Source organism: Phyllostomus hastatus, unplaced genomic scaffold, assembly GCF_019186645.2.
Source record: "Phyllostomus hastatus isolate PE091 unplaced genomic scaffold, TTU_PhHast_1.1 phas_contig_477, whole genome shotgun sequence".
Lineage (NCBI taxonomy): Eukaryota > Metazoa > Chordata > Mammalia > Chiroptera > Phyllostomidae > Phyllostomus > Phyllostomus hastatus.
Window position 1 is genome coordinate 878,830 of NW_025333889.1, and position 66,616 is coordinate 945,445.

Here is a 66,616-nt window from a genome sequence, read left to right on the forward strand (position 1 = left end):
GCCTGGGGACTGTCACTGCAGAGCTGGCCCTCCGCTCCCGCACCCACCCACTTGCACAGGCTGCCAGTAGCCACCCCAGGCGCCCGGCTGCCCAGCTGGCCCGGGGCTCAGAGGGGCTGCTCCAGGCCCACCCTGAGCGCTGCTGTGCGGGGCCGGTGGGCTAGCCACACCGGCCCACTCCCACCCAACTCCCTGGCCATGGGCCTCAGGGCCCAGGGGTGGCCACTCAGGGCCAGGCCTGCATCCATCCTCACGGCCACAAGCTTTGTGGCCCGGGGGCGGGGGGTGGTGCGGTGCACCTCTGTCCGCTCCTGCCCTCCAGGGTGCTCATGAGACCTCCCAGGCCTCTACCTGCCCCCCCACCCCACAGCACTTCCATCCTGCTGGGGCTGGGCCTCGTCCTCCCCAGACGGCATCAGGCCACTTCGGCCGCAGGGCACTGCCCCAAGCCTGCCCTTTCGGCCTGCCGCCCAGAACCCACACCAGCGGGGGCAGGGGCCTGGAAGGTGCTGTGCAGGAGCGGGGGCCCCGAGACGCGGGCTGTGAGGGGCAGAGAGCCAGCCCAGCCCAGCCCAGCCCAGCCCTGGAGGTCAAGGCTGTCCTCAGTTCTCCAGGGCCGGCCTCAGGGTCTGTGCAGGCGGTCAGCTCCGCGGGCCACCTCCCACACCAAGCAGGGTCCCTCGCAGCCCAGCAGAGAGGAGCCCACCTCCCCCGGTGGCCTGGGCACGGCCCCTCTCCCTCGGGTGCCCCGGGAGGCCCAGGCGCGGCCCCGGGAAAACACACGCCTCCCCTCTGGGCCGAGGGGCGCACATGGGGCCCCGGGAGAAGGCCGCAGCGGGAGGGCCGCGGGCTGCCTGCGCCATGTCTGCGCGGTCCCCTTTCTGGAGCCGTTTCCTAAACATCACCGAACTCGGACGCACAGGACAACAGACCCCCGTCCCTTCGCGGAGCAGAAACTAGAAATCCCTGTGCCTGGAATCACACGAGGCAGAAACCACAGCTCACACGTGTTCCGACACGGAATCCCGCGTTCTGCGTGGGCCCCCGCGGTGGTGAGGGGTCTCGGAGGTCAGGGTCAAAGGTCAAACGTCCCTCCAGTCCCTGGAAGTCGTCTGTGATCCTGTGCTTGTCAGGGAGCGACGGGGTCAAAGAGCAGACTCCGAGGCTCTGGGGGGCGGGGGGCTGGCCGAGAGGGCCACGGTGCAACTCAGGCTTCCGCCCGTGGCGTGTTGCTGCTGCTGGGGCTGCAGGCTCTGCACACCTGGGGGCGGCCACTCATCCCCGGCCGGGCGCTGGCTCTCCCGCCTCCCCCGCCGCCGGGCACAGCTCTGTCCGGCAGGGTCCCGGTGGCCAGGGTGGCCTCGGGGCCTGTGCAGTGTCCCCCACCCACCCGCCATGCCCTGTTCTGGAATCTTCTGCAACACAGGAGGTCGCCCGCAGCCTGCACACTCTCCCAGAGCAGGCCCTGTCTCCCAGCTGGCGGCTCCGCCCTCTCTCAGCCGGTGACACCCCAGGGCAGGGCGCCGGCCTGGGCAGGGCTGCAGGAGGACCTCCCCGGGCGGATGCCAGGGGCAGGAATGACACGGGCCTGTGCGGGGAGGGGCGGCGTTTTTCTGGTGGGTGAGTCTTCACCTCGTCCTTAGCTGCGGGGGTGGGGGGCGGGGCCTCTGGGTGGGGGTGCTGCAGGGAGCAGAAGGCCCCTCACACACGCGGGTGACGTGGCGCAGGCCCAGGACCACGGCGTCGGGGGCCCAGGTGCCCTTGTAACCGCAGGCGGACTGCCTCCTTCTCTGCGCCCACAGGACCAGGTCAGGGCCCCAGAGCTGCCAGGGGAAAGTGGGGCCACCCTGCCGAGGGAGGTGGCAGGAGGAAGTGGCTTCTGGGATCCCACCAGAGAGGGGCGGGGCCCAGACCCGCTCAGAAGCAGTGCCGAGGTGCCGCCTCCAGGGGGCGCCCCGCGGAGCGGCCCCGGGGCAGGACGGACCCGCTGGGGGCCACTGCATTAGGCCCCCTTGCCAGGCGGAAGGAGCCGGAGCAGCTTCATTGCAGCACCCGCCCGGGGTCTTGGGACGCCGGAGACGGAGGGGACGCCCTGTCCAGGAGCTCATCCCGCGTGGGGCCGGGGTCGGAGGGCTGGGTGAGTGTGACAGGGAGTGGGGCTTTCTTCTGCACTCCTCGGCTGTTGGGGCCTGGGACATAAACACGTATTACGCATAAATTATGCATGTAAATCACATCTCGTAGGACGTATCCGTCAGTTGTGAATTCTGCCCACACAATCCATCTATAAATTATACATCGTAGTTATACATAAATATATAAAGTGTATCCATATTTATGTCTCATGCATTTGTATATAATATACTGCCTTTCTGCTTTCTATTTTTGCTTAATAATTCATGCTGCGGTTCTTTCCCTGCAGGCCGCGCAGAGCAGCGGGAGCCCCGCAGAGGGCGGCGCGTGCAGACCTCCGCGGAAGGGTCCGTTCACTCCGCCTCCGACGCGGGTTCGGCGCGCACCAGTTTCACCGGCGCCCACAGCGCTGCGGCGGGCACACGCTTCCCGCCTTTCACTGCTGACGGGTGAAACGGATGGGTTTCTGGGCGTTGAACCAGCCTTGCTTTCCGGGAGTAAACAAGGCAGTAAGGCAGGGCCCCCACGATTTTCAGCGTACTCACAATTTTTATTTAAGATGTTTATTGCAAAAGTCCACAGCCACCGCACAGGTGCCCAGGAAGCCCGGTTCAGCTGAGCTTGCTGGGGGTGAGGGTGGGGGTGCGCGGTGAGGGTGGGGGTGCGGGGTGAGGGCGGGGCCCCACCTGGAGGCCTGCAGTGTTTCTGATGGACTTCCAACCCCGGAAGCCCAAAGGCCAACAGGAGCTCCGTGTCTCTGTTCCAGCTGCCACTGAATTATTCATCGCAAGTCCCATTAACGCCAATCCAGGGACCTCCTGCCAGGAGAGGGGCCGGCCAGGTGCAAGGGCAGCTTTGGCTTCTTGACAACAACCTGAAAAAGCAGAGGGAATGGCGCCGTCCAGAAGCTCAGAGGCCAGGGAGAGAGCTCTGAGCAAGCGGAGGGCTCCGCAGCAGGCAGGGGACAGGTGGGAGACAGGCGGGGGCAGCCCTGGGGTCTGGGGCTTGGGGTTCCCCGGATGCCCGCAGCTTAGAGAACGTGGCGCTTTGTGTGGTGAGGCTGCTAACACCAGGCGCCCTGCCCTTGGAGACAGCTGGGCAGGTGAGATTCTACTGGCGAGTAGCACGGAGAATATTCCAGGAGCCACACGCACCCCAGTATGCAAGCCTGTTTTTAGGAGCCAGCCTCCCACGGCAGGGATTTCCGTCTCCCCAGCCACGCCCCAGCCCAGGGCAGCCTGCTGGTCCTGTCTGGTCCGCAGCTCCGACATCCTCCCGTGATGTCCCGGGATTTCCGAGCTTGGCTGGACTGCAAAGGGGCAGGTTTCTGGCTTCACTTTTACGAGGGAGTGACCGGGGGCTCTGAGGGGGCCAGGCCCCCAGCAGAGCTGCTGAGCGCAGGCGGGAGGGGCTGTGCTCCGGAGCTCCCCCATCCAGGCGGGGCCTTGGTGGGGGATGGGCAGTGGTGTCAGAAATCATCTCTGTCTGCCTGAGAGGCTGCCGGTTTGATTTCTGCGACTGATGAGCTCCCCTGACAAGCCCCTCCGTCTCTGCACACCTCCGAGGTCCCCTTTCGCCTGCCAGTCCTCGCGGCCTCTGGGGGGGGGGGGCGCTTCAGAAGCAGCTGACAGCTGTCCTGGGTCTCCGTGCCTGGCAGAAGACGTGCCCCCAGCTGCCAGGGTGGAGGTGTCCCTGTTCCAGGCCCCCTCCAGCCCAGGGCGGACATTCCTCACCGGCAGGCGCCCACACCAGTCACCAAGGTGCTAGGCAGCACACGTGGGCCGGGGGTGCAGGGGGTCCCATCACCCCTGTGTTCACACGTGTCTGCTCAGGCTGGGGGCTCCGGGGGTGTCGCATACTGAGGGTGAGCAGGAGGCCCCGGGAAATGCTCAGGGGGGCCTCTGTCCTGATGCCACCCCTGGCCTCGCCCCCACCTTCCTCCGTCACCCCTCCTCCAGAGAGCCTCGTGGGTCCCAGCGCAGGCCCGTGCCGGCTCTGCCAGCGGTTGGGAACTGCGGCTCCGCACTCTGACTTGGAGGTACTGAGCCCACACGCTGCGGCCAGCCCTGGCTCGTGGCCACGGTCCCTGAGCAGCCCAGGCTGTGCCTGGAAAGTGTGCCCGCCCTGGATCAGGGCCCGACCCCAGGGGTGCAGGGTGGGAGCGTGGGGACCTGCCCTGAGTGCAGGGGATGAGGCTTTGAGAGCGGTGAGCGTGTCCGGTGCCGGGAGAGCCCCGGGGGAGGGCCAGGCCCCAGGGCGCAGGGCCCGGGGCAAGGAGGGGCCAGGAAGCAGCACGGGCCTGGCTAACAGCGCGGTGGGGTGGGAGGCCCCTCCTCCCTCAAACATTTTTAAGGCGGAAAATCCGAGGGGACGTGAATAATTTCCAAAATGCATCAAATTAATCGGCACATGAAAACCTAGCCCACAGAAAAATTAATTTCAGATCCGTTAAATTCAGTCACGTGCTGTGAGTTTCCGGGAGGCTGAGCGCTGGACACTGACCCCATTTGCAGGACCGCGGTCCGATCTTAACTACATCTGTGCGCGCAGAATGGCCCTGACGACGCCCCCCAGCAGACCGCGCCATGGCAATGCGTCCTCCCGGCCTCTGCAGTCAGATTTCAGAATTTCGAGCGGACACACTGGTGGGAAGGCTCCGGTCGCTCAGACGTGGAGGCGGGACCGATTCCGATCTCTCCCTTACTCTGGGGACGGAGGGGAGGGTCTTTCCCAAGACCCATCGCCCCACAGGTTAGAAAGTCAACAACAAGCCAAAGCGTGGAGGAGGTGTTTGCGATGCACGTGACGGCAAGGAACGTGGGGAGAACGGGTCGGTGACAGACGTCTGGAACCCCTTGGAAGTCTGTCCCCGTGGCCGGACACCGTAAAGATGCCTCACAGAGGAGCAGGTCAGCGGGGACACCCGTCGAGGTGGGCAGCAGGTCGCCAGCCTCAAGGACAGCTGACCTGCGGTAGTGGCACCGTGTCCAGCTCAGGTCCCCTTTACTGGCCCCCCGGCTGCCGTCCAGCTGCCTGCTAACCCATAGCTGCCTCCCACCACCCGGAGAACTTTCTTTCCGGGGACACGCATAAGCCACCTCATCCCCAAGGGCCAGGCAGGGGCTAGCTGCCACAGAGACCACCCCTGGACCCCAGACCACGTCCCTCTCTCTCCGTCTCCTGGAGTCACAGGCACCCCCGTCTCAGGCTCTGCTTCTAGGGACACCAAGATGCACCCGAAACCCTGGCCCGCTGGGGAGGATGGCCACTAGCAACACACAGAAACGGGGGGCAGGTGGGCGTAGGGGAGTGGGAGCCCTGAGCACTGCTGGGGGGGGCGCACGTGCTGCAGCCGTGGGGGTGGGGGGCACCGCGGGGCGGTCCCTCCAGAATTAAACACCAGGTCTCCGTGTGACACGGCACCAAAGCAGAAGCGAGTCTAGGACAGACACCCGGAAACCTCGCCCACAGCCGTGTCACTCAGAGCCAGGAGGGGGCCGCAAGGCGGCGCTGGGGACGTCCAGTCCACGTGAGTCCCGCCCCCCGGCGCAGCCCGACTCAGCCTTGGGACGCGAGGAGGGGCCTGGAGGACAGCGTGCGGAGTGACAGGAGCCAGGTGCAGCCGGACGAACGCCGAGTGACCCCACGAGCACGAGGTGCGTGGGGCGGCCAGGTTCAGAGACAGAGTAGGACGGAGGGGGCCGGGGCCGGGGCCGGGGTGAGTGTTTACCGGGGACGGAGGTCCCGGTCGGGAAGATGGAAACATTCTACAGATGACGCTGGAAATGGTGCACATGACGTGAACGCACTTACGCTACTGACCTGTGCCCTTAAACATGGTAAAAAGGCAGATTATACGTCAGGTCTATGCCGTAGACTGAGTGGCATTGGGAGGTGGTCCTTGGGTACCTCGTAGGTCACGGGGCCACTCTGACCCTGCTGCCCGAGACAGAGAAGGAGAAGAGGGACAGGGGAAGGGGAGAGAGAGCATTTCCCGAAAGTTCTGTGTGGGTGGGGAAAGGGGCGGAGATACCCCGGGGGAGAAGCCAGGAGGAGAAGCTGCCACCGCCTCTGGGACCCCTTTTCCAGGCCCCCCCCCCCCAGTCCGCTCCCACCTCCTTAAAGAGCTCTTTCTCCGAGTCCGGCTGAGCCCTGCGGTGCCGGGTTGGGGCCCTGGCTTCTGTCTGTCCTCTGAAGCCGACCCGGCGTTCCTGGGCGCTGTCCCCTCTGTCCTGACACCAGTGGGTCGGTGATGTGCACGTGTCCACAGGAGGAATGGATGAGTGTCCACCCTCAACCCCTGGGTGACCTCTCAGAGTGGGGGAGCAGGCCTGAGCCCACCCAGGTGCCCTGACTCTGGCGGGGGTGGGGCGGGGAAGGGGCGGGGGGGATTTCAAGGGTGGGGTACCTGATCTGACATCATACCCATGGATCAAAGGTCCTCAAGTCCCATTTCAAATATTCACCCAATATACCGGGTCCACATTTATCAGAAATATTTTTTTAAGATTTTATTTATTTTTAGAGAGAGAGGAAGGTGGGGAGACAGAGAGGGAGAGAAACATCCATGTGTGGTTGCCTCTCACGCATCCCCCACTGGGGACCTGGCCCTCAACCCAGGCATGTGTCCTGACTGGGAATCGAACCGGCGACCCTTTGGCTCTCAGGCCTGTGCTCAATCCACCGAGCCACACCAGCCAGGGCCAGAAATATTCTTAGATCTCGCTATTTCCTCTGGTGTCACAAAGGATGCTCCGAACCCAGTGCTGTGAAGGTTTGCAGCTGCCGTCAGCGTGGAGCACCGCCACGTCCGGCTGGTGGGCACAGTCCCCGGCGGCCGCCAGCACCTCCGCCTCCTGGACGCGGGCCAGCAGCAGGCCGCGGGCTGCAGCGCCAGGCGCCGGCGCTCTGGGAGCCGTCGGGGAGGGGGAGGGGTTTCCGATCAGTGAGAAAACGTGGCCTCTGCAGACAGGAACCTGAGAAGTGACGGGACCGTGGGAGAAGGAAGCGCGAATAGCTGTTGTTAGGGCGACAGGGGCGTGCTTGTCTGTCACCTGTCGGAGGCAGGTGACGTGGGTGCAGTGGTGCGTGCCTTCTGGAGGGCCACCCGGTAACCCTTGAGAAGAGGGGCTCTGCTCAGCCTTCCACAGATCGTGACAAAGCAGCAGCCCGACAGGGGTCGGCGGTGTGTGTGACGCTGTTCGCAGCAACGACCGCTCGGAAGGGACCTGCGTGAGCGGGAAGAGAAGTCCCCACACCCCCCCACGAGGGGCACCGACCGACTCTGAAAGTCAGGGTGCAGGTGTGTGGCTTCTCCGGCTTCGGAAGCCGCTTGAGATGTATCCCGAGAGGAAGGAAAGCCTGACACAAAACAAAGTGCGTAACTGGAACGTACGACGTGTCTGATTCGTGTGCACGCAGGGCTGGGTGCGTGCAGACGGAGAGGCCCTGGCGGTCACCTCTGGAGGAGGGGCTGCGGGTGTGTACGTGACCGTGTTACCCTTCCTGCTCAGGGTCGCCCCACCTACCTGCCGTGAGCCTGGGTCGGGCTGTAATGAAAACAGACTCGGAGTCTCGCTGATGCTGTGGGTCGGGAATCTGGACTCCGGCGTGAGGTCTCTCGTGCGGCTGCGGTCGAGTGGCTGCGGCGGCCGTGGCCCCTTCTGAAGGCTCGGCCGGGAGACAGCCACCTCCTCGCTCACTCAGGTGGCCCCTGGCTGGACTCGACCCCCGGTGGGCTGTGGACCAGGGTCCTCCTCTCGTTCCCTCCACCTGCTGACTCGGCCCCGCAGCGGCTCCCTTAGGAAAACCAGGTATCGGGGCCGGAGGGGGCCGGCGAGGCAGAAGCCGCGCCTCTTACACTCGCTCCCCAGAGGGGCCCCAGCCACCTAAGTGTGCCGAGGTCCCTTAGTGAGAAGCAGCTCACAGGTACCCCACGCCCTGGGGGGGGGGGGGCGGGGGCTGCACAGGCTGAGAAGAAGTTGGGGTCACGGGGGCCACTCTGAGACCCCCTCTGTAGCAGGGAAACTCTTCCCCGGGGAGCAGACACTCCCCAGCTGCAGCCCAGTGTTCCCAGGAGCCTCTGGAGGCTTCCGCTGGAGGACACAGACGCAGGCTCGGGCCCCTCAGGCCCCCCAGGCCCCCAGCACCCGGGCTCTCACTAAGGGTGGCTCCCACGTCTCCCCTCACCTTCAGGTGCCGGAACCTGCTTTCTGCAGGTCCCGCAAGGGGGAAAGGCAGTTCGACACGGGCTTTTGTGACATTCAGGCTGAAGTACCCCAGGGCTCACACTCCTCGTCATGGTGAGGCAGGAGGTGAGAAGATTTTCAAGTTTCATTTCGATCAAGGTGGCATCCACTGGGGAAAACCCGCCAGGTCACCCGGAAGAGGGTTTCACAAGTCTCGCGTCCTGGGGAGACTTAATTAAAGCTGTGAAAACAGGGCAGGGACCACACGCGCGACAGGGAACCAGCACGGGGGGAGCGGTGGGCGCATCTGCCGCCGTGGCCCAGAGCACCTGGCCCTGAGGTGCAGACAGGTTGCCACCGGGAGTCCTGACCGCTTGCCCTCCTGCCAGGCCCCTTTCCCTCTTCTCTGCCCCCCCCCACCGCCCCACCGCCCCCCCTCTCCCGGTTCGACCGTCACTCCTCTGCTTCCTGTCACTTCCTCTTGGATTGGAAACTGTGTCCCCTCGGGTCTCCGCAGAGCCCCCACGCCCGTGCCCGGGGTGCGGGTGGTCCTGTCTGCCCCTCGGGGCGGAGTGCGGACTTGGAGGCACCAGAGCGCAGAGATGTGGCGGGCGGGGACAGCGGGCAGTGAGCAGAGGCCCGCGGAGGCACAGGTGGCGGCGACCTCGTCGTTCCGTTCTGTCTGCAGTCTCCCTGCCACGCGGTAACTTATGGGTCCCGCTCCTGCGTGGTTCTCATCGATCTGGGTCTGCGCTTCCGACCAGGCTGGGCGCGGCGGGAGCCCCTCCAGGGCGCACCCACGTGGCAATCACACGTGGCGCGCGCACACGGCGCACCCACGTGGAACGCAGGTGGTGCGTCCAGCACGCTTCCAGCAACGGCCTGTGTCCTGCACTGGCTCATCTCGGGCTGCAGGGGGCGCCGGAGAAAACCCGCGGACGTCCCTGCTCCATTTCCGTTTCCGGTGCGGGCCTCGGTGTCCAGCGAGGCAGACCCCGAAGCCGCCGAGGCCGGGGTGCTGGGCGCAGAGTTCTCGCAGCTCCACACCGGACGTGGTTGTCCGGGGACCTCGCATTCTGCGGCCGCGAGCCGTCCCGATGCGGCCGCGGAGGCGAGTGAGCTGGGGAAGCGGGCGTGCGCGCGCACGCGCGGCGGCAGGGCCGGGGCGGGACACCGCGTTCGGGGAGAAGACGACCCCCCCCCGCCCCCCGAAGTGGAGAGCCCTCCAGCGGTGCCTCCCGGCTGAGACGGACAGACGCCAGGCCGCAGGCGACCGTGCGAAGGTGTTCAGTGCAGCACTGCTTGTGACCCGGAAAAAGCGGGGGTGTCCGATGGGCACTTAACGCCCCCCCTCTCCGCGGCGGGGGGCCGAGCGAGCAAGCAGAGCGCCGGTGAGGACGGAGCGGGCATCATGGCAGGACGCGACCGACGTGCACAGGACGCCGCGCGCCAGGGCCGCAGCCCAGGCACCCTCTCCGAGGGCGCCTCGGAGCCGGGGTGGACGCCCCGGGCCGTGAAACGGGCCCGACACATCCGAAGAGAGTCAGGGACTGCAGAGCGTGCTGCCTGGCCCGAGCGGGGCTGAGAATAGACACCGGCGGCGGAAGGCTATCCAGAGAATCCGCCGGTATTTGGGAGCTAAAGGACGCTTCTGGGTGCCCCATGCTTCAAAGAAGAAACAAAAAGGAAAGTAAGAAAAGATTGTGAGGGGAATGAAAACGAAAGTGGAGCGTGTCAAAGGCGGCGGGGATGCCGCCGAAGCAGCGCTTGCTGGGCCAGAACGCCTGTCCTGCCTGTCCTGGAATAGCAGCCGGCGGGCCCCACCCCCGCCGCCGCAGCTTGTGTCTGGGAAACCGCGGGGGGCGGTGGGGGGGGCATGAGCTGGCTCAGGGTGGGGGTGGGGAGCTGGAGAGCACAGCGAGAACCGATGACACGCGAGAAAAATAAGTGGAGGAGCTCTGCGAGCGAAGCCGGTCCTGAGAGTGGATCAATGAAAGCGATAAATCTCCGGTCGGGCGGACCGGGAGGAAAAGGGAGAAGACAAATGGCCGATACCAGGAACGAGGAGCTGACACTGGGACAGATTCTCCTGACGTTGGAAGGATGGAAAGGGAACATCGTGAGCAGCTTTGTGCTGCTCCGACAGTGACCTCTCCGCTGTCTTTGAGGCCAGGCCCGCCGGTCCGGGGGCGCTGGGGCACGGAGAGAGGGCGGGGAAGGCACTGGGCAGGGCTCCCGCAGGCCGCTGTGCCCCGAGCCGGGAGGCAGCGGGTGCAAGGGCGGGGCTGACGGAGGAACCTGTTGGCAGCCCCTCAGAAATGGATCCCACCGCGGGCATAGGGCGAGTGGACCCGTGCGCACAGCCGCAGACTCTGCGGCTGCCGCTGGACGGGTGAGGCCGACTCCGTGGTCTTCACTCGGAGGCCACCCTGGTCCAGAGGCACCTCGCAGACACACCCTGACACCGGGTGAGCCCCGTCAGGGGGACACGGGAGGGAGCCCGGGCTGTGGTGGGAGGGGGCTTGCCGATGCCTTGCTGAGCCCCGAGGCCTCCACTTCAAACGGTCTTCCGAGCAGCTGCTGGCTGCCAGGCCTGGCCTCCCTCGTGGGGGCACACACAGCTCAGCAACCCGGCACCAGAGGGCTCCTTCTCGGGGTCGTGGGACCTCTGCCCCGCCCCTCACCCAGGCGGACCAGCGCAGCGCTGGCAGGACCGCCCCCCCACCCCTAGCTCATCGCTGCCCCAGGACTGCCAGTGACATCGCCCGGCCTCTGCCCAGAAGGGACTGCACCCTCATCAACGTGTCCTGAGAGGCCGCAGGTGCCCTCGGTGCTGGGCATGGGCAGCGGCGCCAAGACCAGGGGCTCGGCTGGCAGCCAGTAGAACGGCAGGGTTTGCTTTTGCCGTTTGCAAGCATCGTGGAAGCCTGGGACCGTACGCACCGGGGCCTTGGGGCCCTCTGGGACTTCGGGGCGGGTCCGCACCAGTGCTGCAGCTTCCGCCACTAAAGGCGTGTCCTTTGCCTGTCGGGGGCTCCTGTCTGGGGAGCCGGCCACAGCAAGTCAGACCACGAATACAGGAGACAGTCCAGGGTGCCAGCTGCATGTTGCTCGGAGTGACGAGGTCCCAGAAGCAGCCAGGTGCTCACTGATGGGGGGGGGCTGCTGAGGGAGCATGGCCCCAGGGGCATATGGCACCGTCTGGAGTCCTTTGGGGTTGTCTTGACTTGGGTTGGGACTGACATTGAGGGGGCGGAGGAGGCCAGGGCCACTGCTGACCTCCCACGCTCCTTCCTCCGCCTGGACGCATGGCCGAGTTGCGAGGCTGACTCGCTCCGTGCGGCAGTCCCACCGGCCACGGCCGGGGGGAGGAATGGTGGACTCCGACCGGGAGACCGGGCAGGGGCCGGAACGTAGCCCTCAGTGAGGAGGTGCCGTGGTGGACGGCTGCATGGGGCCCGCCCGTTTCTGCGGCACGAGATGCCCCCTCCGCGGCCTGGCACTCCAGGCGCTCGGCCGGGCCCGGCAGGAACCACAGAGGACCGCCCACACGGTCCTGACTCAGAGGACGCGTCACTCAGGGACACGGAGCAGCGGGCAGGGGTGTCACCTGCTTTCTTCTCACTGTACAAATACCCTGTGCCTGCGACGGGGCCCCGCTCACGGCACGAGAGGCCGGCACGGCCCCAGGAGCGGCCCGGGCTGCACTTCTGCTTCTGAGGCGGCGGCTGCCTCGGACACCCACGGAGACAGATTCAGTTCAAAGGGCACGTCCAGCCTTCATTCCGAGGGGCCGTTTGCGGCCCCCCTCACAGTACCTGCCCCTGATGAATCCCGAATCTAGGACGACCAGCTGGACGGGAGACGGGCAGCCTGCTGTTTATCAGCCTCGGTGGAGGGAGAGCCAGAATGGCAGAGGGAGGGGCGGGTGGCTGCCCAGCTCCCCACAGGGACACTTGAGACCGGGGAGCCCGGGAGCCCCAGGGCGGCGGGACGGGCCCTGCAGCCCGGATGCCTCCGCCTGGCTGAGAACCGTGCTGAGCCCCCGTTCCCATAAATCCGGCCTTTATGTGGCGATGAATAGGGCCGAACAAGGGGCCTGTCTCAGGCCGAGGAGGAGCCCGCCCAGCCTGGCCCCTCCCACAGTCCAGAGCCCCATCACAGTGGGCCCTGGGGCCTCAGGGCCTGTACACCTCGTGAAGATGGACAGACAGACAGAGGGTTGTGAGGGTGTCAGTGAGGACAGTCCTGTCCCCTGGGGCTGGCCCAGCCCCCTCCCAGACCACCAGAGGACTGCCTGTGGGCCTGGCTGGTGGCCACTGCCCCACTGTCCTGCTGTGGTGGGCACGGGCTGGCCCTTGGCTCTGGGCGATGTCTGCCCACTCTCCCCAGGACGGGACCCCTCCCCCTGACCCCTGGCCCAGGGCGGCCAGCCTCCTCTCCCACCGAAGCCCACCCTGCCGACGTCTGAGAAGCGACACCCGCCCCCACCGGGCGCCGCCGCCACCTCGTGCTGCCTGGGCGGCCGTGGTGTGTGGGCGGGCAGGTGGGCGGAGGGACTTTCTCTTGGACAGCGTCCCACCCTGAGACGCACACCACGGCCTGAGGGGCGCAGGGCGCCCTCCCCCAGACAGGCGTCCCCATAAAGCCCTTGTTCCCCAGACTGTCGTCACCCTGTCCCCTGCCCTTCCCCAGGTGAGGATGTCCCAGGGGACGGACCCTGCCGGAGGGGCCATAGCACCCGCTGACCTCCGTCAGCCCCAGGCCCCCATTCACTTGCACTGTGGACAGCAAAGCTGCCAGCCTGACCCCCAACTCACAGCCTGCCCCCCAGAAGCAGCCAGGTTCCCCCCAACAGCGGGGACCCCCCCAAACGGGACAGCCCCTAAGGACAGGTGGGGACTCCATGACGGCTGGTCCCACGGCCAGGCCACGGCGCCCGTGGCTTGGGGAGGCGGCAGTGTGCGTGTCACTGGGAAGGCATTTCCGGTGAACTCGCGTGAGCCGCCGTGGTGCGCGTGGGCCTCGCCCCATCTGTTGAAGAGTTACGAGAAAAGACGGAGGTCTCCGAGGAAGAGGGAATCAGGCTTCCAGTCTGTCTTTGGACTCACACCGCACGTCAGCTCCACCCCAGGCTGACGCCACCCTGCTCTGCAGGTTTCAACCTTGCCGGCCTCCTGATCCCAGGAACCGGTTCCTTAAATCAGCTCTCCCCGTCTCCCCAGGGCACACGTGTCCTCCTGCGGGCTCTGTTTCTCTGGAGAGCACTGACCAACGCACAGTTCGTGATGACCACCCGCTGCAGTGGTCCCCGGGACCTTCCTGCTGTGTCCCCCACCCCACCTTCCCTGGCTCTGCCTACGGACCCCCCTAGCCTGCCTCAGACCGCCCCTCTCTCCTGGCCATCCCTCAGGATGTCCTCTCTGAGCCAGCCCTGAGCCAGCCCTGAGCCAGCCCCCTAAATTCCCAGGAGAAACCTCTTCCCCGCCAGCCTTGCTGAGGTTGGGCCCTGTGCCCCAGCCACTGCGTGCAGAAGTCGGGGGTCCGACAGGGACACTCAGGGGCCTGCAGGGGCCGGGCTGGCCGCCCAGCCTAGGAGCCCGGGACAGCAGGAGACAGCTGGGTGTGGTGGGGCCTGCGGGGAAGCCTGCCCACCCAGAGCTTCCAAGTCCAGTGAAAACACATGCCTGTGAGGATGAAACCAAACACCTTGCCAGAATCCCCTCCCCCCGGAGGGCTGCTGCCTGGGAGGGAGAAGACCCCGGTCACAGGGCCCTCGGGGTTGGGGCGGTGTCTGTCCAGCTCGGGGGTCGTCGGCTCCAGGCCCAGCTCCCAGCTCCCGTCCATGCCAGTGCCTCTCCCGCCGCCCACCTGCCTCCCAGGACGACCGTGACCCTGCAGCCCTAGGGGGACGCCCCTTGCGAAAGGTCCCAATGCTCACTCCACATCCAGGGTGGGAGCCCCTTCTCACCGCGGCCTCTGCCTTGAGCCGTGGCCCCTGGCCAAGCCCGGGCTGGGGCCTCTGGCAGGCCCTGCGTACGGCTGCCAGGTCGGCCAAACTAACCTACAGGCACCTGGTTCATTGGAATCTCAAGTAATCAGTGAGCTCCTCCTAGCACTGGGGTGTCCGGTCTCCCAAGGGGTCCCCACGGCCGGACCCCACTCCACTTGGGACCCGGATCTCAGTGGCCCCGGGAAGCTTTCTCTCGGACTGAGCTGGTCCGAAATGCCCACAAATCGGAATGAAAGAAAGGAACGATTTGTAGGAGGCATCCTACGGGGCTTGAACATTTTAGCTTTGAAGCCTGTGTTGCACCTTTGCAGGCGGGGCTTCCCCGGCGTCCAGCCCAGCCTGCACACTCGGGGGAGTGGCGCCCCCTGGAGCCCGTTCCCGGCACGCTGGCCCTGGCTGGTTTCAGGCTAGGTTTCCGAGCCGGGACCGGACCTGCAGGGTCTCAAGTGCTGCCTCCCCCGGCGTTGGTTCCGGTCTCTCGGAGCCGGAGCCGTCCGCACCCAACGGGACGGCTTCGAGCGCGTCACCTCGAGCGGGCCTCTCCAGGGTAACCTGACTTCCATCCAAAAACTCCGCTTGTGTTCACTAGATGTCATGACTTTTAATTACATCCTTTCCTTAAAACGACAAGTGCGATCGGAAGCTGTGGGTCTGGGGACCAAACAGGTGACCGTGAGAGGTGTCCACTCGCCTGGTGGGAGCCAAGGGGCAGACCTGGGTGGGCCGCAGGGTCTGTGGGGGGAGGGTGGGGAGGACAGCACAGCCGGGCCCTGCCCAGGGGCCCGGGGACAGCTGCGTGAGCCGCGGAGCCCTCGCTCTCACGCCCGCGGGGTGGCCTGACCCCGGTTCCGTGCACTCGGTCCTCAGCCACCCCTGCCCACCACGCTGCCCGGTGCGATGCCAGACCTGGGCTCCGCGAGACGCTCAAGGAGCCACAGGCTCGGAAAGGAAGTGGCCAGACACACGGTCAAGCGGGAGGGTGGTGTCACCTGCTGGGAACCAGAACGTGGGACCGGCAGGGCCGGGGCGGGGTCTGGGAGCCCGCGCAGGCGCTCCGAGACCCCAGCCAGAGGCCGCGCTTGGTGTTCCTGAGCCGGGCGGCAGGGGGCGCCCCAGACTGCGCGATGGGAGAGCAGCGGCCTCACCTGGGGCAGGGGGGGCAGCAGAGCAGGGAAGAGTCCCCTGGCAACTACTCTGGCTCGCTCCCTTCCCCACGGCTGGCCGAGCCCCGCGGCCTGCCCTTCTCTCTGCGCTGTGAGCTCTGGAGGGAAGCAGGCAGTGTGGCCTTTGTCCACTCCAATCGCCAAGACCAGAACTTCTTTCCACGGCAAGCAGGTGGGGCTTTCAGGGGTGGCCGGCAACATCTGGGGGAGCAGGGCTCCAGACCCGCCTCCAGGCAAAGGGAGGCAGCCAGGCTTCCCAGCAGAGTCACCTGGGAGATTTCACCACCACCCACCTGGGCCGCACCTGGGCCCCACCTGGACCCCACCAGGACCCGCATGGCAGAATCCCACCCTAGGAGGCTGGGGGCTGGAAATCCCCAAGGCTTAAAAGCTTGGCCTGTGGTCCAAAATGTAGTCAGGGGTAAGAACCTCTGCTTTAGACAGTAGCTCCCAAAGCCCAGCCCGGGGCCTGCTCAGCACCCCTGGTAATGGGATAGAAATGCAGAGTCCTGGGCCTGGCCTGAGCTCTTGAATTGAGGCTCTGAGAGGCAGGGGCCCTGGGCTCTGCATTCTAAGGTATCCCCTAGGCGATTCTGCCCATGCCTCACTCTCCTACAGGTGCTCCAGGGGACACCCGCAGAGGGGCGCCTTGGCTGGGGTTTTGCTAGGAACGCAGAGTCCAGGGCTCTCCCCCAACCTGCTGAACCAGGACTGCGGCGGTCCGGCCGCAGCGGGGTCCAGGGGTTCCTGAAAGGTGGGTGAGGCGTCGGCGACAGGAGACAGACGACAGCACGCCTCAGAGGACGGTGACGCTCTGTTCCGTTCATTGCGAGTACAAGCAGGTTTTTATACTTTCATTTTTGGTAGTGATTGACATTTGCGATTAGGTAAAGCAGAAAAAAATCAATACAAAGGTAACCGGGAAAAATACAAAAATTCCCATAGATTCAATTATATTAAACAAAGATTATTTTAACCAGGAGAGCCATAAATCAGACAATTAGAAATAGCTGTACGTACAGAGTTTGAATGTCTTATTGTTTATTAAAGTTCTCAGAATTTGTCATGGGGCAAAAGGATACGCTAATTGAATAGAGGTTATAGGAAATTTATTATAAGGCCTTTGTGGTGTCTAACTTACCTATTTACCTTTTCTGTCTAAAATATTTCTCTATGTACCATGGATTCTGACTCCCCTGGTAACTCTTTCTACATGCTTAATTTATAATAGTTAACCAGCTTTTCTTATTTCTTTGCCTAATTCTATTTGATATATATTCCTATTCAAGATAAAGGCGGGGCTGTTACTCCAACAACTTTTAGACACTCAGGGGCTATTTCATTAGAGGGGATTTTATTCTTTGGTCAAGAAATTATTTTATACAACTTCATTGGAATTATGTGAATTAATAAACCTGAAATATAGATATCTAACAATCCCACCACCTTTTAATCTCCAAAACAAACAGGTAAGGAGAGATAAACAGGAAATTCAGCTACAGTAAACTCTTTTTATTTCTTAGTTAATAAACACCAGGGAGGTCTGCTTCGAGCTAGCCTTTCCATGAAATTTAGACTATTATAAGGCACTTGAACTTCATCCTTATTGACCATTCTAATGCCACCCTCATTATATGCTCCTGTATAAGGCAATGGGAGATCTGGAACCCTCTGGAGACCATTAGCTCCTTTTGGGGGATACCATCATTTGCCAATAATCTAATATGCTACCCAGGGGTATCTCTGGGCTGTGGGTAGGGGTCTATATAGTTTTTTTTCTTGTTTTCTAGAAAGACTCTTTGTATCTGTGGGTAAGGAACAGGCGTGGGAAAGTCCGCCAATAATTCAACCTACTGTAACTGATTCATGAATTCTTTTATGGGAACAATTGAGGATAATTTCTTACTCAGGTTTATAAGCTACTTGTTTAAAACAATCTGGGCATGATTTAATAGTCTAGGGAGAACTAGTTGTCCCTTCAGAATTTCCCTCAAAATCAATCATTGACTCTTTTCGAGCCTCTTTCTTCTCATGGCCTGTTCTTATGGGAATCAGAGTACAAAGTCAGACCATGATTGATATTAGCAAGGAAATTATTAAAAGCAATCCCCCCAAAATTACCGCCCCCCTTTGTATGCCACGCTCTCTTCCAGGAAGATGGATTCCTCGAATGCCCTCTTTCCATGGTCAGACCTTGTCAAAAAACGTGGTTGGAGGAGGGCGTGGCACAGGACCTGCATGTTAACAGGACCCCCGGGCAGTCTGCGGCTCTAGGGTCCCCACTGAACAGGAACAATACGGGACTGGGGGTGGGAACCCCAGCGGGGGGCGCTGCAGAAAGGCTGCTGGGTGAGGGACAGAGGGGTGTCTGACTTCTGGGGGAGGGGCCCTCCGGGAGGGGGAGGGTAGGGCCGTGTGCAGGCCAGCAAGCCAGGGAGGCTTGACGGGCTCGGGAGGTGTGTGGGGTGGGCATGGGCGTGGCAGCGGAGCTGCTAACAAAGAGGCGGACCCTGGGCAGCAGGTCAGAATGCTGAGTAACAGGGGCCTATTGGGGGCGGATTTGTGCAAGTGTGTATCCATGCACATAAGTAATGAACTAAGGGCAGTAGACACGCCCAGAAAGAAGAAACAACAGACACGCCCCCCCCCCACCATCGCTGCTCGGCGCTCCTTTTTCCCGCTACAGTGTTGCACCGAGTGGACAAAGATACAGCCCCTGGCCGTTTATTTTCACCCTTCACCTGGGCGGGGCCCTGAGGGCTGTTCTGACGAAGCTGGGGGCCTGAATCCCTACATTCCGCAGAGCCTCCTTTGCCCGGAGAAGCCGCCCGCCCTCCTGTCGGGGGGGTCAGGCCCCCTCACTGGAGACCCCACACAGTCCCCCCGAAGTTCTTGTCTGCAAGGGGCTGCTGCGTCCTCTCCGGGCCAAGCCCACCGCGTCTCTGCTGCTGGATCGAAGAGCAGATCCTGCAGTTCAGACGTGAGCTCCACGGCGAGGGACAAAGTGTGACCCCCGAGGTCACCACATGTGACCAATGATGGCATCGGAAACGCAGGGAGCAGATACGGGGGGATCGGGGCGGTGACAGAACATTGGGTGGGGCCGAGGGGTGGGCTTGGGCCCGCTCTGCGGAGGTCTGGGTGGAGGGGGGGAGGGGCTCGTTGGCAAGGTTGCTGATGCAGCAGGAGGCTGAGGTGCCTACGATCAGGTGCCCGAAGGCTGGGGGAGCCCCCGAGGTGTGTGCTGGGTGGATCTGTCACCTAAGCCCTGCTTGCCCCCCCCCCACCAGGTCCACCAACGATGAGCTGGGCACCGTGGCTGTGAGAGGGGGTCCCGGCTCCCCGGAAACCCTCTGTGGTGACTCGGGCGGACGGGGGGGGCGGACAGACAGCTGCCCTGGACACTCCCCTGGAGCCCGTGGGCGCGGGACCCCTCCAAGCAGGGCCGCCATCGTGGGTGTCACCGGAGCCTGACCCACGGAGACCCTGGCGCTGCTGCCGATGGAGCCCCGGGACCCGGGACAGCCAGCCCCTTCCTGACGCCGTGCTCACTCAGGCCGGCGGGCGCCCGCCTGCAGACACGAGTGGTCACCGGACACCCGCACTTGCTGCCTGCGTCTCCCTGCGGCCGGCCTGTCAGGGCTCCGGGGCGTCCCGGCCCCCGGCCCCCAGCCCCCGGCCCCCCGGGGGCAGCTCTGCGGTCCCCCTGCCCCTGGAGGGGGGGCTCCCATCCCCCATGGCAGGCTCAGAGACCCTTCTCTCCTGGCGGAGGGGGTGTGGGCTCACTCCGAGCACCGGTGTTGTTGTTGAATTCTTCCCTAAAACCCTTCGAAATGGCCCGAGCAAAGATGTTTTTCTCCCAATTTGACCTGCGGGTCGGATTCCAGGAGTGGCCGCCGGGACTGCGCTGCCAGCAGGGCGCCAGAGGCCCGCAGTCCTCTGGCGGGAGATGAAACAAAGTCAGCGTGACGGCTCCGGTGGGTGACGTCTCCATCCGCCTCCCGGCGGCTTATAAGGAGCAGCCGTGTGCCGGGGGCAGACGCCCGTCAGGCTGCAGGCAGAGGCTGAGGGGACGGGCGGCAGGTAACCCCGGGCAGGGCAGCCGAGGGGAGCAGTGCCCCGAACCGTCAGAATTAAACTGGCCGACAAAGCCTGGGGCTTGGCCTCGGAGTGAGGGCTCCAGGCCACGACGGTGAAGTCCTGAGAAAACTCGAGTCTTCTCGCCGGGCCGTGCTCCAGGGCTGCCCACTCGGGGGGGGGGGGGCGGGGGGAGGAGCTGGGGCCCCGGGGGGTGGGGGCCTCACCTTCCCGGTTCCTCCCGATGCAGGTGGACCCGAGCGAGTCGTCGGTCTGTCGGTCAGTTGGTCAGTGGGTGGCGATGCCCCTGGGGAAGATGAACACCTGCCTGCTGCCCGGGGTGGCCCTCTGCCTCCTGCTGGGGTCTCTGGCGGGTGAGTGGCCTGGGCAGCCGGGGCCCAGTGGGGTCCTGCCCGGGGCTCTCCTGGGTGACAGCTGTCCTCTCCTGTTGCAGGGGCCAAGCCGGTGCAGGACGAGGGAGGTATTGCATCCCTGACCCTGTCCTCGTCCAGGTGGGGGAGGGGGGGGAGGGGCTGGGTGGGCGCTGCTTCTTATTCTGAGAAGGGGGGGAGCCCCGGGTCAGCTGGCGGAGGGCCTGGGCCCCCTCCCCAGAGCACGCCCTGCAGGCCCCCGGGTACCCACCTCGCAGGAGGGAGCCAGACTCTGTGTGGTGTCGGGACCGTCCGAGTTTGGGGACACCGACGTTCCCCCCCTCACACCTGAGTCCTAGTGTGGTGCGGTAACATCCAGACTCCAGGACCGGGGATGTGAGGTCCCCTCTGAAATCCCACCGTGTCCCCACCCCACGGACCCCTCCCTGCTCAGTATGTACCGGACAGGGGCCCGACCTCCCCATCCCCGTCCGTCCCCCTCCTCTGTCCCTGACACCAGGGGTCAGGGCAGGGCCTGGGGCGTGCCCCACAGCTCCTCGGAGGATCTGGGCTGCCCCAGGGGGTGCTCCCAGCCGGGGAGGGGCTCTTCACTGCGCTGGTGCTGCGGGGGCCCCCGGGGAAGGGCCCCGGCGCGGCCCCGAGCGAGGCTCCGTGTGTCTTTCAGACGCCTACGCCGAGCCGCCGGCCATGCCCTACTGGCCCTTCTCCACCTCCGACTTCTGGAACTACGTGCAGTACTTCCAGACGCTGGGCGCCTACCCCCAGATCGAGGACATGGCCCGCACCTTCTTCGCCCACTTCCCCCTGGGCACCACCCTGGGCTTCCACGTCCCCTACCAGGAAGAGTGAGGCCCCCCGCCGGGTGCCCTGGCCGCCAATAAACTCCTGACCTAAGTGCACAACACGCGAGTAGTTGTCTTTGGAGGCGCAGCTGCACTCAGGACCTGGGAGCTTCTCGCGTGTCCCTGCTGGTGGACACGTGACATCAGTGGCGGCGGCTCTGGTCAGGATGTGCTGCTGTGTGTCACCCTCCCGTCCTCCTCATCACGCCCCTGGAGGGGCGCCGCAGGTCCCCCGGAGTGTAGGGGCGGGGGAAACGGAGGTGAAGAGACACCAGGGAGCTGCCTGACTTGTGGACGGGACTCAGGTCCCGTCCAGACAGCTGCTCCCCCAGCCCTTGTCCTTGGCCACTAAGCTGGGCAGCAGCCAGACCCGCAGCGGCCACCCCGGGGCTGGAGGCCCTGCCCAGACGGCCACCCTCATGCTCGGCGCATCCCCGAGAGCCTCTGGCACCAGGGCAGCCAGAGCTCCTCCTGGGAGGAAGGGCCGGGGTTGGGTGTGTGCGCCCTGTGCCCGGAGCCCGGGCTACTGGTTGTGTGCATCAGAGGTAGGGAAAGGACGGCGGGCGGCGTGGCCAGTGTCCCCGGGGACCATCCTCTGGCACAGGTGTGGCCGCCGTGCAGGTGGTGAGGCCTCCCCGGCTGCCGTGTGAGCTGGAGAGCCCCCGGCTCACACCCTGTCAGAAACGGAGCGAAGGGGCGGCAGCCAGCGCTGCAGTGGAAACAAAAGCGTAGGAAGTTTGCTATCTCTGTAACTGCAGATGCTGCATTTGGTCCAGCACCTAATTACAGGAATGGTGACGCCTAACCGGAAATACGTGGGGCTTGGTGAAACGTGCGCGTCACCTGCTAGATTTGGGCGGAGGTGGGTGATGGATGGGGTTTCGTCCTGCGTGCAGTCCCAGGGGCTTGGCCGGTGGCCCCTGAAGGTCACTGAGCCGCCGCTGCTGCTCGGAGCCTCGCGCCAAGTGTCTCAGGAGAGGCCATCGTGCAGTTCTCGCAGCAACAGAGTGGGGTGGTGGGACCCTCCCCAGGCCCGGGCCCAGACACCAGCCGGTCTTCGAGGGACCCAGAGACCAGGGAGGTGGCCGAGGTGCCCCGAGCAGGGGCGGGTGCCTCTGAGGGCACCCTGCGTGCTCCAGCCCTCCCGGAGGCAGCCAGGCCTGTCGCCTCCACTGGTTCCTCTCCCTGGGGCCCGGGTTAAACTCTCAAGGGAAGGACTGTTGGCCCAGCCGATGCTTTTGGGAAAAGCAAATACGTTCTTTGTCTCTCCCCTCCCTCCCTTGAGCTAGTTTGAATTTGGTTTCTGTAAATTAACTGCAAGACCCGGACGTGAGGATTGGTCGGAAGCTCCCACTGGGGACAGCGGCGCCTGAACCATGCGCACGGGGCCAGACACCTGAGGGCAGGATCTCCGTGACGGCGACCTGCCTGTCAGTCCGTGTGTGTGTGTGTGTGTGTGTGTGTGTGTGTGTGTGTGAGAGCAGTTGCCTTCCACGGGACACTCGTGGCCCCGGTTACGACAAGCACTACGCCCTAGCATGCTGTTCAGAAGGACCACAACCCTGGGTGCCTTCCTGGGTGGACCCCTCGGTGCCCTGGCCAGAACCACGTCCCCTCTCGGGTGCCAGCAGCACCCACAGCTGCCCTGGGACACACGGCCCGGCTGCGTTTATGGGTGTCATGAGGGCCCCGCTGACCCTCCCTCTTTGCTCAGAGGAAGAAACCTCCACCCCCAACAATCACCCTCAGCAGATCCCCCGCCCCCCAGGCTGCCCACCTTGCAGCTCCTGGGACGTCTCACACCGGGGGTTCAGGACTCCCACCTGGCTGTGACCCCCCCCCCGCCCCCCTGCATTCGCCCGGGCGCACAGCAGGCTCAGCTCCCTTCCGTGCACCCCTCCCCCTTGGCGCCCCCTCTCGGCCAGACCACGCGGGGCCCGGGGCTGCTTCTGCGTGCCAGCCGTTGTGACCGACGCCGCCGCTGTGAACCCGGGCGAGCGCAGTATCTCGGACCCGCCTTCGCGCTCCTCGGGGTGCGGGCCCGGGAGTGGGGTTGCTGGGCCGCACGGGGGCGACGTTTAATTTCCGAGGACCCTCCCTCCCGGTCTCCGCAGCGGCGGCCGCCCCGTTGTCCATTCCCGTCGCCGCGCGCAGGGTCCCCGCGTCCCCGCGGGCCCTGGGAGTTTCTGGGGTGCGGTCCCCGGGGGCGTCCGTGCTGGGGCGCATCTCGCCCGGGGCGGGGGCCAGTCGCGTGTCCTCCGCGGAGCAGCGTCCGCCCCGGTCCTCGGCCCGCGTTTGAACGGGGCCGTTTGCTGCTGAATTTTAGTTCTCTGCACGTTCTGGACCGTGATTCTGAAGTCAGATACGTGGTTGGCAACTCCTCCCCCCATTCTGGGGCTGCCTTCCCACTACGTTGGCCGTTCCCATTCTTTTTTTTTTTTTCCCTAAATGCCTAACTTTATTTTTTTGTAATTAACTTTATTGACCATGCTGTTGTATTGACCATGCTATTGCAGATGACCCCACACACTCTTTAATGAGAATTCTCTGTGCCCGACCCTTTGGGCTGACCCGTCTGGGGCCGCGGGCCACGCGGGTGTCACTGAGCGGCGCCCCTTGGGCCGCTCCAGCGAGGACGGGGGCCGGTGCTGCGGGTCCGGGCCGCTGGCCGGAGGGAACCATAGAGGCGGCGGTCCTCCGGCGCCTACACCTGCCGCGGCGGGGCGCGCCCCGGAAGAGGGGGCCGGCGGGCCGGAAGTGGGCCGGGGCGGGGGAGGCCCGGAGCGCCGCGGGGCGAGATGAAGCCGGCTGTGGACGAGATGTTCCCCGAGGGCGCCGGGCCCTACGTGGACCTGGACGAGGTGAGGCGGGCGGCCGCGGGCCGGGCGGAGCGGAGGCCGGGGCTGTGGGGCGGGAGGAGCGGCAGGCCGGCGTCCCGGCGCCGCGGGGCGCGCGGGCAGCTGTCGGGGCGACGGAGGCCGGGGCCGTGCTGGCGGCAGGTGGCGCGGACGCGCATCCCGCGGGCAGGCGGGGAGCCTGGAGCGAGGCCGGATCCCGCACCGGGAGCCGCAGAGGCTGTTTGGCACCACGTGACCCTGCCCGCGGACCGGAGGTTTTGCTCGGGGGCCCTGTTCTGCGATCACACGGGGGTACGAGGCGGCCTCGCGCGCGTGCCCCCCGTCGCGATGGCCCTGTCTGCCGCCCGGCTCAGCTCCCGGTGCCAGGCCCGCCGCCGAGGTCAGCCTCGTATTCCGAAAGCCCGGGGCAGCCGCAGTCCGCGCCGGCACGTGCGGGCCCCGCGCCGACTGCACACCCGCGCGGGTGGAGAGGTGGAGGGACCCTGACTTCAGCGCTCTCCCGCCTGCGGAAGGCCCAGCAGGGGCAGAGAGCCGGACTGCAGCCACGCGCTGCGCGGGCCGTGGGCCAGGTGGACGACGGTGCAGAGAGGAGGCCCGCCGAGGCCCTCCCTGTGGGCTGGCTGGGCTCCCCGCACCCACTCAGGGCACTTCCACTGACCCAGGCTGCTCAGGCCTGTGTTCAAGCCCTGGGCCGCATGGAACCACTGGGGGGACTGAGAGTCTCCGACCCGGAGAGTTTGGGGAACAGGAGCCTGGAGGGGTCTGACCAAAGAGGACACTGGTAGGTGGAGGCAGGGACAAGCTCCACCCAGCCCATGGCTTGTGGGGAAGGGCAAGGGGGGAGGTGGAGAATCCCAGGCTTTGGGGACACAGGATATGCTCACCGACTGAGCCTGGGGGCCAGTGGTGCGGGTGCTGCCTGAGGGTGCTGCCTCCCGGCTCCGCTCCAACCTCGCCCTGTGGCCAGGGTGGAGCCTCCAGGTGCTGCACTCACCAGGTAGCCAGCTCTGGGTGTGGCCCGGTGTTGCTGCCACCACGGAGTTGTGGCAGGGGCAGGTCCCCGGAGGTCACGGTTTAGTTCTCAGAAGGAGCAGAGTAGCCCCCGGGCTCAGCGCTGTGAGCAGCTGTGGGCACCCGTGGGCTGTGGGGGCGCCCGGCAGGGCTGTGGACCCGCAGCTTGGGGGCCGGTGGAGAAGTCGTGCTGGGGACAGTGGCAGGGCCCTCCGAAAGGCAGGGGAGAGACCCAAAACACGTCCACCTCCATCCCATCTGCTTCCTTCGCCTCTGGCCTGCGCACTTCTCCGGCTCTGACCCTCTGGCTGTGGGCAGTGGCGGGCAGTGGTGGGCAGTGGCGGGCAGCGGTGTGGGCCCTGGACGGCCGCCCTCTGAAACCGAGGCTCACTCGCCCGTCCTCTCCCTTCCGCAGGCCGGAGGCAGCACGGGGCTCCTGATGGACTTGGCGGCCAATGAAAAGGCGGTTCACGCGGACTTCTTCAACGGTGAGGGTGCGGCCGGGGCGCCAGCTTCAACCCGGACGCCCTTCCGCAGGCCGTGCAGCGCCTGGGCGACAGGAGTGGTTTGGGCCGAGGGACAGGAAAGCCGGACCCCGTGCCGTGCGCAGAACACAGCGGGTCTGTGTGACGCGGCGGCGCGGCTGTCGGCTCTGGCCATCAGCCCTGTCACTCAGGAGGAGAAAATAGCAGGAAATTGCTCCCAGCTTCGCATTCCAGGCGTCGGGCCTGAGCCGCAGACGTGTTCCTGGGTCTGGGCCTAGCCTGTGCGGCGCGGGCACGGGACCAGCTGCCTTTCTCCTCCCGCTCCCCCCACCCCACCCCAGGGGTGGGCTTTCTCACCTTCCATTCGCCACGGGCCCTGGCCTTGTGCTGCCCGCACAGAGGAGCCGCTGCTCTGCGGCCTCCGGGACCGGGCCCCAGGGTGCTCACGCCTGCGGAGCCGGGCGGGAGAGCGGGTGTGCAGTTTGACCGAACGTCGGTGGGGGGCTGTCCCGGAGACCCGCACACATGACCTGGGGCTGTGGTCCTGGGTCGTCGGGTTCCTCGAGAGCAAGTTTCTGCGGGTGGTGTTCACTCTCCCCAGGGGTCCCATCGTCAGCAGAAACGCAGGGTTTCCTGGGGGAGTCGAGTGGTGTCTTCTCCCTCCGTCACCCTTCCTTAAACCAGGGTGGCTGCCACCGCGGAGCACTGTCGCTGGTTAGTGGCAGCTAGGCTGTCACCTCGCCACGTTGGTGTCCAGCGAACCCGTGACCCTCGGGGGCCTGAGTCCAGGCTGTTTCCCGGCTGCTTTTTAGCCCGTCGCTGCCTGAGGGAGGACCAGGCTGCCCGCTGGGGACAGACTTCCCAGGGAGCCCGGCTGCCACCACGCCCTGAGAGAACGGGGGTGGGGGGGGTGACACTGGGGCCGAGCCCGGAGAACAGAGCCCGGAGAACAGAGCAGCACGTCTCTCCGCTCCCAGCAGGAGGGGAGCGACCCCCGAGGGGGCAGGGTGCGAGCCTTCCCCGAGCTGCTCACACCGTGTGGCTCGGCCCGTAGGACTGTGACCTCTGACACCTGACACCGCACGACCCTCTCGCATGTCCTGATGCCCCTTCCGGAGCCTGGCGCACCCTCCGCCGGCTCGTGGCTTTGAGCATGTGTCGGGGGTTGGCGTGCTTTCCTAGCGGGGTCCCGACGGGAGCACGTCTGGGAGGCGCCCGGGCAGACCTTTGGGGGGGCGTTGAGCAGCAGGAGCAGTGCCGGCTCCTCTCCCCGGGTCGGGTGGACAGGGAGGGACGCAGGGGGGCGCCGTGCCAGAGCCCGACAGCCCCCCCACCCGTCAGCTGGTGAAGGCCCCATGTTCAGAAGCCGTCACTTGAGTCCGAGTGGACTTCCGATGGGGCCCCTTCCAGGGCCTTCCCACTCTGGGACCGAGGTCCCGGTGCCCTGCGTCCCAGAGCGATTCGGCGTGAGACAGGGCGGGGGCGGTCCTGGGATGAGGCCCCTGACGGTGTTCCTGGGAGCGGGCCACCAAGCAGAGGCCCAGGGGGTGTCCGGTCAGTGCGGCCAGGCGAGGTCTCCGTCCTGCCCCGGGTTGGGGAGACCTTCGCTGCACTGGGCCGTCCAGCGTTTCCCTGTGCTCCCAGCGACCACACTCTTCCTCTCGGGTGGTTTCTTCCATCATCTGCCTGTCTGCCCCGTGAACGTGTGGTTTTCTCCCCCATGCAGATTTCGAAGACCTCTTCGATGACGACGACATCCAGTGAGGCGCGGGGCGCGGGGCCAAGCCCGAGAGACATGATGACGCGCCGGCTCTGGAGCCCGTGCGGTGCCCCGGGCTGGAGGACACGGCTCCCCGGGAGGGAGGAGGGAGTCGGCCCCGTGGGTGAGCCCGCCCCCTCTGGACGGGCCAGACGCTGTCCTCGCTGCGATTAAAGAGTGATGCCGCCACTCGTGGGTGACTCTCATTCTTGCGTCCGAGTGACCAGTCCCGTCCCTCAAGGTCCCCGCGTGCTGGCGTGCGGAGCCCTGAGGCCAGTCGGCGCGGGTGGAGTCCGGTGAGACCTGTGGGCCGGGCGGGGCCCGCGGGAGCCCCGTGGGTCACACCACCAGGACCTGATACCGGGGCATGGCTGCCCGCCCCCCGCCCCCTGCTCCCCCCGGCCCCCTGCTCCCTGCCGGAGCAGGACCTCGTGCGCACCGCTGCCCCCAAACCTGAGGCCGCACAGAGCAGGACTGGGGGAGTGCCAACAAAGAGCCGCCTTCGGTGTGGGGAGTGTGTGGGGGTCCACTAGGGGGAGTGTGACGTCCAGGGGGACTCAGCGCCCAGGAGGTTTGGGGCTTTTTTAAGTTCCACGCTGCCCCAGCCCAGCAGTGCAGAGCGGCGATCAAGACTGAGACCACCGTTCAGATCCGTCTCCGAGTGAGGATGCGTCCTCACCAGGAAGCCGCGGCGTCCCAGGGCGAGCAGAGCCCTCCTCTGGGCGGGGGGGACTCAGCCCCTCTGGGAGGGGCCGTGTCGGCGGCGACCAGGGCAGCTTTGTGAGCCTGGCCGGGATGGGCCCGTCTGGGGGGCTGCACCCTGGCTCAGCGCCGCCGGGACAGACCTGGCCAGGAGACACGCGCACGGCCGTGTCGGACGACCTTCGCGCAGAGCGAGCCGGGCCCCGGGCTGGCGCGGGGGGCCGCCTCTCCGCCAGGCTCGGCGCAGGCCGGGGTCCGAGCGGCGTCTCAGCGCCGCGTTCCTGAGGGGTCCATGAGCGGTCCTCAGGTCCTAAGTGCGTCCCCACAGCGGGCCCAGGGGAGTCTGGGGGGGCGCACGGGTGTCCGGGCGGGTCCTGGGTGACCGCTGGTGACCCTGCGGCGGCGGGTCCGGCCTTGTCCTCGCGGCTCACGGGCCGTGAGACCGGGGGTGCCCCCAGGAAACACGTGTTTTGCTGATTTGACAGAAAAAAGCTGCGATTGTGATTCATTCACACCGGACAGTTAGTGCCGTGTGGGCTGTGGTCACTTTTTTATCCGGCAGTTTGAGGGGAAGAGGCCAGTGCCCCCGGCTACGGGTCAGGCGCTGCACGTTCGGAGGGTTCTTGTGGCCAGAACCGGCCAGAACCCGCAGTCCTGCCCGCGCTCATGTCAGGGGGGTCACGAGGGTCTGAGGACCAGCTGGGGGCCCCCCTTGTCCCCGTGGGGACCGGCCGGGTCAACTCCCTTCTTGGGCCTCAGCTTCCTCAGTGGAAACGAGGCTCTCGGGCCCTCGGGCCCCCGGTGCCCAGCTCTCTGACTTCAGTGGTGGCGGGGGTTGGTGGAGGTGAGGGGGGGCGTTGACACAGTCGCCCCGTGGCCCCGACCAAGAGCCGGCATGCCCTTTCTGACCGAGGCCTTGGGACCCTGCAGCCGCCCTGTTGACCTTAGGACTGACCCCAGTGCGGGCAGCCCCGGGTGCTTGTGCACGTGTGTGTGTGTCACCTGCACGTGTTTAGATGTGTTCGAGCCCTAGGCCGCCCTTGGCCTTGACGGAGCCCTGGCAGCTCCCTCGGTGCCCCGAGGCCGGGGGAACGACTGTCCCTCGTCTCCCAGGACCTGGCTGTCGCCCTTGGGCCCCGTGACTCCCTCAGGACACGGCAGCGTGACCGACTGTCTGTCTGTGCCGAGTCCTTTGGCAGAACCACGGCCGTCGGCAGGGACGTGTTCCTTCGCTCGGACTGAACCTGCCACCGTGGAGACCTGCTTGCCTGTCTCGGGCTGGGGTGCCGGTCCCTGCACCCGAGAGCCCGCCGTGGACGGGCGTCCTGCTCTGTCCGTCTCAGGCCTCGCTGTCGGCCAGGCTGTGGGGCGTCAGGAGGGCTGAGCACAGCTCCTTGGGGAGGACGGGGGACGGGCAGGCACCGGGGGTTGGAGAGAAGCAGGCACGTGCCCCAGAGCCCCCGGAAGGGGAAGGGCGGGCGTGCAGGGAGGCTCTGGTGGGTGGCGAGCAGGGGACAGGGCCCCGGGACTGCAGGACCCACGGACTGAGGCCACCTCCTCTGTGCTCCTTCGGCCAGGCTGGCAGGGCTCCCGCCTCGGTGTCTTCCCTTCGGGGGGTGGGCGCACACTCGGGAAGGCCTCTGATCGGCCCGCCCTCTCGCTCCCACACCTGCCAGTGGGCAGCAGCCAGGCTTCTGGCCGAGGGTGGCAGCACCGCTAGCCTGTCGGGGGCCGTGGGGGGGCCGCCGCTGAGCGGGTGGTACCCTTGAAGGTGGCGAGGGTTACCGGGCAGTGTTTCCTGCTGGCGCCAGTGGTTTGGGGCCCTGCTCAGCCACAGGCTCTCGGCAGCGAGCGCCGACGGAGGGGCCCTTTCCTGGACCACGGTCCGGCAGGGTTTGGGGGCGGTGGGGGCGTGTTCTGGTGACCCAGCTCCTCCGAGGACAGCCACTGGGGCCTGTGGAGGAGCCGGTGCTTCTCCTGCCCTCGGGCCGTCTGTCCTGGGCGGGGCGCAGGCCCCTCGCATGCCCCTGGGCACCCGTTTGCGCCAGGGGGAAGGGGCCGGGGCTCAGGGGCCTGCGGGGGGGCGGTGGGGGCATGGCCTCCAAGTTCCCGCACAGACAGTCTCCGGCCCAGGGCACCTCCCAGGCCAGTCACACGGTACAAGGCAGTGTCGTGGGCTTTAGAACCTGCACCGCTGGGAGCACTGCCTGGAGCCAGGACGGGAAAGTGCTGAGAAGGCGCTCCGATGAAAGCTCCTTTGTCCCTCGTGGCCTGGAGACAGGCCCTCGGGGGCCGGCCTGGGGGTGAAGGGGCTGAGTCCCTGCACAGCCTGTGTGCCCCCCCCACGCCCCACCCCCACCCCCGGGGACCGGCTCCCTTCCCTGCGTCTCCCTGCATAGTGCCAGCACCTGCCCCGGGCCGCGCTGGGTGCCCCCGCCCCGAGCAGAGGGCTCTAGGGCCCACGTGTCCGTACTGGTCACCCCAGGTCGCAGACCGCGCCGCACCAAGGCGAGGCGGTACCGGCTTCATCAGCGCTGTGTGGTGGTGAGGGCCGCGGGACTCTGTGGAGACAGTGGGTGGACGACTGTGCCGGAGGGACAGCCGTCCTCCGTCCCCGCCACCCAGCAGAGGGGCCGCAGCAGGTGCCTGGGAAACGTCTCACTGTGAACAGACCACGGCCTCGGCCACGAGCGGGACACTGAGGGTGGTCGAGGCCCGGGTGCCGCTGGGGCCCCGGCACCGCGGTGGGGCACGGCAGCTCACTCCGCAGGGCTGGCGGGCGGGGTGGGGCCGGGTCTCGCCCGGGGCCCCGGAAGTGTGAGGGGCGCTGGGGAGCGGACGGCTGTCCTTCCTGTCTCGGGGTCTGCCCCCAGTGGGGTCCCACGCCGTGGGCTTTGGTTCCCAGTTCGCAGCTGCAGCCGAGAAGGAAGGCCTGGCCTTCGAGGCCAACGGCGCTCGCTCGCATGAGCTCTGAGGGGGGGCTGGTTTCACGGCTGAGTCCCCGAGCTTGGGGAAACTGCCCCCCAGGACCCGGCGGCCCCGCAGGTGGGGCGCGGGTTTGCCTGAGGACAGTGAGCTGGCGCTTCCAGACGGGGCGCCTCCTCCGCTGGCGCAGGCCCCGCGGCACCGTGATTTCTGCTTGGCGAGGGCGCCCCCGCATCCTGGCGGTGGGGGGGGTGTGCATGGTTCCAGTCGCCTGTGGGTGGGCAGTGGACGCCTCCCACGGGAGGGGACCTGCGGGGGGACACAGGACGGCTTGTCCCCGCTGCCGTCCTTGGATGGTGCCGTTGGTGTGGTTGTTTGTTTTCTTTTTTTCCTTTCGAGTCAACTCAAGTCTTTATTTTGCTGAGACCTAATGTACCCTGACACTTGGAAGGCCCACCCCTGTCCCCGAGGTGCCCAGCGCGGTTGAGAAACTGTTGGGACAGCCCGCTGGGACTCTGCTGAGACAGGAAACCGCTGGACCCGCCGCGGCAACAGCCTTTGGGGCAGCTGGCTGTGGTTCCCTCCACCGAGTGTCTTGCTGATGGTCCCGGTGACTCCCGCGAATCCGCTCCTTGAAAGCCCCCTTTGTGTCCGGCACGGCGTCCTGAGAACGGTCCCGGGGCGGGGGGTGTGGGGGGCACTCGGTTTGCAGGGGAGCCAACACCTGACAGGGGACGGGCACCTGACCGGGGACGGGCAGCGCGGGGCTGTGCCCGGAGCAGGACGCTCGGGCCCAGGTCAGGGCTCTGCCCGCCGGCATGCGAGACCCGGAGGAAGTCATTGAACTCCCTGCCCCCGTTCCCACCGACACAGAGGAAAGTCACACTCAGCTCAAGGGAAGAGGAACAGCCCTGGCTGGTGCAGCTCAGTGGACTGAGTGCCGGTCTGCAAACCAAAGGGTCGCTGGTTCGATTCCCGGGTAGTGGGGTAGCGGGCCAGGTCCCCAGTAGGGGGTGCTCAAGAGGCAGCCACACGTTCACGTTTCTCTCCCTTTCTCCCTCCCTCCCTTCCCATCTGTCTGAAGATAAATGAATAAAAATCTTAAGAAAAGAAAAGAGGAACAACTTCTGTTGAGCAGAAGGTGCCCTCAGGGGCCCAAGCAGCTGCAGACTGGGGACCGTCAGCAGAGGGCGCTGCGCCTCGAGGCCACAGTGACGGAAGGAGCCGGACAGAGTCCGGGTCGCGGCTCTGTCTGTACGACGTCCCGGTGCAGACGAGGCTGACCCAGGGGTGCAGCTCAGAGAGGTGCCTTGGGGTTAGCGGAGGTGAGCGAGGGAGGGTGGACTGGAAAAGTGGGGGCTGGTTACACGGTTGCATTCAACCGCCGGTGCTCCTCCTCAAACTGAAGGTCCCAGGCATGTGCGTTTGGGTGCACGCACCTTGTCCTTCTGCAGCCGTTTCAAGGCCAAGCGTCGGCGTCAGCTGGGGCCGCCGTCCCAGAGCACTGGACGTGGGCGGCCTGCATGGCGGGCAGTTGGGTCTCAGACGGGAGGCTGCACGTCCCAGGACCCGGCGCTGGCAGGCCCGGTTCCCGCTGAGACCGCCCCCCGTGGCTCCCTCCGGGCACGGCCTCCTGTCTGTGCAGGGGGCTCCGGAGTGTCTCCCCTCGGCTTCGAAGGACAGCTGTCCCTTATGACGCTGTTCAGCCCCGATGCCCCCCTCGGAGGTCCCATCTCCCCACCCAGTCGCTCACGGGGTGGGGGGGGTCGGGGTTTCCACACAGGCCTTTGGGGGACGCAGTGCGGCCCCTAACAGGACGCCTGCCTCATGCAGCAGCGGCGGCCAGGACGACGGGGTCGGAGGAGGACAGGCCTGGGCACGTGAGAGGAGGTGGCGTGTCCTCGCAGCTGGCCCTGGGGGGCTTGTCGCTGGGCCCACCTGCTCTGGGACTGCCGCCCGGCCGCCCGTGGAGGCCAGAGCCCGTGCTGCGGTGAGGTCACCGGGGCCGCACCAGCACACGAGACCGACACAGGCACCCCACAGACTGGCAGGTGCGGGGGCCGTCCACACGGTGCCACTCCCAGTGAGGCCAACAGCTGGAGCCGCCCTGGGCACCCCACAGGCAACCGGGCGTCCGTGTCAGCTGCGGCCTCTCCCTGGGATAGGGGGAGCAGCGCGTGGCTGGGTGGTCTGGCTGCGGGGGTGTGTGTCCCACCTCTGGGAGCATGGCCAGCCGCTACGCACCCCTGAGAGAAGGCCAAGTGCGAGTGGGGGGGGGTGGGGGGTGCCTGACCGGCAGGAGGCTGCGTCAGAACCGCGGTACGCAGTAGGTCTGCGGCCACCCTGGTCGGGCTGGTAGCTGCGACTCTGCAGCAGCCGGGAGCCAGCCTGCAGCGCGGGAGCGCCACCTGGTGGCAGCCTCGGGGACTTTGGACCAGAACATTCCCAGACCCAGGGACACGGTGTTCAACGTTTGGGAGACAGCTGCCTGCTTGTTCTTGGGGATCGACTGGAAGTGCCCCAAAGACTGAGGACAGAAAGTCATCTCGAAACCCCAAATACACGTGAGGCCTTGGGCGACACCCGAGAGCCGGTCCGACGAGGGGAACAGCGCCCAGGAGGCTCCGTGATGAAGTGGGAATGGAACGGCTCAGACAGGAGCGAGCACTCTGGGGGGGGGAAGGGGGGGCCGCTGTCCTCCGGGCTGACCTCAGAACCACTCCCCAGGCTGCCATGTGGGCAGTGTCCCTCGAGCCGCTCTCGCCTGACCGGTGAGATCACCGTTCAGGGTGAGGGACAGCGCTGTGTTTGGGAGGCCAGCCTCCCCCTAACCAACTGGTGGGAAGCCCGGATTGACCGAGGAAGGAAGGAACCAGCCCGCTCAGGGGGCTGAGTTGGGTGCTGCTCTCCTCGCGGTGCCGGAAGGACTAAACAGCAGGAAGGACCTGTGTGGGTGTGCTCACACTCATGGGCGGGGGCCCAGCCCGGGGACCAGGCAGACTCTCAAGGGCATGCCGTGATGGGCCGCCGCCCCACGGGAGTCACTCTGGAAATCTGGGGCCCATGACAGGGACACGGGGCGATGCCCCTCAGAAGAGCCCCTTCCAAGATGGGAAGGTGGTGGGAACCAGCATGGGGACATCCTGGTCGGACTGCTGCCAGCCCCCCGCCCCGCCGCCCCCCCGGAGGCTACAGACGGGTCCTGCCGCTGACCCCGAGGCTCTTTGAAAACACGAGAAAAACATGCACAGAGACAACCAGGTCCTGTGGGGAAGTAGGGGTGGAACAGCCACTCTCTCTAGTGGGGAGCGCTATCTCCATTCCCAAGCAGATTTTTATTCAGAAAACAGACTTAGTTTGTGGATTCACAGCTGGCAGAAAAGATCAAAAGAACTAGGTGACTTACAAAGGTGCAGACAGAACCCCCGCTGTGATTCTGGGCAGAGATTGGAGTTTTAACGTGCTGCTCAAAGGGCTAGTTTTGGTTTCCTGTCTGTGCCTTCAAATTCTAATTCAATAGCATCCTCCAGCAAACAGGTCTCACAGGATCTTGCATATTCTGTGTCCCAGGCCTGATGACCCTGGGGGTCCGCCATCTCTGGTCTGGATTGCACTGCCCCTGCTATTTCTGCAGGCCTGAGTCAGCAGAGACAAAGGCAGCCAGGAGACTTGGATTTCTCACTTCTAAGAAGAAGGACTCAGGCTTTGACAAAGCTGAGGGGGCAGGGGTCGATGTCCATCACCCCTTCATATCCACAGCCCCGAGTTTCTTCCCTTAGGGCATTCCCACGTGATTGTGTTTGCCTTACGTTCATTCTCTTTCCTAGAGAATTGTTACCCATTGTTGACTGCCGATCATGCAAAGGGAGCCAGGCATTAGAACAGGCAGCATTCATGCCAGGGAAATAAGTTTTGTCTCCTTAGTGGCTCCTGGTCTGGAGGTCTTTCACTCAGCCTAAGTCATGGGGGGTTACAGCTTCCTGAGATCAGGCAGGGCAGTCCCCAACAGGTGACACCTTCATGACGCTTGAGAAGGCACACGGTTCTTTTTTTTTTTTTTAAGATTTTATTTATTTATTTTTAGAGAGGGAAGGGAGGGAGAGAGAGAGAGAGAAACATCAATGTGCGGTTGCTGGGGGCTGTGGCCTGCAACCCAGGCATGTGCCCTGACTGGGAATCGAACCTGCGATGCTTTGGTTCACAGCCCGAGATCAATCCACTGAGCTACGCCAGCCGGGGCAGGCACACGGTTCTTAAACAGGATACTCAAAAGTGCCAGCCTGAAGGGAAAATGAATCGAGGAGACCATTCACGGAGGGGCGCCTCCCCACCAATAACAAATACTGTCTTCCCACGAGCATGGGCCGTGAACTGTTTCCAGGACAAAGCCGTGAGCGCTGTCCCTAACCCTGCGTTCCTGTGGATCTATTAGGGCAAGGGGGTGTGGAGACCACACTTACCCCAGAGGCTCAGGTTAACCGATCCTCTCCCCGGGCACCAGGAACGGGTCCCTCGCCCTGAGTCCCGTGGACTGGGTGGGGAGGGGACGGGCACCTCCATCTGAAGTGAGGAAGTGGAGAGCAGACTTGTGCCCACAAATACAAAGCGTTTCCCCCAGTGGGTAGGCCACTTTCCACCCCGCCAGCAGCGGCCCCAAATCCTCACTTGGCGTTTCGTTTTCCAGGTTAGCCGTTCTTCCAGGTGGCGACAGTGCCTCACTGTGACTTTAAATGGCACCTTCGTCACGGTTACTGGTTCATCCCTGTGGCTACGCCCTTTCTGGGGTGCTGGTTCAATGAAGTCTTTCCTATTTTTATATCGAGTCACTTTTTTCCCTTTTTAACATGCAGGAGTTCTTATATATTCCGGACACGCACCCTCTGTTGGCCCTATTTGCCTTTTCGTTCTCTTGATGGTGTCTTTTGATGAAGAGAAGCTCTTTTTTGTTTTTTAAAGATTTATGTATTTATTTTTTAGAGAGGGAAGGGAGGGAGAGAGAGAGAAACATCAATGTGCGGTTGCTGGGGTCCGTGGCCTGCAACCCAGGCATGTGCCCTGGCTGGGAATTGAACCTGTGACGCTTTGGTTAGCAGCCCGAGCTCAATCCACTGAGCTACGCCAGCCGTGGGATGAAGAGAAGCTCTTTGTCTTGATATGCAACTTGTTTGCTTCCCCCCATTAGTTTTTTACATTCCATTTAAGAAATGTTTGCTTAAACCAAGATTGTGAACTCCTCTTTCATTCCAGAAGTTTTATTGTTTTGTAACTTCCATGTGTAGCTTTACAATCAATCTGACATTGATTTTTATTTTTGGTTCGAAATCCCAGTTAAAATTCATTCTGTCTCTAGGGATATCAAGTTGACCAGCGCCCACCAATGACTGAAAGACCAAGCTTTCCCTCTGCAGTGCCCTCCTTTTCGTAGCCAATGACCAGCCAGCCAGCCAGCCGACCTCGCGGCTTGTTGGGCCCCATTGGTCTGCATTCCCGCAGCAATGCCACGTCACTGTCATTCCTACAGCTTTTTTGAATGTCTTGGTATCTGGTAGTAAATCCTCCCTCACTGTTCTTTGTCCTCACCGTCGCCTTATTTCAGCCCTTCCCAAGCAAAGGTGGGGTATGTATGCATTTTAGAATCAGCTTGTGGACTTCAATAAAAGAAAAATGAGCTGGATTTGTATTTAGATTGAATGAATCTGCAGAAAACTTTGGAGATAACGGTCTTCTTTACGGGTTTGGGGACAAGACACACCTCTCTGTTCGTTTAGGGCGGGCAAGCCCGTCACCACCAAGGTGCCCCCCAGTTGCAGCACCCCAAGGACCCTTCCGGCCTGGGGGCCAGGAGTCAGGGCAGCCGACCGCCCCCGCCCTCGCGGCGCTGCGGAGGCACTGCGAACTCAGCAGAAGCTGGGCTTGGAATTCGGATCTTTCCCAGACAGGCGTGCGCCGTAGCCGGCGTTTGGGACGCTGCGACCGGGAGGGCGCGCCGCCACGCAGGACGGTGCATTGTGCTCTGAGCCCGAGGTCCTCCCGTCCAGCAGGTTGGGAGTGTTAAGTGCATTTTTGACATGACCGGGTCGTAACCCCATCGTAAGTCAGGGGGCACCCACCCCTGTTTTGGACAAGCAGGGCTTCTGACGTCAGAGAAGCCTTCCCGGACCGGGCCTCCGGTCGACCCACAGCCCCTCCTCCCTTGCGGCCCGAGCACCCGGCCAGGCCCGGCTCGCCCCGCCGTCCCAGCCGCGACGGTCTTTGCGCTACAGACACTTCGGCGGAGGCGACCCAGGCGCTCCGGGGCAACGGGGAGGGCGGTGTGGGGGCTAGCCCGAGGAGAAGGGAGACCCGCACGGGCACTGCCGCTGGAGGCCCCGCCTGTCCTGCCCTCCGCGCCCTGCGCCCGCGGCCCCGCGCGAAGCCCCCGACAGGCGCCGCGCGGGCACCCTGGTTGTGACGTCATTCAGGCGCGCCGGCCGCGAGAGAGGACCCCGGCGCGACCGCGTCCCCTCGGGTCCTTGAACCGGTGGCGACGGCGGAGCGATGGCCTTGAGGCTGCTGAGAGTGGCGCCCGCGTCCGCGCGGGGCCTCGCGGCGGGGGCCCAGCGCTGGGTGAGGCGGCGGGCGGGGCCGGCCTGTCCGCGGGGCGCCGCCCCCTCCCCGGACCCCGGACCTGGGGGCGGCGGCTCCCAGGGTCACAGTCTGGACGGACGCCCCTGTCCCGGGTCCCGAGTCCCGAGTCCCGGGCAGACCTCAGGGGCCCGCGGGCTTGTCCCGGCCCCTTAATCTCGGCTCCACGCAGAGCCCAGGGCACGGGGCGAACCGGCCGCCGGCAGCCCCGGTGTGAGAGGCCGGCCGGCAGACCCCGCTCGCCGGGCCGGTGCGGGCCGCGCAGAACCTGGCTCGCACCGTTTGCTGTCCGTTTGTCTACTTGCTTCAGTCTCGGGGGCGCACGTAGCGGCACCGGCACTGCTGGCCTCCGCCCCCGGGGGAAACGTCCTCATCCGAGAGGCTACCGTTCCGCGGCCCTCCAGGCGGGCGACTCCACTCGTTCCCAGGCTCAGCGCCCCTCCCCGCGCCCTGCAGCGACGGGGTTCCCTGCACGTGTGACCCAGTTGTGTTCTCACGTCCTGCACTCCGTCGTGGGACGTCTCTTCCTAAAAGCGGTTTTAAAACTTGCACACACTGAGGTTCACAGTTCGTGCTGCAGCGTGGCCTTCGCGAGTGCGTGGTGGCCCGTGTCCTCCCCTCGGTGTCCCGCCGAGAAGTCTCTCTGCCCTAAGCGGTCCCCAGGTCTCAGCTCTTCAGCCCGCCGTCTTCTCGCATAACCCTGGCGCCCCCTGCCTGACCTCTGCCACCTCCCTAGCTTTCTTTGCCTTTGCTGGAACGTCATGTAACTGGATTCCTACAATACGTTGCTTTTTCACACTGTCTCTTATGTGGAGACATGTATTTAAATACACCCCCGTCTTTTCGTGGCTGGATGACTTCTGTTCACCGCCGTGTGATAGTCCACTGTACGACCAGTTCGGCTGTTCAGCCGCTGGAGGACGTGGTTGCTTTCAGTCCCCGGTGACTGTGAGGGACGCTGCTGCAGTCACGTGGGTGCCGGCTTCTTTGTGGGAAGTGCTGGGTCGCGCGGTAAGACCGCGTCTGGTTTTATAAGATGCCGCGGAGTCGCTTTCCAGGGTGCCAGCCCCCTGGTGCGGGGGGGCGGGGTGACTGGCACGCCTGCCGCACCGCGCTCTCGCCGCGCGAGGGGTTGGCTCTTCCTGGGCTTGTAGCCGGTCCCGGGGGGGTTGCACTCGCATCCCCCAGTCACAGGTGACGGGTCTAACGCTCCCGGGCTTATTCTGCACCCTTTTTTCTCGTGGTGTCTGTGCAGACCTTTTGCCTGTTAGTTCCATCATTTTCTTTGCACTCAGTTTTGCAACCTTTTTTCACCCTTCAGTAAACAATACAGTAGAACAAGCAAATCAGGATTGAAAAAAAATCTTGTGTTTTATATTCTCATATTCTTTTTATTTCATAGAAAAATCTCATTGTTGTGAGTGCTTGGTATTCCATCACATGGATTTACCTTGAGTTTTTAACTACTCCTCTGTGGTGGGACGTGAGGGTTTTACTTACATGTCTGATTCCGTAACCAGTGACTGGATTTCCCTGAGCACCTCGGTAGCTCAGCCTTTGCACAGACCCATGCCTGTTCCCTTCTGGTGACCTCCCTGTCCGAGCCCCCGGCCCAGGGGTCATGGCCACACCACCACCAGCAGTTTTGGGGGCTCTGTCTCACCCCCCCACCCCACTGCACGCCATTGTTTGAAAAGCAGAGCATTTCTCAGTTTGATGTGTGAAAAAGTGTGCTGTTTGTGAGAGAGCTCTGTCTGCTCTGTGCGGTGCGGCTGAGCCGGTCTCGCGGGTTCTCGGCACTTGGTGGGGAGGGAGCCGGCCTTCTGCCCTGCTTGTCGTCGAGCTGGGCGGCCCGTGCTGGAGTTTTCTCAGCTTGTGCCTTTCGATGTGTGTGTGCTGGGGGGACGGTTGTGCCTTTCGTGCGAGGAGTAGATTGCGGACATTGGAGACGGGAGGGGGGCGGTGTCTGCACTGTGGGTGAGAGGTGGGGATCCGCGGGGATCAGGAGGTGACGCGCCTGGGGGGACGTGAGGCTCGGGTCGGCAGGGTCCCTCGAGTGCTCGCAGAGCTGGAGGAGTAGGTGCGTCAGTTCCGGGCCCCGAGGACGCAGCAGCGACCCTCCGGGGTCCTTACGAGCTCCCCTTGGGGGCGGGGACCTGTGATTGAATCAGTAGGTAACACACCTGTAGGCCTGGTAGCTGCCGCCGCCTGGGGTGGCCGCACGCTCACACCGTGCTGTTGTGTCTCAGGCAGGAATCCACATGGGCGTGCAGCGCCCGCGGCGGTACGGCCCCCTGGCCTTCGTGCTCGGCGACAAAACAAGCAAAAAGCTGACGGAATCCAGCAAAGTGATAACGGTCGACGGCAACATATGCTCCGGGAAGAGCAAGGTCGCGAAAGGGATCGCAGAGAAGCTAGGTGCGCCCCCGGGCGCTTCCTCGGGGGCACTTGGACCCGGGCCGGGCGGGAGAGTGGGCCCGGGTGGGTGTTTTACCTTTTAAAGTGTGTGCCCAAAAGCTGTCACCGATCGCTTGTACTCGGAGAGTTGGGACGTCCTCGCCGCCCCGGATCTGGTGGGAGCTGTGACGGCCTGGTCGTGGACACGGAGCACCGGCCCGCCCAGGCTGTCGGCACCCACCGCCAACATGGGTGTCGGTGCCGTGCCCGAGGGGGGGTGTGCTCCGTGTGGAGCTGGCGTCACACGGCCGCTCAGAGCAAAGCCCGTGCCGCTCCTGTGCCTCTCCAGGGCTGGCGTTTGTGTGCCACAGCTCCCTGGGGCCCTCCGCCAGCACTCCCCCGCCCGCCCGCCTGCACGGAGGGGGGGGGGCTCGCTGTGGCGCGGTGCACGAGGGGACACGCTCGTCTCCTGTGTGTTTTAGACACGTTGTCGGTGTCTTCGTGCCCCCTGGAACCCTGTGAACACAGGTCTTAGGGCCGCCGTCCCCACCCGCTCGCCAGCCAGCCCCACGCCGGTGCTCCCGCTCCGAAGGGCTTGGTTCCCAGCAGTGCACCGCACTGCACGTGGCTCGTGGGGGTGGGCGGGGCTGCCTCTCCTCTCAGTCGGCCCTGCCGCCCGCAGGCATGAGGCACTTCCCGGAGGCGGGGATGCACTACGTGGACAGCACGACGGGGGACGGCCGGTCCCTGGACATGGAGCTCAGTGGCAACTGCAGCTTGGAGAAGTTTTACGACAACCCCAAGAGTAACGACGGCAACAGTTACCGCCTGCAGTCTTGGCTGTACGCCAACCGCCTCCTGCAGTACGCCGACGCCTTGGAGCACCTGCTGAGCACAGGTGAGGTTCCCGGGGCAGGGGCGGGGTCTGCACCTGAACCCTGTTCCGGAGCTCAGCTGCTTTGGGTCGCCCCCGCGAGCTTCTCCTTAGGGAGTCTGCCGGGTGAGCGTGCTCCCCCGTGAGGCCGCAGCTCCCCAGGGCCCACGTGGTTGTGGCTGGGAATGAAATGACTTTGTGCCGTCCCGTCGCGGGTCCTGCAGTGGGACTTACCGGTGGCACTGGGTTCCTGGGGCGCGTGTGTCCACGCGTCGGGGGAACAGAGAGCCTCCAGATGACTGGGACGGGCCGGGGGCATGGGGAGAGAGGGCTGTCCCCCAGGTCCAAGGGCACCGGGTCCAGCACCACGCCCCAGGGTGGGAGTTGGCTCTCAGACGACACCGGGGTGGGGAGAAAGCCAAGGGCGAGCCTCATCGGGGAGCGGCTGGGGCGGGCGCCGGGCGGGAAGCCTGGGGGTGGGAACGGGAGCCCTTCTCCTGTGAGCCGGACGCCGGTGCTCCCGCGGACCGGAGGGGGCGCTGCCGTGAGGGCGGTTCCACCTGTGTCCGCCCCAGCTGCCCAGCCGCCCGGGATTGCGGACGCCCGGCTCCGCCCTCCACAGGCGAGGCGCTGCTCCCAGCGCGTCTGTGGTCCGACTCCCCGTCCGCCCTCTCCCACAGGGCAGGGGGTCGTGCTGGAGCGCTCCGTCTACAGCGACTTTGTGTTCCTGGACGCCATGTACAAGCAGGGCTTCATCCGGAAGCAGTGTGAGTCCCGCCGCGGGCACACGGGTGTCCCGGCAGCATCCGCTGAACCGTGCACGGGTGCCAGGGCGGCTCCCCTTCCGTGGCTCCGAGGGAGGTCACCCAAGTGTCGCTTCTGGAAGTTTCGTCCACAGGACACTCGGCAGACCCTGCTTTCTTGGCTGTGCCCCTATGTGGGCAGGGGCGGTGGTCTCGTCCCAGCGCCCCCCAGTGTGTTCTCGGGGGGGGGGGGGTTGGTTTCTGTACCCGGGCTGCCGGGGGCGGCCCTGTCCACAGCACTGGGCGTGTCCCGAGTGCCCCGGGGCTGTCTGTGCAGTGCGCTCCCTGAGGCCGTGACAGGAGCGGCCGGTCTGCGCGGCTGGAGGCGTCGCTTGGACACGGGGGTGGAGGGGCGTCACGCAGTGGGTCTGCGCTCTCTGGGAGAGGGGGCCAACAGGATGCCCTCCCTCCCTGGGGAGCATCGGTCACCACCACGAGGAAGTGCGCACCGGACAGGAGCCGGCGGTGCCTTCCGCTTCCAGGGACGCCTGTGTAGAGCCTCGCCCCCGCCTCCACCCCCCCCCCCCCCGCCTGGGAAGTACGGGGGCCCTTGGGTGCGTCCGAGACGCGTTTACAAATCCCAAGGCCCTTAAAGGCAGGTTGGAAGCCTGTTGCTCCCCTTTCTCCAGAGGAAGCGGCGTAGTCCCTCCGGGCTGGCACTCTGGGTGCGGCCACGGGGACGGGCGGCAGGCACTGCACATGGTGCGTGTGCCTGGGGCGCCCATGGTGCCCCCGTGCAGCTGCACCGGCCCCTGCGCCGGGCGCGGGTCGCAGAGGGGCAGGCGTCTGGCTCCGAGAACCGTGCGTGCCCTTGTCCTCGTGAGCGGAGGAGGGGCACTCGGAGCCTGGGGTGGACTGGCAGGTGACAGGCGGGCCTCTCTCGCGCGGGCCAGGTGTGGAGCACTACAACGAGGTGAAGAAGGTGACCATCTGCCAGTTCCTGCCGCCCCACGTGACGGTCTACCTCGACGTGCCCGTGCCGGAGATCCAGAGTCGCATCCAGAAGAAAGGGGACGTGAGTCGGCCTTTCCCCGAGGCCCGCCTCCCGCCGGGTCGCCTTGTCCCACACACGGGCCGGCGCCTCACAGCCACGCCTGCAGCGGGAGGCCCGGGATGGGGGCTGTGCCCCCGGGAGGGCCGCCTGCGCCTGTCCTGCTCTCCCCCGGGGCCCTCTGTCCCCCGGGCCCGTGTCCCCCGGGCCCGTGTCCCCTGGCCCACCCTGCTGGACCGGCCTGTCTGCTGGCAGGACGGCCCTTGGCCTTGACCATCGGTCTCTAAAGAGGAGTTCGTGCTTCTTGTGTTCCCGTGAATGAGACCGACTGCCGGTGCCCCCATCCCTCTGACCCTGAGTGTCCCTCCCGCTCCCTGACCCTGGAGCAGGGGGGCGGTCACCCCCACACACTCCCGGTCCCTGCCGTGGCCGTGGCTGCGACTGGGTCGGGTGGTGCTGCCGTGCGGGGGTGACGGAGACTCGGGGTCACCAGTGAGGACCCCCGGCCCTGGGGCTGCTTCCTGCTGGGGGCATTGTACCTCAGGTGCACGTTCTCCAGGGGACGGAGGACCTGCTCTGTGACGCTGGGACGGAGTTGGGAGAGACCCTGAGGGTCCCCAGGTCCCTTCCGATGCCCCCAGACCCCGACAGCGCCCAGCCCAGCAGGCGTCGTTCCGAGGCGTCCTGAGGCCACGCGGTCCGTGGCGGCGTTCCCGCTTTGCACACGTGCAAGACGGGCCACGTGGCTCACCCCTGTCTCCCACCCTGTGCAGCCGCACGAGATGAAGATCACCACCGCCTACCTGCAGGCCATCGAGGACGCCTACAAGAAGGCCTTCCTTCCCGAGATGAGGTGAGCCCGGGGGGGTGCGGTGCGGTCCGCGGTCCGTGCACGGGAGGCACACAGGCCCTCCTGTGGGGGGCTTTTGGTTGGTTGGTTTGCTTTTTCCTGTCTTGTTGCCATGTTTTGGTGCTGGAAGCAAACTGAAGCCACGTTGCACCGCAGTTTCAGCACCAGAGAACCCACGTGTGTCTACTTCCCGTGGCAACCGAACGTGCACGCTGACCTAGCAGGTTGCTCGGGGGGGGCCGCACAGACCCACGGGTCGGGGCGCAGGCCCTGGGGACCCTGAAATGGAGTCTTTCCCATCTCCCCTCCCTCCTCGTTGAAGCGGGGCCGTGTCCCTGTGACCTGCCGCTCAGGTGGCTCCCGAGAACCCCGGGAGCGTGAGCCGCTGGGCAGCATGGGCTTCAGCCGAGAGCAGACCAGGCCTGGGCGGGAGGCCGTGTGAGCCCCGTGTTACACATGCACACACGCGTGAATGCCCCGCCTAGTCCTGACAGCAGGTGCTCCCGGTGGGAGGTGGAGTGTCTCCGGAAACAGCCACCCCCCCGAGGCCCATGGCTTCCAGAGGCGGCGATGTTTGCCCCCTGGACGTGGGCCGTGCGTGGGGTTCAGCTCGAGTCCAGCTGTGACTTCCCGGGGTGTTTCCTCTGGGGGCTCCCGTCCTGTGCTGGGCGGGCGCCCTGGTGCGGGGACGCCCAAATGAGATGGTGTCAGTGTGTCCCCAGACACTCGGCTGCCCCTGTCGGGAGGGGCCCAGCCCTGCTCTGGGCGGCCTCGCTGGCCTCTGGCCCCGGAGCGGCCTCGGGTCTCCGTCCGGTTGGTCCGGAGGTGGTGGCCCGGCAGCCTCCCCTGCATCTGCTGAGGCACAGACGTGCCAGCGGGGCCCGGCGACCGGGTCCCTCCCTGGGTGTGGAGAGGACGTGGGTGCGGGTGTGGGAGTGGCATCGGCTGCCCCTTCTTCTGGGGACCCCACGGGGGCTCCTTGGAGCCCCTTCCCCGTGGACTGAGGGAGGAGCTGCCGTCCGTGGCACAAGTCTGAGGGAAACGGCCGCGTTCCGTGCGTCTCCGAAGCGCGAGTCCCAGCGGCTCGAGTGCTCTGGGCGTGCTGGCTGGCCAGCTGCCGCCCAGGCCTCGGTCTGTGTGCACGTGGCTGAGGTGTCTCCGCGCTTCCCGGGATGGACACGGCAGCCAGAGACGTCTGCGGGGCGGCAGGTGGCCGGGGCTCTGGCTTCTCGTGCCCACGGCGGGGGGAGGGGGGCAGGAGCGGGCTGCGGGTCCCGTCCAGTCTCGGGCACGTTCCTGCTCCGGCCGCGCCCCCTGACCGGGCGGAGCGTGGCGTGTCGGCACCGGCAGCGGGGACCCCGTGTCCGAGGGTCGTCTGTGCGCTGGCGGAAGCTCAGAAGGCTCACGTGGACCTGCCTTGTGTCTTACAGTGGGAAGTCTGAAGTTTTGCAGTACAGTGGGAGGGAAGCCCAGGACGCAGAAAAGGTGAGACAAGGGTTGAAAGGTGTGTGGTCGCTCAGCTCCACCCGTGTGTAAGGTTCCTGCAAGTCAGACCCTCAGCCCCCTTCCCGCCGGTCTGGGAAGGTCGTGGGGGCCGTCTGAGAGGCGTTCCCCACGGCCACGCCCGGGGCTGTGAGGCTGCGGGTTCCTCGAGCGGGACTCGGTGTCCGTGGCCTGGAAACCCCAGGGCGGTGGGGGCGCAGCGGGCCAGGCCGCCTGTGCCCGCGCCCCCCTGGGACGGGGGCGGGGCCGGGAGCTGCCTGGGTCACCGAGGAGGGGCCAGCGCATCAGGGCGTCAGCGGTCCCCGCTCACAGGCGCGTTTTGTAAAAATTCAGGTCAGCCTCGCTGTAACTAGTAACAGCCGAAGGGCCATTTTTTAAAGAGCTCTACAGAAACACGTGTGCCCTGCCCCAAACACAGAAGCAGGCTCCGCAGCAGTGGCAGCCGGGGCGCTCGTGGTGGCAGCGGTGGGTCAGTGAGGGGACGGTGGTGGTCCAGAGCTGAGCCCAGAGCTAGGGGTGTGCGTGCTCACACCTGTGGGTGCGCTCACCTGTGTGTGTGCACTCGCACCTGTGTATGTGTTCACCTGTGTGTGTGTGCACGTGCGTGTGTGAGGTTCTTGGTTTGGCAAAGTGGGTATTTTACAGGATAATGGAAAAGTAGAGGAAAACGGGTTACTTCTTAGGGCAGTTGACGATTCGGTTGGTAAAAACCAAACACAACACCCCGTATCTTCTCTAAGATTTTAAGCACAAATTACTAGAAACACAAAGCGTGAGAGAATTCCAGAAGGAAAGCCAGGCCCCGTGCGTGTGTGCTGTTGGTGTGAGACCTGCTGGCGGTTCCTGTGTCTTCACGGGGTCACGGGGGGCGGCGTGTGTTGGGGGGGGAGGTGACGCGCTTCAGCTCTGGGACGCGCGCCGACTTCCTGCTTCTTCCCCTGCTTCTGGAGCGAAGTCACTGGGGGGGGCTGCCCTGTCACAGGTGCCGGTTCCCTCCCCGGCCGGCCGCCTCCCTCCCTGCTCCTCCCTCCCAGACTGGGGGGACGCCTGCTGCCCCGCATCTGCCCGGCGGGGCGCCCACCTCGAGGCCACCCCTCGGTCCCCGCCGCACCGGAGGCCGCCTGGCCAGCTGCCCAACTTCCGCGGCGGCGGCGTTCCTGCCGCCGGGCGGATGCGGTGTGCGGTGCGTCGCGGTGAGTGTGTTCAGACTCCTGCGGAGGCTTCATGGTAACATGGGACCCTCTCGTCCAGGTGGTGGAGGACATCCAGTACCTCCAGTGCGACAAGGGGCCGTGGGTCAGCCAGGACGACCGCACCTTCCACCACCTGCGGATGCTGTGAGTGCGGGGGCGCGGGGCTGGGGGCGCAGGGCGGGGCTGGCGTGGCCTGCGCTGGGCGGGCCTCCTCTCCCTCCGAATGGGCCCCCGCCCTCTGGTCTGGCGGGGGCGGACCGGTCCCAGTGTGGACTCCGCAGGGACGTCGCCTTCACCGCCCACGGGGCGCCGAGTCGGGTATGGGGGCCCCTCAGAGATGGGCTCTGTGGGGAGCGAGCGCACCCCGGTCGCAGAGCTGCGTTGGGGCCTGAGGCCGGGGAGCAGGCTGCCCTGAGTGACGGGGCATCGAGCTGTGGGGGCTGCTTTTGGGGGGTGGGTGTGGGAGGCCTGTCCTCTGCAGAGGCCGAGGGATGCGAGCCTGGGCCCAGGGGTGTTCGCGGGGGGCGGGGAGCTGTGCCCAGCAGTCCAGCCAGGTGGTAGAGCAGAGGGGACAGTGGGAGGGTGGCGACCTGGTGAGGAGGGCGAGGACCCCGAGCGGGTGGTGGGGCGAGGGGGGCAATCGGGGTCACAGCCGCTCTTGACAAAGTGGGGGCTGGAGCCCTGTGCACAGTGCAGCCCCCACGGCTCTCGTCATGTGCCCATGCTCTCGCGGCCCCCCTCCCCAGGACACGGTCCGTGTGGGTCGGGGCGCTCTGCTCAGTGCTGTGAGCATGTCCCTCGTGCATTCCATGTGTGAAGTTCGTATGTGCACACGGCTCTTCGTGTCCACCGTGTGAGCCCGTGGACTGAGGTTCCCGTCAGGGCGGCTGGCCGTGGCCCCGTCCTGGGCTGCCCAGAAGGGCTCCCGCCGTGGTGAAGGGCTGTGGGGAAAGGGCCGGGGTGACTGCAGCCCTGCATGGGCCTCGAAGCCTGAAGTGCGTGTGCCTGGCCCTTTGCTGAGTGAGTCGGCTGCCGCCTGGCACAGTGCAGCTCGCTCTCTGCGTCTTTGAGGCCCGCCCACCCTCCCCGCTGTGCCCACTTCCTGACGGTCACGTGCCAGAGCGAGCACGCTGCGTGCGTCTGGTCCCCTCCCGGCTGCGCCTGCTACGCACGCCCGGGCGGTTCTGTCTTCCCGGGGATTGGGCTCACTAACCGCCGCGCGGTGCTCCTCGGACCCTGCACGGCCCTCCAGCCCTGGCGTCTGCTTCCTCTGGGGCGGGCGTGCCTGCTGCGGCCCTGGCCCGCGGCTGGTCTTCTTCCCCCGCCCTGTGCACCGAGCCAGGCCTCGGCGTTCAGGTGGGCTTCTCGCCGGCTCGCGGGGGGTGAGGGTCCCGGCTTCTGGGCGCTTCGCCCCCAGCTGAAACTGGAGCCCCCTGAACTGCACCTGCCCTTTTCTGGTGGGCGTTTATGTGACGTGTGTGTCTCTGTGGACGGACCCGGATGGTGTCCCGTGCAGTGCCAGCCTGCACCTGACTCCGGAAGTCCACACCCTTCCTCTAACCACGGGCGGCGTTCTCCCGCCAGGCCCGAAGCCCCGCGGCCTTGGCCGCTGTCATGGCAACAGGCCCGCGAGGGCTGGAAGGTGCTCCAGACACGCTCTGGGCTCCCTGGGACGGGGAACGGGGAACGGGGCCACGCCGCCCCCTTGCCCGCCCTCCTCTCGGCAGCTCAGGTGACGTCCTGGCGGATGGTCGCGTCCCCGTGCGGCTGTCGCCCGTCGGAGCCGCCTGTCCCTGCTGGCCCCTGGCCGTCTCCCAGGTCCCACGCGCAGCCAGCGCGTGTGTCTCCGGTGACTCCTTGCCCTTGCTGCTCCCTTCTCACTGCTCCCGCTGCTGCGGGGTTCGAGCCCCGCGGCCCGCAGCCCTGCAGGACGAGGCGGAGCCACGTGGCGCACAAGTCCAGGCTCACCTCGTGGAACTCACGCAAGGCCCGTCCTCCGTCGGGTGCCTGCGGGCCTCCCGTCCCCGGCCCGGGCGTGAGGAACCCGAGCGCTCGTCTCAGCCCGGCTGCGGGCGCCTCCGCTGTCCCGGAGACCTCCTCCCAACTCCCCCAGGCCGCGGGCCCCCGTGGCTTCACACGGGGCTCCTGCTCCTGTCGGTCAGCCCCCGCTGGCAGAGTGCGTGCGTGCGCGGCCCGCCGCCTGCGAAGGGGCGTCTCCCGGCACCCGGCTGAGGCGTCCCGCCGCCACGACGCGCCGTCGCCCCCCAGACCCGGCAGCGTGCTGGTGTGGCCCCAGGTCGCGCCCGGAGCCCTCCGCCCGTTGAAGTCGCGGTGACGCTGTCTGTGTGTGGTCCTGTGGCGCTCAGGGCGGAGAGGCCCTGCCGCTCCCACGGCGCTCACAGCCACGACACCCAGTCGATCGCGGCGACGCACGTCCCGGAAGTGACGCACGCCCCGGAAGTGACGCACGCCCCGGAAGCGCTCCTGCCCCCTCCTCCCGGCGCTCTGCCCCCGGGACGGTCCGTGGCCGTCTACCGTGGTGACGGTGCGTGTTCTCGTCCCGGCCCCGCCTCCAATGTGGGGGCTCCAGGGGAGATTACGGCCAGTTTTCCAGGGTAATTCCTGTGAACGTACCGTTCCCTCGCTGCCCCCGTTCTGCCCGGAACCCGACCAAACTACTGGTTCGGAGCGTTCTCGTGCCGTCTCGGCTGCGTGCGGCGGCGTGTAGTTGTGTGTGCGCGCTGGTGCTGAGCGCCGGCTGTCTTTCACTTGAGGGAACGCGGTGTTCGCAGCCGAGACCCCCCCAGCGGACCTGCGACCCCCCGCGGACCCGCGCCCAAGAGTCGGCTGCGCCCGCGACGCCCGAGCACATGTCTCTGAGGGCCCAGCGCCCGGGCGCCTTCGGGGGAACACGGAGACGCGATGTTGACCCGGCAGCCGGCCGAGTCACGGGCAGACGCTGCCGCTTTGTTTCCTCCGTCTTTCCCGGCCTCGCTCTTTCTGGACGCGGTGTGGCCCCCGGGCTGTGAGCCCGACCCGCGAGCGTGCCGTCTCGTGCGGGCGCTGGGGCCCCTGGCTGCGGGGCTGCGCCGCCTCCGCCTGCTTCCGAGTTCTCCGGGGTGACACCGAGTGCTCGGGGTCCTCATCTTGGCTCACAGCCACACGTGCCATGAGCAGGCCAGGCCCTCGCACGGGTTGTGCGCGGCTGCGGGCATCTTTTTAATCTGCAGGGAGCCGCTCAGGGCCGGTCTGCTGGGCCGTGTCCTGCTGGGAGGCTCCGGGAGGGTGTGATTCCGCCGCGCTGCCCGCAGGTGGCGCTGTGGCTCCGCGCGCCACTCCCGTTCCCGGCCGCCAGCGCCTCCGACTCCGGGGAGGTGTTTCGGGGTTTTGAGCTGCAGAGAAAACTGAGTCACGCCCACCTTGTTCTTCGCTAATGTTTAAAAATACCCACTTCGTTTTTAGTTGAAATCGTTCACGGTGAGATCACGTTTACCACTTGTCCTTGTGCAATGAGAATAGGGTGGCTCTGTGCGTGTTAAAAATAGAAATGTGGGTGTTGCCGCGTCCCCGGCGCTCGCTGGTAAAGCTCACCCGGAACCGCCCCCTGTCGCAGCGGGAGCCCGTCTGAGGGCGCGCTGTGGCGGGCATGCGGTCAGGGGCGCCCTGGTCCAGGCCCTCGGGGCGAGCGGTGGCCCTGGCAGCACGGGGTGGGGGGGGGGGGCGACGTCTGGGTGCAGACTGCCAGCCACTGCACGGTGACGTGGCTCCGCCGGTGACACCGGGCGAGCTTCACCTGCTGCCCGCGTCGCCCCCCGCCTGCCCCGGGGTCTGCGCTCCGTGGGGGCAGGGGCCGGAACCGATGGTGCTGCCCCGGGGGGCGGGGGCAGGCGTGGCGTGGCGTGGCCCGGTCAGCCTGGCCCCGGCGCGCCGCGTGGCCGAGAGCCAGCGGCCTGGCAGGGGGTCCCTCGGGGCCGCCGCAGAGCCGTCCACCGTTACTGCTTGTAGCGGGAAGGGCCACTTAAACTAGTGGTTTTCTTTGTTTGGAGCCTTGAGAAAGGAGGCTTTGTTTCAGTGTTTCTTTCTAAAAACCCCGAAAATGCTTTTCATCTTCGAGCATAGTGGTTATATTCAGACTACACTTAAGCAAGTTATAACCAAGTATAAATATTTTAGCATCTAGCAAAACAAGCCGGGAAACAAGGACAGGACCTGCGGTCTGTGTTTCCCGGTGCCGAGAAGGCCCAGGGCTCCACCTTCTTCAAGCACCGATCGGCGGCCGTCCCGGGCGGGCATTCGCCCCTGCCTGCCCGGCGCCCAGTCCTCGAGCCGCTCGGCTTCCCGGGCAGGCTGGACGCCGCGCCGTGGGCCCGGAGGGACCGCCTGACCCCGGCTGTTTTCCTCGGGGCTCAGTCACTCTGCGAGTTTTTCGCGGCACTGTGCTTGGCGTTGTGACATGCGGCGTTTGTTTTCACTCGTTGTTCCCGCCGGTTTTGTGTTCAGAGCAGCTGTGGCTCCTGTTGTGCGTCTCCCGAGTCTGGCCGCTGAGGCTCTGGAGAGGCCGCAGCCGGGGGTGCGGGCACTGCCGGGGGCGGCCACGAGGGCCAGCGGTCGGGGGCCAAGTCGAGCTGCGAGCGGGCTGCCGGGGAGTGGGTGGCACTTGCGTGGGTGCGTGAGTGCTCCAGCGTGGCTGCGCTCACGCCCAGCCTGTGGATGGGTGTGAGCGTGTCTGTCCTCCTTCCCAGGGTTCAGGACAAGCTGCAGGTGCTGAATTTCACCACCATTCCCGTCTACCTCCCGGAGATCACCGTCGGCGCGCACCAGAGCGACCGGATCTTCCGCAGGTTCTTGGAGGTGAGAGCCCCGGGGCCGAGCGCCGCCCCAAGGGCGGGTCCCCAGCTCCCGCTCCTCCTCTGCCGGGCTGGCTTTCTCTGTTTCTTTGTTTCTTTTCTGCCTTCCATAGCACTTTGTAAGTAACGGTGAATTGCTTAGGCAGTAAGGAGGGGGTTTTCAGTTATTCAGAGTTAAAAAAAAACATTTCACTCTGCAAGAAGCAGCAATTTAAGGTTAGCGTGAAGTTCGTCTGGAAGAACCAGAGACCCAGCAGACGGGGGCCTGCTCCCGTCTCTCACGGGGGCCGGAGGCCTGTGCTGCGGGGACGCTGGGCAGCTCTGCACCGCCCTCTAGAGTCAGGCTTTGTCCACGCCCGGCCTCTGCTGGGCGGCCAGGTTCCGGGAGCCGAGGGAGGGAGGAGGCAGGGGGAGGGGCCCAGCCTCCGCCCACAGGCACCGGGGACATGAGTGGCCGCCGCCAGTGACCACACCCAGGGAAGTGCGGCGCTCGGGGCCCGGCGCTGCCCCTGAGTGCTGGTTGCGGTGTGGGGAGGTGCCAGGTGCTCTTCGCGGTGCTGCGGCGCGTCCGCCCACCAGGTGGACGAGCACGGGGCTTGGGGCTGCTGGAGTGAGCAGGCGCGGGGGGGGGGGCAATGCGGAGGAGCGGCTCTCTCCGCGGTCCCGCTCGGTGGGTGTGGCGCCGCCACCGCCGGCCCTCAACCTCCGTTGCCTTAGAGAAGGGACCCGAGGGCACGACCTGTCTCTGGCGCCAGAGGCCCGGCAAGCGGCCCCCCGGGAAGTCAGGGCAGATGGTGTGGGGCGGCTGCTGCAGGCTGGCGCACCTGGCAGGTCCGCCCTGCCTCTGGTTGTCCTTCTCTGTGGTTGAAGAGTTCATCTGCGGAGATGAGAGCAGAGCGAACCGCGGCCTTCGGGGCCCGGCCCCCGGCGTCAGGTGGGGGGCGCTGTGAGCTGAGTGAGCGTCCTGGGGACACGGGCCGAGGGTGTGCCGAGCCCCCGGTGGCTGAGGCCATGCCCCGGCACTCTGGACAGGCGCCTGTGTGCGGCTGCGCTCGGGCCCTCACCAAAGAGGCCCCGCCCTCCGGCCTGTGGCCCCGCCCCGTCCTCGGCTGCCGCGCCGCCCAGGCTCGCCCCGGTTCCGGTCTCAGAGCCGCAGGCCCCACAAGAGGTCCCTGGGCGGCGGCCGCCAGCTCCCAGACCGAGTGGTGGGACAGCCTGGGGGCCGAGGGCGGAGTCGGGTGGCGGCAGGCTGGCTGCTCTGCAGGCACCTCCAGGTCCCCCGTGTCCTCTCCGTGGCGCGACCCCCCCCCACGTCCTGGGGCACCGGGTGGGGTTGCATTGGCAGGCCCCCCCCTCAGGGCCCCGCTAGCCCGCCGCCCAGGCAGGGCCCCGCAGAGGCCTCTCCGGCGTGGAGAATTCCGGGGTGGATTGGGGGCCGCCGTGGGGTGAGCTGGGGCCTGCGGGCGGACGGTGACTGTGGCTGCTTCCCCCCACAGCTGCCGGGCCGCCGGTACAGCCCCGGGTACAACGCGGACGTGGGCGACAAGTGGATCTGGCTGAAGTGACGGGCGCTGCAGCGCGGAGACGAGGACGCTCGGGCTGTGGGGTCTTGGGGCTCCTCGCGCTTTAAAGTTGGGGACGGGGGAAACGGTGAAAAACCGCTCTGCGCAGGACCCCGCAGTGTCCTCAGGGGTGGGAGGGAGCGTCTTCCGCTCCAGGGGGCTTGGGGCGGTCTGGCCGTGTGCGGGGGCTGGCCGGCGATGGCCACTGGGCGAGGGGCTGCGGGGCGACCAGACGCGGCTGGAAGGCGCTCACGGGCGCCCCCGGCGCCCTGTCATGGGGTTGTGCACGCTGCTGCTTCCGACCTTGACAAATAAAACGGCCCTGAGACACCTGTCTCCGTGCACGCGTGTCAGACCTGGGCCCGCGCTCTGCCCGTGGGCGGCGGGCGTGTTTGTTGACCAGCCCGCTCACCCCGGGCTGTGAGGCGGCTCCGCATGGCTCCAGGGTGTGCGGACATTAAAGCGTCTGCTCTGTCTGTTTTGACAATCGATGGGAGAAAAGTGAAGAGGGGACACCGAGGGACGGCGGGAACGGCCGTGGGTTCGCAGGACTGCGTGTTCGCGTGGAAGCGCCTGTGGACGCCTCGGGAGAGGAGCCTCGCCACCCACCAGGCCTGCGGTTCTGTCCCCCGAAGGGGGAGTGGAGCTCACAGGTCAACAGGATGAAACACGAGAGCAAAACCACAGCCTTCGCTGCCTCGGGCCGGCTCGTCCGCCGGAGCGGGGAGAGGGACCCGTCCCTCCCTCACCCCGCCGGCTCGACCCCGGGGCTTGGAGCCCGCCCTGCGCGTCGGTCCTGTCGGCCGCTCGCCCCGGAGCTGCGCGGCGTCCGTGCAGCAGCCCCGGCCCCGTGTGGCCAGGGGGCCCGGTGGGTCCCAGTTGGTGCAGCCCACAACTCGGGTCCTCGGCTGCCCCGGCCACAGTCCCGGAGCCCAGGGGCCGCTGGGCCCGTGGTTCGCTGCCGGACAGAAGAGAACCCCCGCGGAAGGTTCCACCACGTGGGGCCAGCCTGCCGCCCCATCCCCCCTCCACTCTCTGCTCTCCGTGGGCTTGAAGGGTTGGAAATACGCTTCCCAGCCGTTTGGGGCTGAGTGCGATCTCAGAGGCCAGGGGTTCGCGTTTCCCTAGGAAACGAGCGCCGCTAATGCCCCCTGAGTGGGAGCGGGCGGCCGGGCGCGGGGCCAGCCAGGGTGCGGCCCGGGCAGTGCCGCCCCGAGCCATGAAGGGGGAAGGAGAGCAGCGCGTCTGTACTCTCCTGGCCTGGCCCGTGTCTCCGGAGGGGAGCCGGCTCCTCGCTGCGCTCCTCGGGTCCTGGGGGGGGGCGGGGGGGCGGGCAGTGGGGGGCGGGTCTGCCCTGGGGGGAGGGCTCGTCCGGCCGAGCGGACTGGCCCAGCCCGGTGCCTCCTACAGGCGGCCGCCCTGCACCTCCCCCGTGGGCACCTCCCCCGTGGGCACCTCCCCCGTGAGCGTGCGGCTGGTGCCTGCTGCCGAGGCACCTCCGTCTCTTCTGTTCTCTGCCGTTTCCCGTCCTGTGAGGCCGGGCAGAGAGCAGCAGGTCAGTGCCGCCCCAGCCCCTGAATCGACGCCCCAGGGGCGAGGAGGTGGCCCCGAGCAGCACGGACTCAGCTCCCGGGAGCGAGCGCTGCCAACCCTCAAACCGACTGCGTGTGGGGACCTTCCGTGTGGGGTGCGCCAGGCCTGGGGGCTCGGGCCCTGCCCTTGCGCGACGCTGCAGCTCCGCGGCTCCCGGCCGAGTGCTGGCGCCGCGGGCCCAGCCTCGGGGGTCCGCGCTGAGCGGGAAGCACACACACTGTCCTCTCACCCACCCCGCTGCTGGCCGCTGCCCGCTGCGCAGCCTCCATCTCGGCCTGTCGCGCCGACCAGGTGTGCGTGCGGCTGCCCCTTGGAGAGCAGGTGTCCGCACAGCTCCGGGGACTCTGCTGTCCCGTAAGCTCAAGTGTCGGGCTCTGTGCGAACGGAGGCGGAGGCGGTGTGGGGTCTTGCCCACCAAAGCCGGGGCCGCACTGGGCCGAGAGCTGCGTTCCGGGCGCGTGGCTGGGCGCGTGGCTGGGCGCGTGGGGTCCCTGGAACCGACCCCTTTTTTATGTTCCGGAGGCTGCCCCAGCGACCGCATTGAAATCCCGCTTTTAGTCTTTAAAGGAGCGTTTTTCTCGGGCGCGGTTGGCGTGCTGAGCTCTTCCCGGGAGTGTCGGTGCCGCGGGGCGGAGGGCAGCACAGACGCGCGTGCGCTGCCGCCTCGGGGGTCCCTCCGCTGGGGGCCACCACCTCCGGGCGATGCGTCGGCCGAGGAGGTGCGCCCCGACCCCCAGGCGCCCCGACCCCGGCGTCCCGGGCTGAGGAAGGCGGGAAGGGCAGCAGGGCGCGGCCTTGAGGGCGAGGGACCGGGTCTGGGGCGGGGACGTGGCCGGGGCAGCGGGTCCCCAGGCGGGCAGGTCTGAGGTGGCGCACGCAGGGAGACCACGAGTGGGACTCTGCTAGGCTGTGGGTTTTCCGCTGTGGGGCGCATGACAGAGCCCCCCGCCCCGCCCCGCCCCGCGGGGGCGCCCGCCCGGCCCCTGTTGCTGAGCGTACCCCTGGGAAGCCCACGTGGACGGGCTGGACGGGCGGGTTCCCGCGGCGGCCGTCACCCCTCCGACTGCGACCAGGGGCGGTCTCCCCGTCCGGGTGTCGCAGTGCCGAGCCCACGGCTGGTGCGCCTGGCGGCGTCCCGCGGCCCGACCCGGCTTTCCTCTCGCTGCTGCAGACACGCCGAGCGGGGCCGGGCCCCCACCGCCCCGCCGGGATCCTCGGCCAGCATTTTCCTCAGGGCTCCTGCTGCCGCCCTCCCTGGCGGCGCTGGCCTCACGTGGCTCCCTTTGGAGCCAGCGCTCCCCGGGGGCTCTGCGCGCCTGCGCCGCACGGGCACCCCTGCGCAGTCCAGACCCCTCCCCCCACCGGGCCCCGCCCCCTCGGGCTGCGGGCCCTCCTGCCCTGGAGAGGCCCCGCTCTCGGTGTCCTCGGTCTCCTGCCCCTGAGTCGGGGGTGTGGGCACAGCTCACGCTGTGACCCCGAGAACGGCCCTGCGAGAGCGGCATGAACTGTGCGCTGCCCACTCCTCCGCCCACAGAGGCCCGGGTGCCGGCGGCTGTCCCCAGGCGGTGGTCTTCAGCACTGCCCCGGGAGGTCCGTTCCCGGGAGCCAGGACGGGCCTCATCTCTCTGCAGTTTTGAAACAAAAGCTTTAACATACACATTACTTGCTAGGCTTATCACTTTTTACCTTAAGCTAAAATTTCCCAAGTCTTGAGCCCTCTGTCATTCCCCACCATTAGTGTCAAACTGTCTCATTTCTAGGAGATCAGAACTTCGCATTGGGCTGTCCCGTGGGGGGCGGGGTGGGATTAGGAATGCACCGAAGTGCAGCGCCACATAAGGAGGCACACTGTGCGCAATAGCAGCTGTGACCCTGGAGAAGGTGGCGAGGGTAAAAGCAGTAAACGCCTCTCGAAGACCAGTTGTCTGAGTTCAGACAACTCAGTACCAAAGGATCCCTCTCTCTGATACTGGACACTACTTCATTCACCTGCTGTCCTCTGTGTTCTACGAGCGGTGAACTGTCAGTCAAGTTAAAACAGCAGACTTCTTTAAATTCTCCCCATCCATGATTATGCCTTAAAAAGAGGCAGCCTATAGCTGCACTATTTTCCAGGACTGCTTACCCAACTTGTCCTAGTTCTTGACTGATGGCACTGATGGCTTGTGAGGTGGCATTCAAAGCTTTTGCCACAGCGCAGGCTAATCTGCTCGTTTCTACATTAAATGAGTTACCATGGTTGGCATTATAGGTATAGTTAAAGACACATATTCAGCAGGGCTAAAAGGTGTAAGTCATTGATGCAATCAGATGTAGGGGAGACATCCCGTCGAACCCGGGTCAGGTGGGGCTTCTGAGGCATGAACACCGTCAGTCTTCCCAGAGAGCACGGTCCCCCAGAGCTGCTTGCTGGAGTATGGGAACAGACATTCCGCACACCAAAACCATCTTGCAGGCAGTTTGACAGGAGCATAAGCTACGTCAGCAGTGGTGGTGCAGTTCCTCTCCACACCTGCTGAGAGCACAGGGCGGCTTGAGCACAGTTGACAAAAGGTGCACACTCTCCAGCTGGGGTCCAAGAGTGACCTCTAAGGAAAACAGTTCCCCATCCTTTATCGTCACCGCTGGTCCACAGTTAAAATACCGGAGGAGGTCATTTTCTTTTCAGCATGCGCAGACACAGTATAGTTTCTAAGGCTTTCCAAAGGGGCACAGACACCTCGAAGACAGGAAGTGAAAGGTTTGTTCAATGTAAGTTCCTCCTGCAAAGCAAAAGTCAGAAATATTCGGAACATTTTTTGCTAAATGTACCCAAATATTTTCTCCCTGTTTGAAGGGAGTAAGTTGTCCACGACAAGGGGTTAAATAAGAGGTAAAGAAAAGAACATAAGTCGACTTCAGGCCAAGGTGGAGGCGTAGGTAGCCACAGTGTGCCTCCTCGCACAACCAAAATAAGGATAGCAACAACTTAAAAACAAAAAAAACAACCAGTGCTGACAGAAAATTGAACTGTACGGAAGTCCCACAACCAAGGAGTTAAAGTAGACTCCTTCATCCAGATGGTAGGAGGGGTGGAGTCGGGCAGCCAGGACAGAGGGGGCTCATGGCAGGGTGCCTGGCGGACCCCGGGGGCACAGAGCGGCAGCAGGCGGACCCAGTGAGGCGGCGGACTGTGGAGGGGCACAGCGTGTCCAGTCCCACATTCGCGTGCAGATAAACCGGACGAACCTGGGGAGCGAGACAGACAGCACAACCCGGCGTCCAGCTCGGGGAAATAAAGCCTCAAAACACTAATTGAAAACACCTGTGGCGGTCGAAGTGTCGGGAGAGACTCCCAGCCTCACAGGAGAGTTAATTGGAGAGACCCACAGGGTCCTGGAACCTACACAAACTCACCCACCTGGGAATCAGCACCAGAATGGCCCAATTTACTTGGGGGAAGTGGGGGAAGGGGATGAAAGCCGGCAGAGAGCGGAGCAAGCGCCATTATTCCCTCTCAGACCCTCCCCCACAGACAGCGTCACAACCCAGCATGTCATTGCCTTGCCCTGGTGAACACCTAAGGCTCCACCCCTCATTACCAACAGGCACACTGAGACCAAAAAACAAAACAAAACAAAACCCGCCCCCAAAACCCCGAAAGAACAGATCAAAGCCTCAGAACAAATTCAACTAAGCAACAAAGAGATAGCCAACCTATCAGATGCACAGTTCAAAGCACTGGTGATCAGGATGCTCACAGAATTGGTTGAATTTGGTTGCAAATTAGATGAAAAAATGAAGGCTATGCTAAGTGAAATGAAGAAAAATGTTCATGGAACCAACAGTGATGAGAAGGAAACTGGGACTCAAATCAACGGTGTGGACCAGAAGGAAGAAAGGAAAATCCAACCAGAAAAGAATGAAGAAACAAGAATTCAAAAAAATGAGGAGAGGCTTAGGAACCTCCAGGACATCTTGAAACATTCCAACATCCGAATCATAGGGGTGCCAGAAGGAGAAGAGGAAGAGCAACAAGTGGAAAACTTATCTGAACAAATAATAAAGGAGAACTTCCCCAATCTGGCAAAGGAAATAGACTTCCAGGAAGTCCAGGAAGCTCAGAGAATCCCAAAGAAGTTGGACCCAAGGAGGAACACACCTGGGCATGTCATAATTACGTTACCTAAGATTAAAATGAAGGAGAGAATGATAGAAGCAGCAAGATATAAGGAGACAGTTACCTACAAAGGAGTGCCCATCAGACTGTCAGCTGATTTCTCGAAAGAGACCTTGCAGGCAAGAAGGGGCTGGAAAGAAGTATTCAAAGTCATGAAAGGCAAGGACCTACGTCCCAGATTACTCTATCCAGCAAAGCTATCATTTAGAATGGAAGGGCAGATTAAGTGCTTCCCAGATAAGGTCAAGTGAAAGGAGTTCATCATCACCAAGCCCTTATTCTATGAAATGTTAAAGGGATTTATCTGAGAAAAAGAAGGTAAAAAACATGTATAGTAAAATGACAGCAAACTCACAATTATGAACAACCACATCTAAAACAAAAAGAAACTAAGCAAACAACTAGAACAGGAGCAGAACCACAGAAATGGAGATCACATGGAGGGTTAGCAACAGGAGAGTGGGAGGAGGAGAGAGGGGGGAAAAGGAACAGAGAATAAGTAGCATAGATGGCAGGTGGAAAATAGACAGGGAGAGGGCAAGAATAGGATGGGAAATGTAGAAGCTAAAGAACTTATGACACATGGACATGACCTAAAGGGGGGAATGTGGGTGGGAGGGGGTGGGCAGGGTGGAGGGAGTGAGGGGGGAAATGGGACAACTGTATTAGCATAACCAATAAAATATATATATTTTTTAAAGATTTTATTTTTAGAGAGGGAAGGGAGGGAGATAGAGAAACATCAATGTGAGGTTCCTGGGGGTTATGGCCTGCAACCCAGGCATGTGCCCTGACTGGGAGTCGAACCTGCGACACTTTGATTCGCAGCCCGTGCTCAATCCACTGAGCTACGCCAGCCAGGGTCAATAAAATATATTTTTTAAAAAAGAACGTAAGTCATTGTTTTCTAAGGGTCCATTAACGCAGATCCTTAAACTTACTTAAAACCTTGCTGTTGTGCATCAGTTTCCCGTTGCGTATTTCACGTCTGGCTCAAGACGGCTCTTCTTCCAGGGCGGCCCAGAGACGCCGAAGGCTCGGACACCCCTGCTGGGGAAGAGGGACCCCCAGAGGGAACAGTGGGCGCTCCGGCACGGGGGGGAGGGGCGTGGGGCGGGGGGGTGCCTGTGCCTGGCCCAGGTGCAGTAGGGGCCCAGGTGGCCTCCATGAAGGAGAAGGGTCTGATCCAGGAGGGAGGGGGGCCGGGTTGGCGCGGGGAGGAACCAGCACAGGCCTGCAACGGATGGGGAGGGAGACTGGTGGGGAGGTTGCGCAGTTTGAAAGCCCGACATAATCAAGGCGGACAAAGGTGTCCCCGGGGCAGCCCTGTGGGTGGTGCGGCAGCTGTGTGAGCCCTGCAGCCGCCTGGGCCTGGGCACAGCAGCGCAGCCGCCGGCTGGAGGGCGGCCGGGGCAGAGACCGGGCTCACCGCGTGGGGGCAGAGACGGAACTCGAGGGGCTGCACCTGCGGCGCAGAGCCCCCACCCTGGCCCTCCCTCTGGGCTGGGTGGGGGCGAGGCTGGACTCCCTCCGCGGCGGGACAGAGATGAGACGCGGGGACCCCAGGGGTGGCCTTTCACCTCCACCCCGATAGTCCTCACCACCGCAGGCCCCCCTCTTGCGCACGGTCCCCAGAAGCCCTCCCCGCCGCCCCGTGGAAGGACTCCACTTCCACGGGGACAGGCGTGTCTTGCCCCCAGGGCTCCTTCTGTCATCGGGACACCTCTGCCACCCGTGGGTGCCAGGCCCGAGAGCTCCAGGGACACGAGTCAGTTTGAAGCTGGGGTCTCAGCGCTCTCCCCAGTCTGTTTGGAATCGAATTCCCGTGCCCCCAGGGGATGGGCAGTTCTCCCGGAGCAGAAGCCTGGGCTCACGCCCCGGTCGGGGCCTCTGCCTTGCTCGGGGGGGCCCGGCAGGTCCGGCCCCTCAGCCTGCTCTGCACCGTGTCTGCTGCGGGGGTCTCGGGTGCACCGCTCGCTCACCCAGCCCCTCGGCCCAGTTCACGTCCGTGAACATCATGGGGCAACGGTAACATGTGGTGCTTGTTCGCAGCTCACAGGGGCTGCAAGGCCTGCCTTGCCCACTCTGCAGGTGGGTAGGAGGCCTTCAAACCCCGGCTTCCCGATCTCATTCTTGGCGCTGGGGAGGAAGCAAGGAGACGGGAGGTGCCGGCTGAGCGGGCGCAGCGGGAAGCACGGGGCTCCCTGGCCCCTCCCGGTCCTGTGCAGAGGCAGCAGTTCAGGCCCCGGAGCTCCGTGGCTCTGGGTCCCCAGCCACGGGAGGCGGGCCCGTCCCTGTGTGAGGCCGTGGCCAGCCGGCTGCTGTTGCCCGTGGGGACCCACCGTCCCTCTCCGTGCTGGACCTTTTCTCCACGGCCCTGTGGGCTCCCACGTGCAGGTGGTGCAGGCTTTCCCCGAGAGGGGCCGCGATCCCCCAGAGGAGCCCCGGGGGCCACCCTGTGTCCTCGTCTGGGCTCCTGCTTCCGGTCCGGGGGGGGCGGGGGTCCGGCAAGCTCACGCGCCACAGCCGGGGCGCCGTGAGGCTGGTCCTGTTCGCTGGGGTCAGTCACCGGGCCGGACCGAGCGGTCTCACCGGGTCTCAGCCACGCAGCTGTGGGGCAGGTCTGCCCGTCTCCCTGACGACCCCCGCAGCCCTCACCAGGCACAGCCCCGGCCACACGCCCTGTCTCACTGTCACATTATCTGATTTTCAAGTACTTGAAGGTGCCCGAACCTCTGAGTTTCCTTTTACAGGATGAGCGTCCTCAGTGCTCCCATCTGGTCCTCACATGGCAGAGCTTCTGGACCTCCTGCTCGCCGGTCCCAGCTGTGCTCAGCCCGGGGAGTCTGCAGGGCCGCCCTGCAGCCCCAACGCTCAGCTGAACTACACTTCCCAGCATCCCGTGCTGTCAGGGACTACACTTCCCAGCATGCAATGTTGTTAGGGACTACACTTCCCAGCATCCCGTGCTGTTAGGGACTACACTTCCCAGCAGCCCACTCTGTTAGGGACTACATGTCCCAGCATCCCATGCTGTTAGGGACTACACTTCCCAGCACCCCATGCTGCCACTGCACCTCTAGTGTCTGGTGCCCTTTGGAACTGCTGCGCCCTGAGACCTGGCCAGTGTTGTGTGGGCCGCCCTTTGGGGGTTCTGCCCACATGCCCGGAGGACCCCCGCCTGCGCCCCTCCTCCATGCCCTTCCCCCGCCCTGGGCTGGAGCCCCAGGCGCTCTCCGAAGCCGCGCGCCCTAGACGGCAGACCCTCCTGCGCGGAGCCTCCCTCCCGGGGACGCGTGCTGTCCCGGCCCGCGCCTGCCGTCCCAGCGTGTCTGCGCGGCGAGCGCGGCCCCAGGGCCAGCCGATGGCCTGAAGCCAGCGGCGTTGTCCCCCGCCCGCCGGGACTGCCACGTCTGGGCCACTGTCAACCTCCCGCCACCCCATCGAAGGCCCCCCCCCCCCACCCAGCGGTGCCCGGTCATGTTCTGGGGCCCCCGGCCCTGCCCACTGTGGCCGAGCCCCCCCCCCACCCCCCCCCCACCCCCAACCCGGCCGCCGCGCGTCCCCTCGGAGGGCACGGCTGCGGGGCGGCGGGTGAAATTACTGCCAAACCAGCGAAGGCCCCGGGCAGGCTGCGGGGGGCGAGAAGGCGGCGCCGTCCAGGTGTGGGCCCTCCGTGCGCACGCGTGCCCCGTGCCCCTTTTCCCCCGAAAGAACGCGAGCCCCGTCTCTGGGCGCGTCCGTGGCCCGAAACGGAGCCGGTCGGGTGGGGGGGGGCAGGTCGCCAGCAGCCTGCTGCCACTCGCCTCCCCCTTCAGTGCCCAGCGCGTCAGCCCCCCCGAGCGCGGCGACCTGGGGACACTCTCACTCCCCGTCAAGTGAGAATGAGAACCGACTGGGGTGACGGATGGCCGCGCAGCCCTGCCAGGAGTGACGCGCGCGCGCTCAGGTCCAAAGCCAGACAGCGGCCCCGGAGCCCTCGGGCCCGGGCGTCTGTGCCGCGTCTGGCTCCCCGGGCTGGCGGGAGGGGGCGGACAGAGGGTCGGCCTCCGGGGAGCTGGGTGGAGGGCAAGGGGCTCCCAGGGCCGTGCCCGGCCGGGATCGAGGTCTCCCGCGTGGGACGGAACAGCCGGGCACGTTTCTAGGTCCCAGGTGGGCCCGGGCCCTCCCAGACCCTGCCGCTGGGCCGGGGCCACTCCGCCAGCCCAAGGGTGGGGCCGCGCCGAAGCCAGGTGGGGCCCCAGAGGTGACCGCAGCAAGGCTGGGCTGTGTGACCTTTTCCCCAGTGACCTTGCTGAGTCCCCGGCTCTCGGGTTCACGATGGAGAGACAGTCGCAGAGCCGGTGAGCGGGCCGTCCGAAGCCCCAGAGCCCGCGGGAGCCGGGGCCGAAGGGAGGCCTGAGACCGAAGGGTTCAGTTCCGAAAGTGGGGGCGTGCCGGGTGGGGGCGCGGAGGGATTCCGGGGCACGTGGCCGCCCGGCGCTGAGGAGTCGCCAGGAGGGGACAGGGATGGGGTCTCCGGGGCGGCACACGAGAGGGCGGGGAACTCGCCCCTCCGTGTCCTGCCAGCGAGGCCGGGGCTCCCTCGTCCCCACAGCTGCTCCCCAGCCCCGGCCCCCCCACCCACGCAGACCGCTGCGGAGGGGCCGGGGAGAGGCCGCGGGAGCGGAGACCCGGGCCGGGGAGGCGGCTGCACGCCCCGCGGTGCCCTGCCGTCCCCTGGGACCTCTCTCAGAAAACCCGGTCCCCAAGATCCGGTTGTCGAGAATTTCGGGGGGCGAGCGCAGCAGCGCCCCCGCCCCTCCCGGCCCCCCTGTGTTCTCCTGCGTCACCCGCGTCACCACTCGGCACTCGGGACACCCGTTTCTCTGTTTCTGTCTCCCCACCCCGCCCCCCGGAGTGTGAGACGCACGTTGGTTCGCCCCTGGCATGTGACGCCGAGGAAACGGCCTGGTGCCCAGTGCATCGCTGGCCGGCTGACAAGGGAAGGCCTGGGACACGCAGGTCGTCACAACCCGCCCACACCCCGTCCCACCCGACCCGGGGCCCCGGCTCCGCCTCCACAACATTCGTCTGCTGTGTTCAGTCACATTTTCAAGCACTGAAATCCCTCTGTTGAGGTGTTTGTGACACACAGTAGTAGGTCCCATGAGTTTTGACACGTGTCACCACCCAGCCAAGACTCGGGGCGCCCACCGGCCAAACGCGCTCGAGCGAGCCCGCGGGCCAGGCTCCTGCCTCCGGGGTCGGCTGTGCAGCGCAGGGCTTCGCCCAAGCGGAGCCGCAGCCCCGGGAGCCTCCTCGCTGGGGCCCGGCCTGGCGCTCCGCCCGAGGACCGCAGAGGCCCCTCCTCCACGTCCCGCGTGTCAGGACCGTCCTTTTCACGGCCGAGCATTTCCCGCCGTGCAGCGGACCTCGCGTGCTCACCCACCCACTCCTGGGAGTGGGTGCTGGGTGCGTTCCTGACGGGCTGACCCAGACACCCGTCCCCCGCCCTCCCGGCGAAAGGGCCTCCTCGGGCTGGGCTTGCGGGATCTCGGTGCCTAGTGTCCTGGCCGCCACCACGAGGTGCCTCTGCCCGGGTGCCTGCCCCAGCGGCGGCGTGGCCTCTGGCGTCTGGGGGCCGCGCGTCCGGGATCCGGGCCTCCGCGGGGCTGCTGCCAGGGGGGGCGCGCCTGGGTGTGCGGGCCTCCGCTCCGCCGGCCTGTGTGTGTCGGGGCCCAAACATCCCCTCGATAAGGTCGCCGTCTCCTCGGATCGCGTCTGCGATGACCCTATCTCCAAACTGGCTCCCACCCGAGGTGCCGGGAGCCAGGGCTGCACAGGATGAATCTGGGGAGGTGGGGCCCGATTCGACCTGTAACATCCGAGCAGGTGAACTTGAACTTAAGAAACTCCGACCATCGTTCCTCAGGGGGTGGCCTTCCTCGGCTTTGAGGCTCCTGCCACCCGAGCGTGCCACCCGTGACCCTTCCTGGTCCACGGACCACCTGGCCGGCCCCTCCCCTGGGGCCACAGCCTCTCCCACCCGCGGGCTGTGGCGCTGCCCCCGCCGGCCCCTTCCCCGCATGCTTGGGGGAAGTCCCTGCGACACCTTTGCGGTCGCGGGTTTAGACAGAGGCCTGGCGCCCGGCTGGGGTCCCCCGGCTGGGACGAGGCTCACGACCCACACCTTCTGCCGCGCGCGCACCTGCGCCCGCCACGCCCCGGAGCGGCTTCGCCGCGGGCCGACGACCGCTGCACCTGCGCCGCCGCCCGAGTCCACGGGGTCTGCTCCCCGCCGCCGCTGCCCGCGGACACGGGCGCCCGCCGGCCCCGGGGCTCTGCTCCCGCACGGGGGCTTGGTACCACGCTGTGCTCCACGCTGGATTTTAAATTAGATTTTTCTTCTTTTATTGAGACCGAAAGTGGAAAATAATGTACCTCCGGAATGGTGTTAGCTAGCCCTTCCCCAGTAATAAATCCGTGCTGAGAGCTCGTTTTTGCGCCGCCTGTTGTCATGGAGACCGGCCGCCGTAGCCAGTGAGTTGGTCTGGAGCACTGTACCCGCCGCCGGCCGAATGTTCCCTCCCTGCCGCGGGCTCCGGCCCCGCGGGCTGCCTCCCGGGGTTCGCTCCGACTCCGAGCGCTCCGGGCACTGGGAACGCCCGAGCCCCGCGGGCAGACGGGGAGAGGCCCAGCCCAGGCGCCCTCTGCAGACACGCGTGGGGGACGGTGCTCGGAGGAGCCGCGGGAAGAGGGGCCGTGGGGGCAGCCCGGCTGGGTGGGCGCTCGACCCCGAGGCCACTAGGCGGCTGTGAACCCGAGGGGGAGAGGGCGGTGCGGTTCTCGGTGAGACCGTCCGGGGCCGGCGGCCGGGCGCGTGGAGGAGGCAGCTCGCGTCCCGTGCCCGGGAACGTGGTTCCGTCCGCGCCTGCCGGAGACTGAGCCGTGAAGACCGAAGTGCACGCAGCAGCGCCGGCGAGGTCCCGGCTCCAGAGGCCGCGAGGGAGCGCGTGGGAGGCTGCGCCCGCGGGAGTCGGCAGGCGGGGCTGGAGCCGGGGTGGGCGGGGCTGGGGTGGGTGGGGCCAGAGCGGGCTGGAGCCGGGGTGGGCGGGGCCTGAGCGGGCGGGGCCTGGTGGGCGGGGCCTGAGCGGGTGGGGCTGGGTGGGCGGGGCCCGAGCGGGTGGGGGCTGGGTGGGCGGGGCCTGAGCTGGTGGGGCTGGGTGGGCGGGGCCTGAGCGGGGGGGGTGGGCGGGCGGGGCCTCTGAGAATAAATTAAGAGCCAGGTCGGCCCCAGAAAGAAGTGGCCAGAGGCCGCGCACAAGCTGCAGGACACGGAGGGACATGGAAGGAGAAGGAACGGACACCGAGCAGGAGTGGGACCCGCCCCGCTGGGGTCCGAGGTGCGGCCGGGGGTCCCCGGCGGGTCGCCGGCACCTTCGGCCGGACTGCCCCGAAGGCCACGGGCAGACGGGCGTCAGTCACTGCCCAAAGGAGACGCCTGCTCGGGGCTGGAGGGGAGGCTCAGACCGGCCCTGGGATGTTATTTACGACACGGAGTGAGGAGAGGAGCCGGCCCGCAAACCGCGCTAACGGCCCTCCTGGGAGACGGCGCCGACGCTGAGCTCTTTCCGCAGCACGCTGTCGGCGGGAACAGAAAGTCAGGGCGACGTGGCCTTTGGGGCGCAGTCTGTGTGAACCCCCAAGCTTGCGTTTCGTGGGCCGGACTTGGCCCCCTGTCCCCCTGGAGCGCCAGCTCCCCCCGGGGTGCTTGGGAAAGAAGGGGTCTCCTGTCCCTTCCCGGTCCCCCGGCCGCGTCCCTCCTTGGGGCCCACGGGGGCGCTGTCTCTCCAGGTTCCGGTTCGGGAGGAGTCAGCTGTCTCTCGGCTTTTCTGGGTTGTTTGGTTTTTCCACGCGGGCGTGTCTGGCTTCCCCAGACACCGGGAATGAAGTTCGGAGATAAGGCCGAGGGGGTGGGGGGCAGGCATTCCGCCCGTGCTGAGCCTCTGAGGAGGTCCAGCCGCCCACCAGGCCCGGGGTGGGGGGGGGCGGGGGGTTTAAAGCTGCGCCTGGCAGTGGGGAGCCGCCACCCTCGGGGTCACGGGGCTGTCCCTCGCTCCCCGGCTCTGGCTGTCAAGGCCTCGGCGTCCTCACCGGGTCCTCACCCCTGTCGCCCCGGGATCCTCCACGGTGCCAGCAGGGCAGCCGCGAACCCTGGCCTCGCTGGGAGAGACACCTCCGGGAGGCGTGGGGGCCCCGTGTCAGCGACAGCCCGGCCCCGAGCTCCGGCCATCTGCTGTGACGCAGGGGCGTCTGCGGTGGCTTCTCTCCCTCCTCTCCCTGCGGGTGCTGCCAAGAGCAGGACGGACACGGCTGCCCTGGGCGGAGGCCGCTGCTCAGGAGGGCTGGCTGGGGGGACAGCCTGGGCATTCCAAGAGTCCCGCCAGGGGAGCTGCCGGAGGCTGCCTACGGCCGCCCCGAATGGGAGGCCCGGAGCCACTGGTGCCCCAGAAGGCCCCCTCGGGACGTGCTCCCGTGCACAGCGGCCACGGCCTGGATGCGGAGCCGAGACAGGTGGGACAAGGGCCACCACAGCTGGCCGTGGCTTCCACTGTCCAGCGGGAGCCCAAGGGTTGACCATGGGTGGAGATGGAGGCCTGCTGACCACCTGGGTTGCACTGTCTTCACCC

General features: G+C 65.7%; 3 protein-coding genes across 5 annotated transcripts; all 3 read left to right on the plus strand.

Moving 5' to 3' along the window:
* Positions 1 to 5,686: 5,686 nt before the first annotated feature.
* On the plus strand, positions 5,687 to 20,855 carry OTOS (otospiralin). 2 transcript variants are annotated; one of them, XM_045845606.1, is made up of 4 exons: positions 5,687 to 5,789; positions 19,825 to 19,948; positions 20,029 to 20,055; positions 20,631 to 20,855. In XM_045845606.1, the coding sequence occupies exons 2-4, from the start codon at positions 19,876 to 19,878 to the stop codon at positions 20,813 to 20,815; spliced, it is 285 nt and encodes a 94-aa protein (XP_045701562.1). In that variant the 5' UTR covers positions 5,687 to 5,789; positions 19,825 to 19,875; the 3' UTR covers positions 20,816 to 20,855. The 2 variants fall into 2 exon arrangements, with proteins under 2 accessions (XP_045701562.1, XP_045701561.1); XM_045845605.1 differs by lacking the exon at positions 5,687 to 5,789 and adding an exon at positions 19,454 to 19,580.
* Positions 20,856 to 23,516: 2,661 nt separating this feature from the next.
* COPS9 (COP9 signalosome subunit 9) lies at positions 23,517 to 27,110 on the plus strand. The gene is made up of 3 exons (XM_045845607.1): positions 23,517 to 23,669; positions 25,093 to 25,165; positions 26,889 to 27,110. The coding sequence occupies exons 1-3, from the start codon at positions 23,607 to 23,609 to the stop codon at positions 26,924 to 26,926; spliced, it is 174 nt and encodes a 57-aa protein (XP_045701563.1). The 5' UTR covers positions 23,517 to 23,606; the 3' UTR covers positions 26,927 to 27,110.
* A 9,887-nt stretch (positions 27,111 to 36,997) lies between these two features.
* Positions 36,998 to 52,526, plus strand: NDUFA10 (NADH:ubiquinone oxidoreductase subunit A10). Of its 2 annotated transcripts, XM_045845594.1 has the most exons (10): positions 36,998 to 37,154; positions 39,422 to 39,590; positions 40,252 to 40,467; positions 41,124 to 41,210; positions 42,140 to 42,261; positions 43,011 to 43,090; positions 44,518 to 44,572; positions 45,842 to 45,927; positions 50,526 to 50,634; positions 52,127 to 52,526. In XM_045845594.1, exons 1-10 carry the CDS (start codon positions 37,086 to 37,088, stop codon positions 52,193 to 52,195), a joined length of 1,062 nt encoding a protein of 353 aa, XP_045701550.1. In that variant the 5' UTR covers positions 36,998 to 37,085; the 3' UTR covers positions 52,196 to 52,526. The 2 variants fall into 2 exon arrangements, with proteins under 2 accessions (XP_045701550.1, XP_045701551.1); XM_045845595.1 differs by lacking the exon at positions 50,526 to 50,634.
* Positions 52,527 to 66,616: the final 14,090 nt, after the last annotated feature.

Bases quoted from the DNA above. Each gene is read 5' to 3' on its own strand.
- OTOS (XM_045845606.1), top strand. From the start codon at position 19,876: ATGCCCCTGGGGAAGATGAACACCTGCCTGCTGCCCGGGGTGGCCCTC. The intron at 19,949-20,028 runs GTGAGTGGCCTG...CTCCTGTTGCAG, and splicing joins CCTGCTGGGGTCTCTGGCGG to GGGCCAAGCCGGTGCAGGAC. The intron at 20,056-20,630 runs GTATTGCATCCC...TGTGTCTTTCAG, and splicing joins GCCGGTGCAGGACGAGGGAG to ACGCCTACGCCGAGCCGCCG.
- COPS9 (XM_045845607.1), top strand. From the start codon at position 23,607: ATGAAGCCGGCTGTGGACGAGATGTTCCCCGAGGGCGCCGGGCCCTAC. The intron at 23,670-25,092 runs GTGAGGCGGGCG...TCCCTTCCGCAG, and splicing joins CCTACGTGGACCTGGACGAG to GCCGGAGGCAGCACGGGGCT. The intron at 25,166-26,888 runs GTGAGGGTGCGG...TCCCCCATGCAG, and splicing joins TCACGCGGACTTCTTCAACG to ATTTCGAAGACCTCTTCGAT.
- NDUFA10 (XM_045845594.1), top strand. From the start codon at position 37,086: ATGGCCTTGAGGCTGCTGAGAGTGGCGCCCGCGTCCGCGCGGGGCCTC. The intron at 42,262-43,010 runs GTGAGTCGGCCT...CACCCTGTGCAG, and splicing joins GCATCCAGAAGAAAGGGGAC to CCGCACGAGATGAAGATCAC. The intron at 50,635-52,126 runs GTGAGAGCCCCG...TTCCCCCCACAG, and splicing joins TCTTCCGCAGGTTCTTGGAG to CTGCCGGGCCGCCGGTACAG.